Source organism: Hyperoodon ampullatus (genome assembly GCF_949752795.1).
Source record: "Hyperoodon ampullatus genome assembly, chromosome: 7".
Classification (NCBI taxonomy): domain Eukaryota; kingdom Metazoa; phylum Chordata; class Mammalia; order Artiodactyla; family Ziphiidae; genus Hyperoodon; species Hyperoodon ampullatus.
This window is the reverse complement of record NC_136920.1, coordinates 69,988,006-70,060,094: the sequence shown is the minus strand read 5'-3', so window position 1 is coordinate 70,060,094 and position 72,089 is coordinate 69,988,006. Positions and strand designations below refer to the sequence as shown.

At 38.2% G+C, this 72,089-nt stretch overlaps 1 pseudogene across 1 annotated transcript; it reads left to right on the top strand.

Moving 5' to 3' along the window:
* The first annotated feature begins 36,576 nt into the window (after positions 1-36,576).
* LOC307056167 (calcitonin receptor-stimulating peptide 3-like) lies at positions 36,577-39,720 on the top strand (annotated as a pseudogene). Its single transcript has 3 exons — positions 36,577-36,662; positions 37,417-37,549; positions 39,561-39,720. The product of its transcript is annotated as a calcitonin receptor-stimulating peptide 3-like (transcript).
* Positions 39,721-72,089: the final 32,369 nt, after the last annotated feature.

Genomic DNA, 72,089 nt, shown 5'->3' with positions numbered 1-72,089 from the left:
ACTCCTACAGAACACCTACTGGACGCTGGCAGAAGACCTCAGACCTCCCAAAAGGCAAGAAACTCGCCACGTACCTGAGTAGGGCAAAAGAAAAAAGAGAAAACAGACACAAAAGAATAGGGTTGGGGCCTGTGCCTCTGGGAAGGAGCTGTGAAGGAGGAAAAGTTTCTACACACTAGGAAGGCCCTTCACTGGCAGAGACAGAGGGGTGGGAAGCTTCGGAGCCACAGAGGAGAGTGCAGCAACAGGGGTGCAGAGGGCAGAGCAGAGAGATTCCTGCACAGAGGATCGGTGCCAACCAGCACTCACCAGCCCAAGAGGCTTGTCTGCTCACCCTCCGGGGCGGGCAGGGGCTGGGAGCTGAGGCTCGGGCTTTGGAGGTCAGACCCCGGGGAGAGGACTGGGGTTGGCTGCATGAAGACAGCCTGAAGGGAGTTAGTGCACCACAGCTAACTGGGAGGGAGTCTGGGGAAATGTCTGGAACTGCCTTAGAGGCAAGAGAGCATTGTTTTGGGGTGCACGAGGAGAGGGGCTTCCTGCTCTGTGTGCCCACAGATGGCAGAGCACCACCTAAGCAATCTCCAGAGATGGGCGCAAGCCGCAACTATCATCTTGGACTCCAGAGACGGGCACAAACTGCTATCACTGCCTCTGCTGACACCAAGAATCCTGTGTGCAAGCACAGGTCACTACTCACACCCACCCTGGGAGCCTGAGCAGCACGCCACTGCCAGGGTCCCATGAACCAGGGCCAACTTCCCCGGGAGAACACACGGCGTGCCTGAGGCTGTTGCAATGTCACGCCAGCCTCTGTCACTGCAGGCTCGCCCCGCATTTCAATTATGAGTACTGTACCCCTCCCTCTCCCCAGTCTGAGTGAGCAAGAGAGCCCCAATCAGCCGCTGCTTTAACCCCTCATGCCTGGGCAGGGAACAGATGCCTGAGGGCAGCCTACACACAGAGGGAGGGCCAGAACCAAAGCTGAACCCCAGGAGCTGTGCAAACAAAGAAGAGAAAGGGAAATATCTCCTTGCAACCTCAGGAGCAGTAGATGAAACACCCACAATCGGCTTGATAAACCCTGAATCTGTGGAATAACTGAATAGACAACGAATATTCCCAAAACTGAGGTGGTGGACTTTGGGAGCAAATGTAGACTTGGGGTTTGCTTTCTGCATTTGATTTGCTTTAGATTTTATGTCTATCTTAGTTTAGTTTTTAGTGCTTGTTTTCATTGGTGGGTTTATTTATTGGTTTTGTTGTTCTCTTCCTTTTTTTTTTCTTCTCTTTTTGTGAGTGTGTGTGTGCATGTTTCTTTGTGTGATTTTTGTCTGTTCAGTTTTGTTCTTACCATTTATCTTGGGGTTCTGTCCGTTTTTTGTTTCTGTTTTTTTGCTTCTTTTTATGAGTGTGTGTGTGTATGTTTCTTTGTGTGACTTTGTCTGTTTAGTTTTGTTTTTATCATTTGTTTTTGGGTTCTGTCTGTTCAGTTTTTGTTTGTTTCTTTGTTTTTTCTTCTTTCTCTTCCATGCCGTGTGGCTGGCAGGGTCTTGGTGCTCCGTCTGAGTGTTGGGCCTTAGCCTCAGAGGTGGGAGAGCTGAGTCCAGGACATTGCACTACAGAGACCTCCCGGTCCCACATAATATTAATCGTCTACAGCTCTCCCAGAGATCTCCATCTCAATACTAAGACCCATCTCCACCCAACGGCCAGCAAGCTCCAGTGCTGGACACCCCATACCAAACAATTAGTAAGACAAGAACACAACCCCACACATTAGCAGAGAGACTGCATAAAGTCATACTAAGCTCACAGACACCCCAAAACACACCACCTGATGTGGCCCTGCCCACCAGAGGGACAAGATACAGCCACACTCACCAGAACACAGGTACAAGTCCCCCCCACCAGAAAGCCTGAACAAGACACTGAATCAACCTCAACCACTGGGGGCAGACACCAGAAATAAGAGGAATTAAGAATCTGCAGCCTGAGAAAAGGAGACCCCAAACACAGTAAGTTAAACAAAATGAGAAGGCAGAGAAATATGCAGCAGATGAAGGAGTAAGGTAAAAACCCATCAGACCAAAAAACTGAAGAGGAAATAGGCAGTCTACTTGAAAAAGAATCCAGAGTAATGATGGTGAAGATGATCCAAAATCGGGGAAATAGAATGAAGGAAATTCAAGAAACGTTTAACAAAGACCTAGGAGAACTAAAGAGCAAACAAACAGTGATGAAAAATAAATGAAATTAAAAACACTCTAGAAGGAACCAATAGCAGAATAACAGAGGCAGAAGAATAGATAAGTGTCCTGGAAGATAGAATAGTGGAAATAACTGCTGCAGAGCAGAATAAAGAGAAAATAATGAAAAGAATTGAGGACAGTCTCAGACACCTTTGGGACAACATTAAAATCAACAACATTTGAATTATAGGGATCCCAGAAGAAGAGAAAAAGAAAGGGTTTCAGAAAATATTTGAAGAGATTATAGTCAAAAATTTCCCTACCATGGGAAAAGAAATAATAAATCAAGTCCAGGAAGTGCAGAGAGTCCCATACAGGATAAATCCAAGGAAAAACATGCCAAGACACATATAAATCAAACTATCAAAAATTAAATTCAAAGAAAAAATACTAAAATCAGCAAGGGAAAAGCAACAAATAACATACAAGGGAATCCCCATAAGTTTAACAGCTGATCTTTCAGCAGAAACTCTGCAAGCCAGAAGGGAGTGGCAGGACATATTTAAAGTGATGAAAGGGAAAAACCCACAACCAAGATTACTCTACCCAGCAAGGATCTCATTCAGATTCAGAGGAGAAATTAAAACCTTTACAGACAAGGAAAAGTTAAGAGAATTCAGCACCACCAAACGAGCTTTACAAGAAATGCTAAAGGAACTTCTCTAAGGACAAAACACAAGAGAAAGAAAAGACCTACAAAAACAAACACAAAACAATTAAGAAAATGGTAATAGGATCACACATATCGATAACTACCTTAAATGTAAATGGATTAAATGTTCCAACCAAAAGACATAGACTGATGAATGGATACAAAAACAAGACCCATATATATGCTGTCTACAAGAGACCAACTTCAGACCTAGGGACACATACAGACTGAAAGTGAGGGGATGGAAAAAGATATTCCATGCAAATGGAAATCAAAAGAAAGCTGGAGTAGCAATACTCATATCAGACTAAATAGACTTTAAAATAAAGATTACGAAAAGAGACAAAGAAGGACACTACATAATGATCAAGGGATCAATCCAAAAGAAGATATAAAATTGTAAATATTTATGCACCCAACATAGGAGCACCTCAATACATAAGACAAATGCTAACAGCCATAAAAGGGGAACTCAACAATAACACTATAATAGTAGGGGACTTTAACACCCACTTTCACCAATGGACAGATCATCCAAAAGGAAAATCAATAAGGAAACACAAGCTTTAAATGAGACGTTAAACCAGATGGACTTAATTGATATTTATAGGACATTCTATCCAAAAAAACCAGAATACACTTTCTTCTCAAGTGTGCATGGAACATTCTCCAGGATAGATCATATCTTGGGTCACAAATCAAGCCTTGAAATTTAAGAAAATTGAAATCATATCAAGTATCTTTTCTGACCACAACACTATGAGACTAGATATCAATAAGAGGAAAAAAACTGTAAAAAATACAAACACATGAACGTTAAACAATATGCTACTAAATAACCAAGAGATCACTGAAGAGATCAAAGAGGAAATAAAAAAACACCTAGAAACAAATGACAATTAAAACATGATGACTCAAAACCTTTGAGATGCAGCAAAAGAAGTTCTAAGAAGGAAGTTTATAGCAATACAATCCTACCTCAAGAAACAAGAAAAATGTCAAATAGCAGCCTAACCTTACACCTAAAGCAATTAGAGAAAGAACAACAACAACAACAAAACCCCAAAGTTAGCAGAAGGAAAGAAACCATGAGGATCAGATCAGAAATAAGTGAAAAAAAAAAAAATGAAGGAAACAATATCAAAGAACAATAAAACTAAAAGCTGGCTCTTTGAGAAGATAAACAAAATTGATAAACCATTAGCCAGACTCATCAAGAAAAAAAGGGAAAAGACTCAAATCAACAGAATTAGAAGTGAAGAAGGAGAAGTAACAACTGACACTGCAGAAATACAAAGGATCATGAGAGACTAGTACAAGCAACTATATGACAATACAATGGACAACCTGGAAGAAATGGACAAATTCCTAGAAAAGTACAACCTTCCAAGACTGAACCAGGAAGAAATAGAAAATACGAACAGACCAATCACAAGCACTGAAATTGAAACTGTGATTAAAAATCTTCAAGCTATCCCCTCTGGTAATCATAAGTCTGTTATCTATGTCTGTGAGTCTATTTCTGTTTTGTAAATAAGTTCATGTGTATCATTTTTTAAGATTCCACTTATAAATGATGTTATATGATAAAAAAAAAAACTTCCAACAAACAAAAGCCCAGGACCAGATGGCTTCACAGGTGAATTCTATCAAACATTTAGAAAAGACCTAACACCTATCCTTCTCAAACTCTTCCAAAATATAGCAGAGGGAGGAACACTCCAAAACTCATTCTATGAGGCCACCATCACCCTGATACCAAAACCAGACAAAGATGTCACCAAAAAAGAAAACTACAGACCAATATCACTGATGAACATAGATGCAAAAATCCTCAACAAAGTACAAGCAAACAGAATCCAAGAGCACATTAAAAGGATCATACACCATGATCAAGTGGGATTTATTCCAGGAATGACGCAAATCAATCAACGTGATACACCATATTAACAAATTGAAGGAGAAAAACCATATGATCATCTCAATAGATGCAGAAAATTCTTTCAACAAAATTCAACACCCATTTATGATAAAATCTCTCCAGAAAATGGGCATAGAGGGAACCTACCTCAACATAATTAAGGTCATATATGACAAACCCATAGCCAACATCATTCTCAATGGTGAAAAACTGAAAGCATTTTCTCTAAGATCAGGAACAAGGTTGCCCACTCTCACTGTTATTATTCAACACAGTTTTGGAAGTTTTAGCCATAGCAATCAGAGAAGAAAAAGAAATAAAATGAACCCAAATTGGAAAAGAAGATGTAAAATTATCACTGTTTGCAGATGACATGATACTATACATAGAGAATCCTAAAGATGTTACTAGAAAACTACTAGAGTTAATCAATGAATTTGGTAAAGTTGCAGGATACAAAATTAATGCACAGAAATCTCTTGCATTCCTATACACTAATGACGAAAAATCTGAAAGAGAAATTAAGAAAATACTCCCATTTACCACTGCAACAGAAAGAATAAAATACCTAGGAATAAACCTACCTAAGGAGACAAAAGACCTGTATGCAAAAAACTATAAGAAACTGATGAAAGAAATCAAACGCAATACAAAGAGATGGAGAGATATATCATGTTCTTGGACTGGAAGAATCAACATTGTGGAGATGACTATATTATTCAAAGCAATCTACAGATTCAATGCAATCCCTATCAAACTACCAAGGGCATTTTTCACAGAACTAGAACAAAAAATTTTACAATTTGTATGGAAACAAAAAAGACCCCAAAATAGCCAAAGCAATCTTGAGAAAGAAAAATGGAGCTGGAGGAATCAGGCTCCCTGACTTCAGACTATACTATAAAGCTATCATAATCAAGACAGTGTGGTACTGGCAGAAAAACAGAAATATAGATCAATGGAACAAGACAGAAATCCCAGAGATAAACCTACGCACATATGGTTGCCTTATCTTTGACCAAGGAGACAAGAATATACAATGGAGAAAAGACAGCCTCTTCAATAAGTGGTGCTTGGAAAACCGGACAGCTACATGTAAAAAATGAAATTAGAACACTCCCTAACACCACACACAAAAATAAACTCAAAATGGATTAAAGACCTAAATTTAAGCCCAGACACTATAAAAGTCTTAGAGGAAAACATAGGTAGAACACTCTATGACATAAATCACAGCAAGATCTTTGTTGACCCACCTCCTAGAGAAATGGAAAAAAAACCAAAAATAAACAAATGGGACCTAATGAAACTTAAAAGCTTTTACACAGCAAAGGAAACTATAAACAAGATGAAAAGACAACCCTCAGAATGGGAGAAAATATTTGCAAATGAAGCAACTGACGCAGGATTAATCTCCAAAATATACAAGCAGCTCATACAGTTCAATATCAAAAAAACAGACAACTGAATCCAAAAATGGTTGGAAGACCTAAATAGACATTTCTACAAAGAAGATATACAGATTACCAACAAACACATGAAAGGATGCTCAACATCACTAATCATTAGGGAAATGCAAATCAAAACCAAAATGAGGTATCACCTCACACAGGTCAAAATGGCCATCATCAAAAAATCTACAAACAATAACTGGAGAGGGTGTGGAGAAAAGGGAACACTCTTGCACTGCTGGTGGGAATGTACATTGATACAGCCACTATGGAGAACAGTATGGAGGTTCCTTAAAAAACTACAAATAGAACTACCATATGACCCAGCAATTCCACTACTGGGCATATACGCTGAGAAAACCATAATTCAAAAAGAGTCATGTACCACAATATTCATTGCAGCACTATTTACAATAGCCAGGACACGGAAGCATCCTAGGTGTTCATCGACAGATGAATGGATAAAGAATATGTGGCACATATATACAATGGAATAATACTCGGCCATAAACAGAAACAAAACTGAGTTATTTGTAGTGAGGTGGATGGACCTAGAGCTTGTCATGCAGAGTGAAGTAAGTCAGAAAGAGAAAAACAAATACCGTATGCTAACACATATACATGGAATCTAAAAAAAAAAAAAAAGGTTCTGATGAACCTGGGGCAGGACAGGAATAAAGATGCAGACATAGAGAATGGACTTGAGGACACAGGGAGGGGGAAGGTTAAGCTGGGACAAAGTGAGAGAGAAGCTTTGACATATATACACTACCAAATGTAAAATAGATAGCTAGCGGGAAGAAGCTGCATAGCACAGGGAGATCAGCTCTGTGCTTTGTGACTACCTAGAGGGGTGGGAGGGAGGCGCAAGAGGGAGGGGATATGGGGATATATGTATATATAGCTGATTCACTTTGTTATACAGCAGAAACTAACACAACACTGTAAAGCAATTATACTCCAATAAAGATGTCAAAGAAATATATTTATATAATTTTATGATTGTACAGTATTGGGTATATTTTACATGCTGTGTTGTATGGTACAAATAGAATAAACTGATGCAGTAGATAGAGGTGATCTAACTTAATAAGTATGAAAAATATATCTCAGTCAGCAACACACTTGAAAGCAAAGCATGAGAAAAAGAGACCACACTTTTAATATTTTTCTGTTATGAGAGAGTACAGATTTGATGTGTTTTGAAAGAAGTGTGTGCAAAGGACAGTGACTGGGATTTTTAAAAGAATGGTTATAGTGATAGATAAATGAGGATTTTATTTGATGAGAATTTCTGGGGCATTATGTCTACCTGTTATTTCTTCTACTGGCATGGTCATCAGCAGCATGAATAAGACAAATATTTGTGAATCCTCATTGGTTTTCTTGTGGCACTACTCAGTTTTTGTGCAGGGGAAATGCCATGGATTGTATATGACAAAACATGCTTTCCAAATAGCTTTAGTGAATAACTTGGATTCTCAGAAATAATAAAAGCCTGAAGTCTCATTAACTCATACCACTCCTTGCTGTCATTGAGTAAGACAGAGCCTAACTGGAAAGGGGCAGAATGGAGAAAACACAGAAGCTAAAAATATAACACTACTTCAAGATGGAATTCTTTTTTAAATTGTTCAATATTATTTTGCTGTGGGTAGAATTTTTATTCTAGGAATAAAAATAGTACATCTGTTTACACTAAAAACAATATTTAACATGCCACTTTTGCTTATTTAAAGTTAAAATGTTTGTGATCTTCTGTAACTGACAACTTCTTGAGAGGTATTTTAAAAAGACAAAAAATTAGACAACAAAGAAATCACTTATTCCTGGTAAAAAGCACAATGCCATGTATTTTAGTGGTTAGGAATTTTAGTTGACTGTGATAACAGATTTAAGGTATGTCAGCTGTCCAGTGATGGAAATGATCTATACCTGTGCTATCCAGTACAATAGCTATTAGCCACATGTGGCTATTGAGCACTTCAAAGGTGGCTGGTGAAACGGAGACATAGAATTTTTAATTTTATTTAATTTATAGGAAATTAAACTTAAAAGCCACAAGTGGAGAAGGTAGTTATAGTAGGTTGACAAGGAGGGTATTTTTGCTTAAATTTCCACTAGAGGGCACTACCCACTTAAGCAGAAGAGGGAACAATGTACATTTCCATCAGGTGGTGGAAAAGAAGATGAACAGGTACGTATTTCTACTTGTCTAGAGATATTTTAGCCTCCTTACAGATTGGTGCTTGCAGCAACCAGCCAGCTGGTCTACCCCTTCACTTATGATTCTCTCCAGCCTCATTTCATATACTACTAATGTGATTAGCAGTGCTTTTCCTTTTTTCCAGCTTTATTAAGGTAAAATTGATAAATAAAATTATAATGAATTTAAAGTGTATAAGATGATTTGATATATGTATAAATCACTGTAAAATGATTATCACAATCAAGTTAATTAACATATTTATTACTTCACATAGTTACTTTTTTATGAGAATGGTTAAGATCTACTCTTTTAGCAAATTTCAAGCATACAATAGAGTATTATTAACTATAGTCACCATGCTGTACATTAGAGCCTTAGAATTTATTCATCTTAGAACTGAAATTTTGTACCATTTCACCAACATCAACACATTTCACCCACTCCTCCAGCCCCTGGAAACCACAATTCTATTCTAAATATGTTTCCATGAGTTTGACTTTTTTTTTTTAAGGTTCCACATAAAAGTGATACCATTAGCCAGTATTTGTTTGGCTAATTTCACTTAGCATAATGACTTTCAGGTTTACTGGTGTTGTCAAAAATTCCAGGATTTCCTTCTTAATATCCCATTGTATATATATTCACATCTTCTTTATCCATTCATCCGTGGATAGACACTTCGGTTGTTTCCATGTCTTGGCTACTATGAATAATGCTGCAATGAACATGGGAGTGCAAATATCTCTTTAAGATAGTGATTTCCCTTCCTTTGGATACCAAAAAGTGGGATTGCTGGATCATATGGTATTTCTACTTTGAAATTTTGGGGGAACCTCCATACTGTTTTCTATAATGACTGTACCAATTTACATTCCCTCCAACAGTTTACAAGGGTTCCCTTTTCTCCACATCCTCACCAGGATTTATCTCATCTTTCTGATAATAGATGTCCTAAAAAGCATGAGTTGATATCTCATTCTGGTTTTGATTTGAATTTCCCTGATGATTAGTAATGTTGAGTATTCTTTCACACACCTGTTAAGCATTTGTATGTCTTTTTGGAAAAATGTCTATTCAGGTTCTTTGCCCATTTTTTAATCAGAATATTTGGGGGTTTTTTGCTATTGAGTTGTAAGAGTTCCTTCTATAGTTTCGATATTAACCCCTTCTTGAATGTATGCTTTGCAAATGTTTTCTCCTATCCATAATTGAGCTTTTGATTTTGTTGATTGCTTCCTTTGCTATACAGAAACTTTTTGGTTTGATGTAGTCTCACTTGTTTATTTTTGTTTTTGTTGCTTGTGCTTTTGGTGTCAGATCCAAAAAATTATTGCCAAGACCAATGTCAGGGAGTTTTCCCCTATGTATCCTTGTAGGAGTTTTATGATTTTGGGTCTGAAATTTAATCCATTTTGAGTTAATTTTTGTGTGTGGTATAAGATAAGGATCTAGAATCATTCTTTTGCATGTGGATATCCTATTTTCCCAACATCATTTACTGAACAGATTATCTTTTCCTCATTCTATATTCTTGGCACCTTTGTCAAAAATTAGTTGGCAATGTATGTGTGGGTTTATTTATGGACTTTCTTTTTTTTTTTTTTTTTTTTTTTTTTTTTTTTTTTTTTTTTGTGGTATGCGGGCCTCTCACTGTTGTGGCCTCTCCCGTTGCGGAGCACAGGCTCCGGATGCGCAGGCTCAGCAGCCATGGCTCACGGGCCCAGCCGCTCCGCGGCATATGGGATCCTCCCAGACCGGGGCACGAACCCGTATCCCCTGCATCGGCAGGCGGACTCTCAACCACTGCGCCACCAGGGAGGCCCTATTTATGGACTTTCTATTCTGTTTCATTGATCTATATGTCTATGTTTATGCCAATACCATACTGTTTTGATTACTATAGCTTTGCAATATACTTTGAAACCAGCAAGTATAATGCTTCCATCTTCGCTCATCTTGTTCAAGATTGCATTAGTTAAACACAGTCTTTTTTGGTTCCACTTGGATTTTATATATTTTTTTCTATTTCTGTGAAAAATGTCACTGGAATTTTGATAAATATTGCATTGAATCTGCAGAGCATCATGGACATTTTAGCAATATTAGTTTTTCTGATCCACGAACAAAGGATATCTTTCATTTTACTTGTGACTTTTTCAAATTCTTTCATCAATATTTTACTGTTTTCAATGTACAGATCTTTCACCTCCTTTGTTAAATGTATTCCTAAGTATTCTTTTTGATGCCACTTCAAATAGGATATTTTTTGATTTCCAATAGTTTATTTTTAGTGTATAGAAACACAATTGATTTTTTTGTTTTTTTAATTTTTGAACTTTATTTTTTTATACAGCAGTTTCTTATTAGTCATCAATTTTATACACATCAGTGTATACATGTCAATCCCAATCGGCCACTTCAGCACACCACCATCCCCACCCCCCCATAACTTTCCCCCCTTGGTGTCCATACGTTTGTTCTCCACATCTCTCAACTCCTGCCCTGCAAAACGGTTCATCTGTACCATTTTTCTAGGTTCCACATACATGCGTTAATATACGATATTTGTTTTTCTCTTTCTGACTTACTTCACTCTGTATGACAGTCTCTGGATCCATCTACGTCTCAACAAATGACTCAGTTTTGTTCCTTTTTATGGTGGAGTAATATTCAATTGTATATATGTACCACAACTTCTTTATCCGTTTGTCTGTCGATGGACATTTAGGTTGCTTCCATGACTTAGCTATTGTAAATAGTGCTGCAATGAACATTGGGGTGCATGTGACTTTTTGAATTATGGTTTCCTCTGGGTATATGCCCAGGAGTGGGATTGCTGGGTCATATGGTAGTTCTATTTTTAGATTTTAAGGAACCTCCATACTGTTCTCCATAGTGGCTGTATCAATTTACATTCCCACCAACGGTGCAATAGGGTTCCCTTTTCTCCACAACCTCTCCAGCATTTGTTGTTTGTAGATTTTCTGATGATGACCATTCTAACGAGTGTGAGTTGATACCTCATTGTAGTTTTGATTTGCATTTCTCTATTACTTAGGGATGTTGAGCAGCTTCTCATGTGCTTCTTGGCCATCTGTATGTCTTCTTTGCAGAAATGTCTATTTAGGACTTCTGCTCATTTTTGGATTGGGTTGTTTGTTTCTTTAATATTGAGCTGCATGAGCTGTTTATATATTTTGGAGATTAATCCTTGGTCCGTTCATTCGTTTGCAAATATCTTCTCCCATTCTGAGGGTTGTCTTTTCATCTTGTTTATGGTTTCCTTTGCTGTGCAAAAGCTTTGAAGTTTCATTAGGTCCCATTTGTTTATTTTTGTTTTTATTTCCATTACTCTAGGAGGTGGATCAAAAAAGATCTTGCTGTGATTTATGTCAAAGAGTGTTCTTCCTATGTTTTCCTCTAAGAGTTTTATACTGTCCAGTCTTACATTTTGGTCTCTAATCCATTTTGAGTTTATATTTGTGTATGGTGTTAGGAAGTGTTCTAATTTCATTCTTTTACATGTAGCTGTCCAGTTTTCCCAGCACCACTTATTGAACAGGCTGTCTTTTCTCCATTGTATATCCTTGCCTCCTTTGTCATAGATTAGTTGACCATAGGTGCGTGGGCTTATCTCTGGGCTTTCTATCTTCTTCCATTGATCTATGTATCTGTTTTTGTGCCAGTACCATATTGTCTTGATTAATGTAGCTTTATAGTATAGTCTGAAGTCAAGGAGTCTGATCTCTGCAGCTCTGTTATTTTCCCTCAAGACTGCTTTGGCTATTCGGGGTCTTTTGTGTTTCCATACAAATTTTAAGATTTTTTTGTTCTAGTTCCGTAAAATATGCCATTGGTAATTTGATAGGGATTGCATTGAATCTGTAGATTGCTTTGGGTAGTAGAGTCATTCTCACAATATTGATTCTTCCAAACCAAGAACATGGTATATCTTTCCATCTGTTGGTATCATCTTTAATTTCTTTCATCAGTGTCTTATAGTTTTCTGCATACAGGTGTTTTGTCTCAATAGGTAGGTTTCTTCCTAGGTATTTTATTCTTTTTGTTGCAATGGTAAATGGGAGTGTTTCCTTAATTTCTCTTTCAGAGTTTTCATCATTAGTGCATAGGAATGCAAGAGATTTCTGTGCATTAATTTTGTATCCTGCAACTTACCCAAATCCATTGATTAGCTCTAGTAGTTTTCTGGTGGCATTTTTAGGATTCTCTATGTATAGTATCATGTCATCTGCAAACAGTCACAGCTTTACTTCTTCTTTTCCAATTTGTATTCCTTTTATTTCTTTTTGTTCTCTGATTGCCGAGGCTAGGACTTCCAAAACTATGTTGAATAATAGCAGTGAGAGTGGACATACTTGTCTTGTTCCTGATCTTAGTGGAAATGCTTTCAGTTTTTCACCATTGAGAATGATGTTTGTTGTGGGTTTGTCATATATGGCCTTTATTATGTTGAGGTAGGTTCCCCCTATGCCCACTTTCTGGAAAGTTTTTACCATAAGTGGGTGAATATTGTCAAAAGATTTTTCTGCATCTATTGAGATGATCATATGGTTTTTATTCTTCAATTTGTTAATATGGTGTACCACATTGACTGATCTTCGTATATTGAAGAATCCTTGCATACCCGGGATAAATCCCACTTCATCATGGTGTATGATCCTTTTAATGTGTTGTTGGATTCTGTTTTCTAGTATTTTGTTGAGGATTTTTGCATCTATATTCATCAGTGATATTGGCCTGTAATTTTGTTTTTTTGTAGTATCTTTGTATGGTTTTGGTATCAGAGTGATGGTGGCCTCATAGAATGAGTTTGGGAGTATTCCTTCCTCTACAATTTTTGGAAGAGTTTGAGAAGGATGGATGTTAGTTCTTCTCTAAATGTTTGATAGAATTCACCTGTGAAGCCAGCTGGTCCTGGACTTTTGTTTGTTGGAAGATTTTTAATCACAGTTTCAATTTCATTCCTTGTGATTGGTCTGTTCATATTTTCTATTTCTTCCTGGTTCAGTCTTGGAAAGTTATACCTTTCTAAGAATTTGTTCATTTCTTCCAGGTTGTCCATTTTATTGGCATAGAGTTTCTTTTAGTAGTCTCTTAGGATGCTTTGTATTTCTGCGGTGTCTGTTGTAACTTCTCCTTTTTCATTTCTAATTTTATTTATTTGAGTCCTCTCCCTCTTTTTCTCGATGACTCTGGCTAATGGTTTATCAATTTTGTTTATCTTCTCAAAGAACCAGCTTTTAGTTTTATTGATCTTTGCTATTGTTTTCTTTGTTTCTATTTCATTTATTTCTGCTCTGATCTTTGTGATTTCTTTCCTTCTGCTAACTTTGGGTTTTGTTTGTTCTTCTTTCTCTAGTTCCTTTAGTGTAAGTTTAGATTGTTTGAGATTTTTCTTGTTTCCTGAGGTAGGCTTGTATACCTATAAACTTCCCTCTTAGAACTGATTTTGCTGCATCCCATAGGTTTTGGATCATCGTGTTTTCATTGTCATTTGTCTCTAGGTATTTTTTGATTTCCTCTTTGATTTCTTCAGTGATCTCTTGGTTATTTAGTAATGTATCGTTTAGCCTCCATGTGTTTGTGTTTTCTATGTTTTTTTCAATGTAATTCATTTCTAATCTCATAGTCTTGTGGTCAGAAAAGATGCTTCATATGATTTCAATTTTCTTAAATTTACTGAGGCTTGATTTGTGACCCAAGATGTGATCTATCCTGGAGAATGTTCCATGCACACTTGAGAAGAAAGTGTAATCTGCTGTTTTTTGATGGAATGTCCTATAAATATCAATTAAATCTCTCAGGTCAATTGTGTCATTTAAAGCTTCTGTTTCCTTATTTATTTTCATTTCGGATGATCTGTCCATTGGTGTAAGTGAGGTGTAAAAGTCCCCCACTATTATTGTGTTACTGTCGCTTTCTTCTTTTAGGACTGTTAGCAGTTGCCTTATGTATTGAGGTGCTCCTATGTTGGGTGCATATATATTTAGAATTGTTATATCTTCTTCTTGGATTGACCCCTTGATCATTATGTAGTGTCCTTCATTGTCTCTTGTAGCATTCTTTATTTTAAAGTCTATTTTATCTGATATTAGCATTGCTACTCCAGCTTTGTTTCAATTTCCATTTGCATGGAATATCTTTTTCCATACTCTTTCAGTCTTTATGTGTCCCTAGGTCTGAAGTGGGTCTCTTGTAGACAGAATATATATGGGTCTTGTTTTTGTATCCATTCAGCAAGCCTGTGTCTTTTGTTTGGAGCACTTAATCCATTCACGTTTAAGGTAATTATCTAACTGTATGTTCCTATGACCATTTTCTTAATTGTTTTGGGTTTGTTTTTGTAAACAAAGAAACCCTTTTCTTCTCTTGTGTTTCCCACTTAGAGAAGTTCCTTTAGCATTTGTTGTATAGCTGGTTTGGCGGTGCTGAATTCTTAGCTTTTGCTTGTCTGTAAAGCTTTTGATTTCTCCATCGAATCTGAATGAGATCCTTGCCAGGTAGAGTAATCTTGGTTGTAGGTTCTTCCCTTTCATCACTTTAAGTATATCATGCCACTCCCTTCTGGCCTGTAGAGTTTCTGCTGAGAAATCAGCTGTTAACCTTATTGGAGTGCCCTCGTACGTTATTTGTTTCTCCCTTGCTGCTTTCAATCATTTTTCTTTGTCTTTAATTTTTGCCAATTTGATTACTATGTGTCTCGGCGTGTTTCTCCTTGGGTTTATCCTGTATGGGACTCACTGTGCTTCCTGGACTTGGGTGGCTATTTCCTTTCCCATGTTAGGGAAGTTTTCGACTATAATCACTTCAAATATTTTCTCGGGTCGTTTCTCTCTTCTCCTTCTGGGACCCCTATAATGCGAATGTTGTTGCATTTAATGTTGTCCCAGAGGTCTCTTAGGCTGTCTTCATTTCTTTTCATTTTTTCTTTATTCTGTTCCGCAGCAGTGAATTCCACCATTCTGTGTTCCAGGTCACTTATCTGTTCTTCTGCCTCAGTTATTCTGCTATTGATTCCTTCTAGTGTAGTTCTCATTTTAGTTATTGTATTGTTCATCTCTGTTTGTTTGTTCTTTAATTCTTCTAGGTCTTTGTTAAACATTTCTTGCATCTTCTTGATCTTTGCCTCCACTCTTTTTCCGAGGTCCTGGATCATCTTCACTATCATTATTCTGAATTCTTTTTCTGGAAGGTTGCCTATCTCCACTTCATTTAATTGTTTTGTTTTATCTTGTTCCTTTGTCTGGTACATAGCCCTCTGCCTTTTCATCTTGTCTATCTTTCTGTGAATGTGGTTTTTGTTCCACAGGCTGCAGGATTGTAGTTCTTGCTTCTGCTGTCTGCCCTCTCCAAAACTGATTTTTATATGTTAATTTTGTATCCTGCAACTTTACCAAATTTGTTGATAAGCTTTAACAGTTTTTTGGTGAATTCTTTAGGGTTTTTATATATAACGTCACGTCATCTGAAAAAGAAGACAGTTTTACTTCTACCCTTGCAATTTTGATGCCTTCTTTTTCCTTTTTCTTCCCTGTTTGCTCTGGCTAGGACTTCCAGTACTCTATTGAATAGGAGTGACAAAAGTACATTTTGAAAGTGTTCAGCTTTCACCAATGAATATGATGTTAACTGTGGGCTTGTCATGTTGGCCTTTATTATGTTGAGGTACACACCTGCTCTACTTAGTTTGTTGCAAGTTCTAAGCATGAAAAGACGTTGCATTTTGTCAAATATTTTTTCCATATCTATTAAGATGGTCATATGATTTTTATCTTTCATTTTGTTAATGTTGTGCATTACTTTTACTGATTTGCAAATTTTGAGCCATTCTTGCATCCAGGGATAAATTCTACTTGATCGTGGTGTATGATCCTTTTAATGTGCTGTTGAGTATGGTTTGCTAGTATTTTGTTGAAGATTTTGCATCCATGTTTAACAGGGATATTGGCCTACAATTTTCTTTTCTTGTAGTGTACTTCTCTGGCCTTGGTTTTAGGGTAATGCTAGCCTCATAAAATAAGTTTGGAAGTGTTCCCTCTTCTTTAATGTTTTTTGGAAGAATTTGAGACTGATATTAATTCTTCTTTAGATATTTTGTAGAAATATCAGTGAAGCCATCTGGTCCTGGACTTTTCTTTACATGAAGGTTTTTGATTACTGATTCACTGTCCTTACTCATTACTGGTTTGTTCAAATTTTTCACTTCTTCATGATTCATTCTCAGTAAGTTGTATGTTTCTACGAATTTGTCCACTTCTTCCAGGTGATCAATTTGTTGGCGTATTACTGTTCATAGTAGCCTCTTGTAATAATTTTTTACTTAAAAACTTTAAGAATTTATTAGATTTATACTTAAAGTGATTATTGATAGGTAAGGGCTTACTATTCCCATTTTGTTAATTATCTTCTGGCTGTTTTGTTGATCCTTTGGGGTTTTTTTCCTCTCTGTCTTCCTTTATGATATAATTTTCTACTTTGATTCCTTTCTGTTTACCTTTTGTGTATCTACTATAAGTTTCTGAATTATATAATAGTTTCCAAGATATAAACAAATATCTTATAATAGTGTATTTTAAGCTGATAACTTAATTTGATCTCATACAAAAGCTATACACTTTTATTCCCCTTCCACATTTTTTATTTTTGATGTCACAATTTACACCTTTTTCTATTGCATATCAATTAACAAATTATTGTAGCTATATTTATTTTTAATACTTTTGTCTTTTAACCTTTATCCTAGAGTTACAAGTAATTTACATACCACCATTAGAGTATTAAAGTATTCTGAATTTAACCATATATTTACCTTTACTGGTGGGTTTTATACTTCATATGTTTTCATGTTACAAATTAGTGTCCTTTCATTTTAGCTGGAAGAATTCCATTTAGCATTGCTTGTAAGGCCAGTCTAGTGCTGATGAATTTCTACAGTTTTGTTTGTCTGCGAATATCTTTATTTCTCCTTCAATTCTAAACGACAACTTTGGCAGGTAAAGTATTCTTAGTTGGCAGGTTTTTTCTTTCAGCACTTTAAATATATCATCCCACTCCCTTCTGGCCTACAATGTTTCTGCTGAGAAATCTACTGATAGTCTTTTGGGTGTTCCCTTATATTTAACACATCACTCTTCTCTTGCTACTTTCTTAACTTTTGGCAATTTGATTATAATGTGTCTCAGGGTGGCTGGGGAAGTGCCCACAAGCTCTTTCAGGCTCCAGTGAGGACCCCAGTCAGCTCTCGCATGCAGGTTGATTAGAAGCCCAACTTTCAGGCAGCACTTGGGAAAGTATGCAGTCTAATCCCTTCCAGGGAAAAACTGAGAGCTTTGCATTTTTGCCTGCTCCCTCTGATGAACCTAGTTCGGATAGCCTTGGGAAGTGCTCACACACCAATGTAAAAACCACCTCTTTGTTAAATGTAGTCCTGAGAAACTGGCAAATGCTGAGCCTCACTGGCTCTCAGATATAAAAGTTGAGGCAGTAGATGTGTAGTCCAAAACCTTCACTCTTTAGACAGAAACAGGGATTTGGTGGTCCCCCCCCACCAATTGTAAAGTGCTGTGCCAGGTACTTGATGAACTTATAGGTTCCTGGGCCCTATCCATCAAAGATTCATCCTCTGGTTGGTCTAGAAATCTGCCTTATTTTTCAGATGCACCTCCTTCAGGTTATTATACCTCAGGTTATTCTGAAGCAGGACAACACTTGGAAAAACCTTTTCTCCTTTCCAATCCCATTACCACTACTTAAAATGGAGTCCTTATAATTTTTTGCCTGACTTATATCCAAGTCTCTAAAGTTAGATGCTTCACCCCTTTCTAATCTATTTCCTGTCCTGATCACACATAGTGGGAGGTGTTCACTGTGTAGCCTAAAACATTCCATTGCTCCCCATCACACTGGATAAAGTCCAAACTCTTAACCATGGCATTAAGGTCCTCTACCACCTAATCCCTGTTTTCTTTCACCCAAAGACCTTTTCGCTGCCCCCTTCCACTTCTTTTATCACCTTTTCCCCACTTCTCACTGCTACCTTAGCCTGTATTGTGCTTCTTATCCTTCAAGGGTGGCCTTTCTGGGATGAGAGCCCCTCTCCTCCATCATCTCACTCCTCCTGTACTTACCTTTTTCAGAGAATCTACTACAGTGTACTATGATGGTTTCCTAGTAAATCAAGTCTTTCCACAAGAATGGCACTTTGAGTCAAAGACCCTGTCTTAAGAGAAATGTTTCTTCTCACAGCAGGCTGCCCACAGAGCCCAGGCTGGGTTTCCTAGGATATATGGAGACCAGCCAGTAGCTATGTCAGCCTGACCCAAGATAGGGACTGCCATTCCTGCCTGGAAATGACAAGAGGTGGAGGTGGGCTCAGTGGTAGTTCTCTAAGCCTGGAGTCCAGCTCTAGAATCCAGCTCTGAGTCTGACTTAAACTTCAATTTGAAGCATGGGTCTTGGTGAGTCGTGCTGTGCCCTGGGCATAGGGCCTTTGAACCCTCTATCCCTGAAGGCCCACTCCTAGAATTTAGACACCAAACTCATGGTCTTCCCTGGGTGTGACCTTCTTAGGAAGGAGCTTGTAGAATAGAAACTAAGCACACAGTTTTCAATGCAGGCAGGATTGTGTTTGGGGACAAACATACCTAAGGTGGGATTTGATTCCCACCTCAGAAATGTACTAGCTGCCTCATCTCAGACAAATTACTTAACATCCCATAGACTCTATTTCCTTATCTGCTATATGGAGATAAACTTTAAAAAATAAAGTCCACATAGATTTGTTCATAGGGCTAAATTACATAATGATTGAAATGGGTTTAACACACAGTGCCAGACATATAGAAAGTGCTCAGTATACAGAGGAGAGGGAAAATTGCTTGGTTTCCTGTTCTGTTCCTGTCCCTAACTTTAGCACCTAGATAAGTCCCTTTGTCTGTGATTCCTTACCTGTACCCTATTCCCCCGACCCAGGGATACAAGGTGTTGCCTGCACACCCCTCTCACTGGAGTTTTAGCTGGCTTCACACCATCTTTTGTAAGCAGGTTTCAACTTGGTTTCTTCACTTGAAAAATGAGAAGGACCAGAATTAACATTCTGAGAGCTTATTTCATGCTAAGACCTTTGCATTTATTATTTTACTTAACAGAACTACCCTGTGAATTTGGTATAATTACATCTGTTTTTCAGACTAGAAAATTTAAACTAAGTGAGATTATTACAAGTCCACTGTAGCTTAGTACAGTAATTTTAAACAATTTTGCTCACTACCCTCTTTTAGGTGATATCTAAAATGTTTCTCATAAGTTTGAAGAGTTCTAAAATACGTACTACCCAGTATATTGCAAATATCGACATTTTGAGCTATTATATTGTTCTTTTAAATATAACCATTGGACTCTAAATGCCATAGCAATGTATAATGACATCATCAATTTAAAAAATAAAAGAACAGGCTCTTCTTTAACTTTCAGAAAATTTACATTGTTCTTCTTCCCTTGAATTTTATCATAATGCATTATATTTTATGACCTAGAGTCTTTTATTTGTCCCATTATATTCTTCTCTGAAAAAAGAGATGAATATATTTTTTATTTCCTGTATCTATAATTCTCCAAGTATAAAATTTTCTTCTGAAATAAATTATCATTATAAATATTAATAGAATCGATTAAACACTAAAAATTTGTTATATATTTTGTTAAATAATTATTAAACATATAAAGTAAATTTTTACTAGAAATGCATCTCTTAACAAGATGGTTAGGATTTTTTAAAAATCAGTTCCAGTATCTATGGACAAACCTACTTATTACTAAAATGAAAAAAATGCTCAGATGCAATTCTATTCCTATTTTTATAGTTATTTAATAGATGTAAGAACTATGATACCTCATTCATATAAAAAGTGAGAATGGGAGTGGAAGAAATTTTGTCATAGTAATATCTTTGAACTACTTCTGAGTTAAATGCCAGAAAGCACCTAATGATATAAGCTTCAAAAATAATTTTTAGTGATCTATAAGAAAATATCTTGATTAGATCCTTTGTCAATTTTGTTGAATACAAATAACTGGAAACCACTTGACTTGCCAAAGATTTTTTAATCCAATCTTCAGAAATTTACTTTCTCAATCCAAGCACCAAAAATTCCAAATAATCCTTTTGTCATACCACAAGTTTTTACACTCCAAGAAAATGAACCATAGTAAATAAAAGATAATTCTTTGCTTCCAAAATGATTCTATTTTTCCTCAGATATGCTGGGCTCTTTTATATGAGTCAATTTGAGTAGATGGTATTTTGAAACTCTTTATCCAGATTTGGAGTCAACTAATCACTTTTCTGTCTGATTGAATCTTGTATTTATTTTTCAAATTCTTTTCAGTTGGCTCTAGATATATCTCTAAAGATACTTTAATGTCTTTTCCTCAAGCATGTAAATTCCTCTCATTCTTTATCTCACCACAACTTTTAAGTTGTGGTAATGATAGTCAGTACAAAATAAAAAGTAGTTCTATAGCTACATATAAATGTGCGTATGCTTGTGTGTGTGTGAAAAAAATGAAGTCAGCAATTTGCAGAATCTGTGTGGAGTTTGCTTTTACACTCTTTAGTTAAGTGGCACTGAGGTGATCATTTAGTGCTTGGTAAGAGCTTTAATAAAAAGGGTCAAAGTAGTCATGAAAATCAATATCTTTCTAATGACATCTAGACATTTATGATGCCCCAAGCAAGCTATATCATCTGTGTGGTTTGTAAAGCAGTTACTTTTTCTTTAAGATTATTTGAAAGTTTTACTGTAATTATTTTTTATTCACTAGGTAATGAAATATTTACAAGGTTGAAACTCCTAATGCTTTAAACAAACAAACAAAAAACCTTGATGGCACTAATAGACCTTTAAGGGGAGGGGAGAAATTACTTCAAAGCTGTAAGGAGCTTTCTTTTTCAAATTGTGGTCAAAATCACACATTTTAATAAATGCTATAAGGGGAAAGACCAGAGTTCTGGGAGAAAAATAACAGTGGAGTCCTAATTCAGATTGGGGAATAAGAGAAGGCCTCTCTAAAAACCCAGGGATAAATAGGCTTCAGAAAATGATGGAAAGAAATATCTAAACCTCAAACGGGGGAAAAAAAATTCTCAGATAGAGTGAGAGAAATACCAAGGAGAAGTCACTCAAAGAAAACAAACAATCCAGAAAATAAGCAAGAACTGTCAAAGAACGCAGTCTGAAAAATAACATAGCATGAGATACAGAAACAAATTACCTACAAGCGCTGAGCTTTATAGAACTGCTTAGTAAACATGAATTCAGTAAAATGAGAGCTTAAAGACTAAATGGAAAATGAAGTATCAGAACAGAAAGAAAAACAGAAAATTTAAAGCTAAAGAAATAAAAGGAGATCCAAACAACATTATCTATAAACTAGAAATTGCATGGACAGGACAGATACAGCTAAAGCTCAGATGAAGGAAGAAGAAAAACTAAATATAATAATGATGAATGAATAGAAAGAAAAACAGAGAATAAAACAAATGATGTTAAAAAAAATAGAAGTCAAAGAAAGACTATCTCATATTAAGATATTTAGATGTCCCTTAAATGGTGAACCCAACAAAGAGAAAAATATATATATATATATATATTCCTTACAATAAAAAAATCTGCAAATCAAAATCTGTAGATTAAAACAGTATACCACATAACCCCCCCAAAAATTATACAGGGCATCAATGACAGACCCTGATTATTATTGAACTTTAAGGATAAAAACAGAAGTCTTCAGATTCATGAGCAAAAAATAAAAATAAAATAATTTAAAAGTGAGCTGGAGGGACTTCCCTAGTGGCACAGATGATAAGATTCTGCACTCCCAATTCAGGGGTCCTGGGTTTGAACCCTGGCCAGGGAACTAGCTCTCACATGCATGTTGCAACTAAGAGTTCACAATGCCACAATTAAGGAGCCCATGAGCCACAACTAAGAAGCCCACTTGCTGCAACTAAGACCTGGTGCAACCAAATAAATAAATTAATTTTTTAAAAAGTGATCTGGGGCCTCCCTGGTGGCGCAGTGGTTGAGAGTCCGCCTGCCGATGCAGGGGATACGGGTTCGTGCCCCGGTCTGGGAGGATCCCATGTGCCGCGGAGCGGCTGGGCCCGTGAGCCATGGCTGCTGAGCCTGCGCGTCCGGAGCCTGTGCTCCGCAACGGGAGAGGCCACAACAGTGAGAGGCCCGCGTACCACAAAAAAAAAAAAAAAAAAAAAAAAAAAAAAGTGATCTGGATATCAGACTGACTTCTCACAGTAACATTCAATGGCAGAAGACAATGGAGAAATGTCTATAAATTAAAAGTGGAAAATGGATGTGACTCACAAAATTAAACCCACATAAGTTGTCTTTTAAGTAAAAAGGTTAAGGGATATTTTCAAACATGAAACTCTCTGGACACATAGCATCAATGAGCCCCTCAACAAAAAGCACTTCAGACTGATAAAATGAGCTAAGAAAAAGCTGATTCAAAATTAAGAACCCAAAGAGGTAAAATGACAAGTGATAACCACCATATGAACATAGAACTAAAACAAAGCCACTAGGAAAAAATTATTTCAGAAGACAACAAAAATATCATGGTTTGTGCTTACAACCATGAGAGAATAAATGGTTTGGGACTTACTCTTCAATCATAAACAATTAAAAACCTGGCCAAATATATATAAAATAAATGATTGTGGACATTGGACAACAACCAGTGAAGGGTTATGATCCCTGAAAAAGAAATAAATAATATGTGTCATGCAATAGCTACAGCTTTCAGAAAGTAGACAAATTCTGGCCCATGAATGCAGGAAAGGGGAACTCAAAGTCTGAATAGTCTTCTCTGAGTTGAGGAGACAGATATTAGAGTTTAGGGTGGTTAAGGCAATTAGAACTTGCAGAGTAGAATATTACAGAGAAGGGGGTAGTAGAATATTCAGAAGAAGTCTCAGATATCTGAATATGGATATCTGTCAGCCTTTGACTTAATACTAATCTGTCCATGCACAACATAAAATTCAACAAGACTGCATGAAGGATGATGTGTGGAGAAAAAACAATTACCACAGAGTGAAAGCCAAAAGCCCATAGTTTATACAGGGCCAGGACTATTCAAGTTCTTTCCCACCAGAGCAGAAAGACTTTGTTAAATACACATGGCATTTACTTGTGACCCTAGAAGAGTCACATTTGGGGCTAAACTGGTACTATAGGAATATCTACTCTAGTCACATACTTAAAAAGCTTTAAAATAAGCCTAGAAAATATCAAACTAAATCATGAGTAATTTAATTGCTTACTAGAAAAAAATCCACACCTTTAAAGAAACACAGCAAATCCAGCACTTAACAATGAAATATTTACAATGTCCAGCATCCAACTAAAATGGCTAGACGTGCAAAGACAGAGAAAATGTGACCAAGGAAAAAATTAATTTTATAGAAACAGATGCATAAATGATAAAACTGATGTAATTAGTAACAGTAATGATAAAATAACTTTTATAAATATGTTCAATATGCTTGCAAACTTAAATAAAAATGTGAACATAATGAGGGGAGAAATGAAAGAATTAAAAAAACAAAACCAAATGGGAACTGCTAGGGAAGAAAAATAAAATACATGAAGTGAAAATTACACTGAATTAAATAAACCATAAGTTAGACATAAAAGATAAAGAAGGTAGTGAACTAGGAGACAAAGCAATAGAAAATATCCAAAATGAAGCACTCAGGGGAAAAAGATTAAATAGGAGAGTCTAAGTAATCTGTGAAGCAGTATCAAGCAGTCTAGCACACATGTAATTGGGGTCTTAGAAAGAGATGAAAAGGAGAAGAGAAAAAAATTCTTGAAGGGATAATAGTAAAGTTTTAAAATACACAAAACTAAACCATGATAATATTGAAAGAAAAATAAATCTAAAATTATAGCTGTAGATTCCATAACTCTTCCCTCAGTAATTAATATAAAAAGTATAGAAATCAATAGGAATATAGAAGAATTGAATGACACTATCAAAGAACTTGAACTAGTGGGCATTTCTAGAAAACTACCCATCAGTAACAGACTATATGTCCTTTTTAAGTACTCATGGAGCATTTATCAATATAGAACAGATGCTAGGCCATTAGCTAAGTCTCAATACATTTTAAAAGATTGAAATCAAAAGGGAATTAAATTAGAAATTACTAACTAAAAAATATCTCAAAATACCCAAATATTGGGGGATTAAATTTTATAATTCATATGAACCCACAGCTCAAAGAATAAATCATAGGGAAAACAAAAAAATATTCTGAACTAAGTCATAATTAAAATGCAGCATATAAAAGTTAGAGGATTCATGTAAAGTACTCAGAGAGGTAAACAATTTGTTTCCATATTCAAATAATTAACACCTGGGAATTGAAATTTACAATAACATCAACAAATGTAAAACACAGACAAACTTTTAGTGAAAACTACAAAACACTCCTGAAAAGGTCTAAAGAAGTCCCAAATAAATGGGGAGATGTATCGAGTTCATGGATTGGAATAGACAATATCACTAAGATTTTAATTCTTCCCAAGTTGATCTATAAATTCAGTGCTATGCCAATCAAACTACCAATAGAATTTTTTTTTCAAAATTGACAATTTAAATGGAACTGTAAAGGAGCTAGAATAGCCAAAACCATTTTGAAGAAGATTCAGTTGGGAAGACTTACACTACCTGATTTCAAGACTTAATATAAAGCTACAGTAATTATAACAGTGTGGTGATGTAGTGAAGATAATCATGTAGAACAAAACAACCAAATAGATAATCCAGAAATAGACACACATATGTGGTCAACTGATTTTTGACAAAAGTTCCGGGCAATTCAATGGGAAAGTGATAATCTTTTCAACAAATGGTGCTGGAACAACTGGCCAACCATATGGTAAAAAAAGAAATCTTGATCTCAAAGATACTCAAATATTAACTTCAAGTAGACCATAGACCTAAACATAAAAACTAAAGTGATAAAATTTAAAGAAAACATAGGAGAAAATCTTGCAAGCTTGGAGTAGTTGAAGATTTCTTTAGATAAGGTACAAAAAACATGAAAACATTGGACTTTATAAAAACTAAAATCTACTTTTTGAAAGGCAGCGTTAAAAAAAACCATAGGCTGGCAGAAAATATTCATGATACATATATCTGACAAAGGACTAGTATCCAACATATATAGAAATATAAAGAACTCTTACAATTCAATGTTAGAAGACAAAATCTCAATTAAAAAACTGGGCAAAAGATTTGAAAAAAACATTTTACAAAAGAAGCTATGCAAATGGCCAATAAGCACATCAGAAGTAGCTAATGTCATTAGTCATAAGGAAAATGCAAATTAAAACCACAATCAGATACAAATACAAAATCAGGAGAATGGCTAAAATTTAAAAAAGTGAACAATGCCAAGTGTTTGTGAGGGTGTGGAGAAAGTAAAATCCTTGTACATAGTTAGTGGGAATGTAAAATGTTATAATAATGAAATAATGGAAAATGGTTTAGCACCTTCTTATAAAACTAAACATATACTTCCCATATGACCTAGCAACTACACTCTAAGTATTTATCCAAGAAAAATTAAAACATATTTTTACACCAAAAAATATATATACAAGAATGTTTACAGGAGTTTTTTTTAATGACAGACAAAAATGTTAAATGACTATCAGTAAGTGAATGGATAAACACAATATGGCATATTCATACAATGAACTACACTCAGCAATAAAAAGAAACAAACTACTGATATACATAACATGGATAAGTTCCCAAAAGAAGCCAGATGAAGTAGTAGATACTGTATGGTTCCATTTATTGGAGACTCTAGAAAACTAATCTAATCTATGACAGATAGCAAATCACTGGTTGTAGGGTGTAGGAAAGAGGGATTGGCTGGGAAAGGGAAGAAAGAACTTTGGGGGTGATGGAAATGTTTTATATCTTGAATATGTTGGTGACGATATGGGTGTATACATTTGTCAAAACTCATCAAACTATAATTTTAAAATGAGTGCATTTGATTATATGTGACTTAGACCTTAATAAAATTGAGGGGAAAATGGCAAAGGGATATATAACATCTTGTTCTCAATAAAATTTCTCCTAAAATAATGTGGCACATTTTATGCAAGGCTTTGCTTTAAATATGCATATTTCAAACTTTCTGTTAATTAAATTTTGTTTTCCTACTGGAAAGGAACACGCAGTAAAAAACAAAAATGGAAAATATAGTTTCATACTTTTAGGACAGTGAAAATACTCTGTATGATATAGTGGTAAATATTTGTCATTGTATTTTTTTTTTTTTTTTTTTTTTTTGCATTACGTGGGCTTCTCACTGCTGTGGCCTCTCCCGTTGCGGAGCACAGGCTCTGGACGCGCAGGCCCAGTAGCCATGGCTCACAGGCCTAGCCGCTCCGCGGCATGTGGGATCCTCCCAGACCGGGGCACGAACCCGCGTCCCCTGCATCGGCAGGCGGACTCTCAACCACTGCGCCACCAGGGAAGCCCTGTCATTGTATTTTTGTCCAAACCCACAGAATGTATTAGCACCAAGAGTGAACCCTAAGGTAAACTATGGACTTTGGGTGATTATGATATATCAATGTAGGTTCATCCTTGGTTAAAAAAAAAAAAAGTACCTTTCTGGTGAGTGATGTTAACAATGGGGGCGGCTAGTGTGTGTGCGGGCAGACGGCTTATGAGAAATCTTTGTACCTTCCTCTCAACTTTTTTGTAAACCTAAAACTGCTCTAAAAATTAAATGTTCTAAAAAAATTAATAGAACTCTTTATCTAAGAAAAGGTACATTTTATATTTTACTCTATGTAAATTATAACTCAGTAAAAGAAATTAATGGGGAAAAAAGTATAGCTTCAATTCATAATAATTTATGATCACTTTGTTAAATAAATATTTATCTGCAATTCAGCAATTTCTTCAGCTTATTTTTTCTATTCAATTCAAGTATGATAAATATAATACATTTAAAAGGCATGTACAGTATGATTCTAGTTTATAAAACTGTTTTTATGTATCTACTTACCTACCACCTACGTATCCATAGTTTTGTCTGATTATGGGTATAAAGTTGTGTTTGGAATTATTCTTACCAAATGCTAAACCTTGTTATTTCTGGCCATTTTGAGTAAATTGTTGCTTGCTTTGTATTTTATGTTACTTAAATTTTTTTTCTTAATATACAAACAGCTCATACAGCTCAACATCAAAAAAACTAAAAACCCCATCAAAAAATGGGAAGACCTAAACAGACATTTCTCCAAAAGAAGGCATACAGATGGCCAAGAGGCACATGAAAAGATGCTCAACATCACTAATTATTAGAGAAATGCAAATCAAAACTACAATGAGGTATCATTTCACACTGGTCGGAATGGCCATTATCAAAAAATCTACAAATAATAAATGCTGGAGACGGTGTGGAGAAAAGGAAACCCTCCAATACTGTTGTTGGGAATGTAAATTGGCACAGCCACTATGGAAAACACTATGGATGTTCTTTAAAAAAGTAAAAATAGAGTTACCATATGAGCCAGCAATCTCACTCCTGGGCATATATCCGGAAAAGACAAAAACTCTAACTTGAAAAGATACATGCACCCCAGTGTTCATAGAAGCACAATTTACAATAGCCAAGACATGGAAGCAAACTAAGCATCCATCGACAAATGAATGGATAAAGAAGATGTGGCATATATACATATATATATATATATATATATATATATATATATATAATGGAATATTACTCAGCCATAAAAAATAGTGAACTAATGCCACTTGCAGCAACATGGATGGACCTAGAGATTATCATACTAAGTGAAGTCAGGCAGAGAAAGACAAACGTCATAGAATAACACATATATGTGGATTCTAAAAAAATGATACAAATGAACTTATTTCCAAAACAGAAAGAGACTCACAGACATAGAAAACAAACTTATGGTTACCAAAGGGGAAAGGTGGGGAGGAGGGATAAATTAGGAATTTGGGATTAACATATACATGCTACTATATACAAAATAGATAAATAACAAGAACCTATTGCATAACACAGGAAACTACATTCAATATCTTGTAATAACCTATAATGGAAAGAATCTGAAAAAGAATACATATATGTATATGAATATAAAAATAAAAAGAATATATATGTATGTGAATATATTATATATACATATATGTAAGAATATATATATTATATATATCTGAATCACTTTGCTGTACACTTGAAACTCATACATTGTAAATCAACTATATATCATTTAAAAAAAAAGAATAACCTAAAAAAACAACAATATAGAGGTTAGCTACCTCAGGTCCTGGGTCCTAAAATGGATGAGGTTGATCTTATCTGCCCCTCCTCCCCCCACAAATCCAAGGGAATACTGGCTTAGTGTAGAAAAACTACAGGTGGGTCTTTAGGCTCTCTTTCAACAAAGATTCCCCAGGGGCCTGGATCTTACAGAACTACCCAGGCTTCATGAAAATAGTTCATCAGTACTGAATTCACCCTGTTCTCAGTTAAGTGACAATCCTGAATTCTAGCCAGCTGCCCTACAAAGACACAGTATCCTCTGGGGAAGACGAAAATTAGGGCTTAATGTAATGATGGGCTCAGTTGCTCGGGGCCTCTTAACAATACTTCCAAAAACCCCTCCCTCCCTTTTCCAATCCTTTTAAGGAACATAAGCATGGAAAAAAAAAAAGAAAGAAAGTTAAACTTAAAGGAAAGGTATGTTAAAACTAGAACTTGCTGTTATGTAGAATGGGAGCTTAAGCCATTTTTATTTGAATATTAAATAAAAGAATGACCCCAAGAGGCCTGGGGACTTTGGGACACTTAGGTTACATTTTAAAAAACAAAAAACAAAAACAAAAACTCTTTATTAAAAAAAAATAACCAGAACTTATGATTGACCAGAAAGGTAAAGATATATGACCATATTTAAATAATTCTACTTAATCACATCTACAATGTTTGATGGTTCCGGAGGGCAAAATGACGTGCCAGGAATATCATTACACCTTCCTCCAACGTACAGATATTAGAAAAGAAAACAGATGAAGTCTATCATTTTCTTGATTTCTTTTTTTTACTTATTTTTATAAATAATACCTCACCAGTAAGTTAATCTTCATAAGAAATGCCTCTAAATCTCTCCTGTCTGGGCTTCTCAATATTTTTCTTTAATGGACAGGAAAGTAAATACCTTATTCTCAGTCACATCAGGACATGGAAGTCCCCTTTTCACAGTACAGAGATATTGCCTGACCTCTGTTTACTTTAAGGCTTAAGCAGCCAGAAACTTCTGATACATCTGATTTGGTGTCTGGGAAAGGAAAAAGAGTAGAAAAAATATTCTAATATGAGCACTAAATGATACCTATTACCAGCACTGATGAATTACTTATCCTGAAGCCCTATAATCCCCTGGGGGCAAGTCCATGTACATCATATCTCATCATTATGCCCAGCACACAGTTGTGCTCACTAAATCTAATTTGACTGAGTGAATAAATACATTTCTCCCATTAAATATGGAGATTGTAGAATTGTCATTCCTGTGATTTACCCACTTTCATTTAGGACATATGTTATACCCCTACAGTGCTAAAACATCCAAGTAAAAAGAGCAAAAAACTTGACTATTTTAATTGAGAATCAAAAAAGGTCTAGAATCTGTACTGCCCAAAACAGTACCCACTAGCTATGTGGCAATTTATATTTAAATTCAATAACATTTAAAAATCAGTTGCCCAGTTGCCCTAGCCAATATCAAGTGTTCAATAACTACATGTGGCTAGTGGCTATGGCATCAGACAGCACAAGTACAGAATATTTACATCATTACAGAAAATTCAGAGTTGTATTGGATAGAAAATTCTAGATGATTGCCTAAAATTTTTTGATTTCATTTTTATGTTCCATGCTTTTATAAATATATCAGGAGTTCAAGACCTTTTCTAAGTATGTGGTAGAGTTCCTTAAGGGAAGTGATTTGGGAAGTAAAGATTTTCTGTAACTTGGGCTTATAAAAATGACTCCAAGATTGAAGAGAGCTTGTTAATACACACTGAAGTAGATCTAGTATTCCCTGAGGGCAGAATCCTTTTGTTGTTCATTTTTCTATTTCCAGCAGCTAAGAAATTGCACTTAGTAAAGGATGAATAATGATAAATATGTATCCTAATAAATTACACATTCTCATTCAAATACTTCACATACCTCTCATATTTGACACATTTGTTTCAGATATCAGAGGTGTAGTAGATTCTGTTGCCTAGAGGATAAAGGGATTGCCTATCAGCAGCTTTACCTTTTTATGGGATCTGTCTTCCTTCTTTTCACCTCCAGTGCAGTCTATTTCTCCTGTCTTCTATAGTACTAGGTCTCATCTAATGATGATACCATCACAGAGTTTACACTGACTGACCACATATCCTAGACTAATGATGTATATATTAGGCAACAATAAGATTTATTGTTGCCTATGGTCTGAAATGTTTGTGTCCATACACAATACCAATGTGATGATATTAGTAGGTGGGCCTTTGGGAGATACTTAAGCCATGAGATTGGAGCCCTCATAAATGGAGTTAGTGCCTTATAAAGAGGCTCCAGAGAGATCCCTATCCTCTTCCACCATGTGAGGATACAGCAACAAGACAACCATATATTTAACCAGGAAGCGAACCCCCACTTGACCATGCTGGCACCTTGATCTTGGACTCCCAGAATCCAGGAATGTGAGAAATAAATTTCTGTTGATTATTAGCTAACCAGTCTGTGGTATTTTGTTACAGAAGCCCAAATGGACTAAGACACTGTCCATACTGGTATCCTTCTGAGAGTGAAAGGGTGTGGTATTAATAGCTCCACTGGGACACTAAGCATGAGCCAAGGTCACCCAACTGGTTTTGCGGTAGAGCCTTTGGAAGGTGATTAGCTCGTGAGGGTGGAGCTCTCACGAATGGGATTAGTGCCCTTTTAAAAGAGACCTTAGAGAGCTCCTTTGCCCTTCTGCCATGACAGAAGACAGCCATCTATGTATGAACCAGCAAGTGGGCTCTCACCAGACACCAAATCTGCCAGTACCTTGATCTTGGATTTCCCAGCCTCCAAAATGGTAAGAAATAAATTTTTGTTGTTTAAAAGCCAACATGGTAGTCTGTTGCAGCAGCCTGAACAGACAAAGACGTAAGTGTATCTTTAATTTTTTGACCACTAGATGTCAACTATTCCTGGAATTCTAGACCACGGTTTCAATAAGATTCAGACATCCTCAGCAACACATTCCTACACATATAGCCAGATTTGTGAACATTCATCTTGCTCATTGAGCTCATATTATTTATGCTCACTGATTAACATAATCCATGTTTTACAATTATTTTGGCAACAATTACAAAGGTTTATATAACAAAGGTCTATATAATAGTCCCAAATAAGGATTTCTTCACTGCCCCTCAAGCTGCCTGATGTTCCAAGATAAGGCCTTTGGTCAGGATGTTGTCAAAATGACAAGTAACAGCCTAGGGTCAGGCCATTAGATAGTTCCTATGAGAACACCATTCAGATTGGACCTTACGTGAAGAAGCAGGCAGCAGGAGGGAGAAGATCCAAAAAGGATGATCCTGAGGTCATCCTTGCCTGAAATCCACATCAGTAAACTCTAATCTAACCATAATATCGATCAGGAGAGGATCCTTGGTCAGATCATTTTTTTAATTTCAAAAAAGATTGATTTCCATTCTGTAAATACCCCCAGTTCACTTAAATTAAGGAGCATTCCTTCTTTGGCATTCTTCCCTGGCTACATTAGCAAAGGGGAACTTGATCCATGACTCAAGCAGTCTAACAGCACTGATGAGATGCCTCCTCCCCCATCCTCACCTCCCCTTGGGGGATAGTAAGGAGGGGTGGTCTCAAGAATCACTAAAAGTCTCTCAGAACATAAAGCTTTCCTTGTAATCATATGTTATGTTCCCTCAGTGCTCAGAAAAGAGAAACAGCTCCCTACATTTGCTCTTACAGTGACAGAAAACAATCGATAATGTTTGTCTATGGATTTGATCACAACGAGGATGTTTTGTGGAAGATGAACTGCAAGATTTCACTGTTTCATGGCAAGGATCCCATCTTCAGTATGCAGGGTGGAATGGGTGTCTGGAGAAATGTGAATACCCTGTCTAGGGCTCTGACATTTCTGTGTGCAGAATGGTAACACTTACAATGGAGAAGAGTGCAGCAGTGAGAGCCTCTTTCTTGCCCTTTGAAAACCGTCCCTCCAAGACTCATCCTGAGGAGCAGCATCAGGTGAGAGTGTCTCCTGGGCTCCTTGCCAGTTCTTGGATGGCTGTGGCTCTGGCCTGGGACTTGGTGCTTGCCCCCACAGAGCTCCTGCAGTGCAGAGTGATACAACCAGCACAGATGTGCCGCCTTTGCACATACCATTATGTGCACTCAGAGTTGTGTTTCACCACAATGGAGGATAGTAAGAGCCTGAGGTGGGACAACCTAGTTGATCATCTCAATTACAAAATTACATATGAGAACATAACACATTCCTGAGTAGTGATAAATAGAAAGTGAGGGTTTTGTTCTCTACTGGATAGTCATAACCATAAGGTACCAGAAGGCCAAAGGTAAAGTTGGTAAAGGATCATTTATGTGTTAAGATCTGAAAAGCCCTTCCAGCACTAAGAGAAAAAATACTTTCTCTCACTGATAGATGAAGTTCCATTATTAGAGATCCATTCCTTTGGTTTAAGCCTTAACTGTGACAGGCTGAGAATATTCACAGCACTTGGCTATTATAATGAAAATGGTTTCATTACACTAAGGGTTCTTCCAACTCTCCCAGTCAGCTGGAAAACAAAAACACCACCCATACTTCTTTTGCATTGCCTTTGTTCCTTTGTCAAAGATCAGTTGACTATATTATGGGGGGTCTATTTCCAGGCTCTCTATTCTGTTCTATTGATCTATTTGTCTATTCTTTCACCAATACCACACTGTCTTAATACTGTAGCTTTATAGTAAGTCTTAAAGTCAAGCAGCATCAATCTTCCAACTTTGTACTTCTCCCTCAAGATTGCATTGACTATTCTGGTTCTTTTGCTTCTCCTAATAAACTGTAGAATCAGGGACTTCCCTAGTGGTCCAGTGGTTAAGACTGTACTTCCACTGCCGGGGGCATGGGTTTGATCCCTGGTCGGAGAACTAAGACCCCGCATGCCGCATGGCACAGCCAAAAATAAATAAACTGTAGAATCAGTTTGTCAACTTTCATAAAATAACTTGCTGGGATTTAATTGGGACTGCATTGAATCTGTAGATCAACTAAGTTGGGAAGAGCTGACATCTTGACAATATTGAGTCTTACTCTCAATGAACATGGAATATTTCTCCATTTATTAGCTATTATTTGATTTCTTTTATTAGTTTTGTAGTTCTCCTCATACAGATCTTGTACATATTCTGTTAGCTTTATACCTATTTCATTCTGGGTGGTGCTAATGTAACCAGTATTATGTTTTTAATTTCAAATCCCACTTGTCCATTGTTGGTATATAGGAAAATAATTGACTTCTGTATGTTAACTTTGTATTTTGCAACCTTGCTATAATCACTTACTAGCTCCAGGAGGAGATTTTTTTGTTTCTTTTGGGTGTTTTTTGTTTTGTCTTTCTTTCCAACCTGTATACCTTTTATCTCCTTTTCTTACCTTATTACACTAGCAAGGACTTCCAGTATGACTCTGAAAAGGAGTAGTAAAATGGGGCATCGTTGTACCTGATCTTAGTGGGAAAGCTTCGGGTTTCTCACCATTAAGTATAAAGCTACTGCAGGGTTTTTGTAGTCTTTACAAGTTGAGGAAGTTTCCCTCTATTGCTAGTTTTCTGAGTTTTTATCATAAATGGGTGTTGGATTTTGTCAAATGCCTTTTCTGCATCTATTGATACTATCACGTGATTTTTCTTTTTTAGTCTGTTAGTGTGATGGGTTACATTGATTTTTCCCACACTTCCTTAAAGGCAGTGTCTGAATGCAAATTTTTTCCATTTAGATGTCTCATGTGAGAATTGGAAGGCAGTCAGAGAGTTCTATCTTCCTGCTCTTCTGTTTTCTGCTGGCAAGCAGTCAAGAAGCCAGGGGTTCGACAGCAGCATCCCTGGGCACAGAATGTCATTGGTGTTGAAAGGTAGTTGTGGCAGCACCAGGGGCAGCATCCTGATCCTTGGATCACAGGCTCCATGGGATTTTTTTCATGTCTACAGTTCAAGTGTGTGGACTTCTCAGTCTCCACCTTTTGGTTATGGTAACTGTAGCATCTTCCAGAACTATACGCATTATTTTTTAATATCTAGTTCCTGTATGCAATGCCTTTCTGCTTAAAATACCTAGAGTAGCTTCTGTGTACTTCTAAAACTGACCAGGGACCATCACAGATGTGGATAAGCATGCTTACTGAAGAGAATGGATGAAGCAGTGTGAGGGAATAAAATTCCTCATGAGGGCATGAGCTGTAAAACATAGGGAGAAAACAAGGCACCAGCCCCATTTTATATTTGACTGAAAGGTGGCTTCCTTGAAGACTGCTTCTTCCAGAAGCACTTACCAGCAGCTCAGGCTGGCGTTCCTCTCAAAATTAAAATACAAGAAGCATTATCAATGTCTCCCAACTAATCTCCAAGTAAATCTCATTGCCATCACACAATGTCCTTCATTTGCTCTTTGTTCTTCTATACCCACCTCCTTCACCCCTCCCACCCCCATTTTAATAAAATAAAAGAATAAGACTGGAAGGTGCCTCACAGCCATTTTAGTTTATTTACTACTTTCTAGACTTACAAAGAGGCCAAATCAGTAGAATGACTTTCCTAATATAAGCTATACATGATCTAATGACCACCTATGTTCCAACATTACCCCACACCTAGTAGGACTGTAAAGAAGTAAAATAAATACCAGAGGGTTACTCTAGACATTTCATGCTTCAGAGTCTCTGTCCACTTCTGTCTAGGTCTTTTCATCACACAATTTGTGTTACTCCGTGATTCATCCCAGGATCCTTCCACAGGTAACACCGCATGGTCTCAGTCCGGGGACTCTCTGCTCCACTGTCCCCACACTGAGGCAGGCTCCAGTCTCTCTGTCTCCTGTGGCACACGTGCTTAGGTCAATTTCGGGATGCTGGAGCTCCCCAGGTACCACCCACAGAGCAGGACGCAGGAATGGTTTTGTGCGGACAGTGCGCTCACGGATCACTTCCCTCACCCAAGGGTCTGTGGGAAATGGGTTCGGAACCTGGGCCAGCACAAGCGTATGGCAAATAGGTGCAGTGACTGAGGGGCAGGTAACCGTTAAACGCAAGCCCCAGTGGCAGGTTCTGGGAACTTTTTCCCCCCATTTAAGTCCTGGGTTCCAAATTAAGACTCTGCCAGCTTGCTTCTCACAGGGTACTCTTTGCCTAAGTGTGAAGCAGCTGAGAAGCAGAATTTGGTTCTTCAGTTTCTCAGGGATTCCAACCACAGAGATACGTCCTCCCAATCCACCTCCCCCAACCAGGTATGAGCAAAAGCCCGACACCAGGAGGACAGCTCTGAGTTGCACAATGGGAAAAGCTGTGGTGACAGGTACTCGGAGTCTGTTCTCCAGGAGTCCTGGCCAACACGTTTTATGTGAGAATGTGTGGAGTGACAGGGAGGGGGCTACGGACTGAGACCTCCTCACCCAGTTGTCCCACTAGGTTTCTTTGCTAAGCCAAGCATGCTACAGGCTTACTGGATCTTCCAGCAGTCCACTTGGCTGAGAAGGAAATGATGGTGAAGGGAAGTGACATGTCCAGCCTGAAGTCAGGACACCAGGGAGTTAGAGTCAGAGACAGGATCAGAGCCTGGGTCTGTGGGCTCACAGAACTTGAACTGCTGCAGGTGGTGATGTCACTTTTCCCTTGCAGAAAGGTGCCATGGGCTTCTGGAAGTTCCCCCTGTTCCTGGTCCTCAGCATTCTGGTCCTGAACCAGGCAGGTATGCTCTAGGCAGCGCCATTCAGGTGAGACAGCCCTGACAGGAGCACTCTCACCTCTCATGGCCCCTGGAATCATACAATTCTGTGTTCTCGGTTGTGCTTGTGCTGAATCTTTAGCAACTGGCTCCTGGTGGGTGGAGGTGTGGGGATGGGTGGTGGTAAGGTACAAATGTACACTTATATAAGTTTATCATAAAAAGATGTGTAGCACACAGTTTACAAACAGACATAAGATATACAGTACTAGTTATAAATTTCATATAACTCATTGAACTTCACAACATACTTTTGTTGCTTTTTATCAAACACTTTTATCTTTAGCAAAGCTATTTACTAACTTAACCATAATTTGATAAATGGATTTCATCCTAGTCTGCTAACTACTTGGCCAATAAATTTGTTATTCAATCTGATATGTGATCTATTCATCTAATGTCTCATCCTCATTCAAATTATATTTATTAAACTGAAACCATTTCCAGATTCAAATTATTATCATTTAATTTTTAATAATGGCTGCATTTAACACTAAGCTCAAAAAATTCCTGAAAATCTAACCATCAGTTGCCAGCAAACCATTTCTTTGAGGTCACACCAGAGCCTAACTCCTGGTGAAGCAGCATTTTTGGATAGACAATGGCCTCATTTCTTCCGTTGGCAGTTGGGGCAGCCACATCCTCAGGGGGAGATGCAGAAACCAGGAAACCTGGCTGCTTATCCTGGGGGTGGGGGTAGGCAGGGACTCAGAGCCAGGATTGGGCTTGCTTCCCTTCCCTAGGTGCGCCTTGGAGAATGGCTTTGATCCCACTACACTCACCAGTAAGGAAATGCGCCTCCTACTGGCTGCAATGATGAACGATTATGTGCAGATGAAGGCCCGTGAGCTGAAGCAAGAGACAGGAGGGCTTCAGGTAAGGCTCTGCCCTCTGCTCAGCACTTACCCTCTCCCCTGGCTTACCAGGAAGATGTATCCTGACAGGTAGGAGAGAACATAGCTGGATAGGCAGCCAGCAAGCAGTCACTGTTCACCTTGGCCTGGGGCCCACCTCTTCTACAGGCTCCACTGAAGACAGAGGTCATGTGAAGGAACTATGGTTGCACCACATGTACAAAGATCCCTTTCTAAAAGCAGTGGGGGAAGCTGTGGAATCCCTCACTCTGGAAATTGTCTGGCAGTACTGAGGATACCTCCCAGCACTGGAGGAGTTTAGCCTCGTAAAGTAAAGCCAGGGAATGAATCCCATGTATCTCAGGGGATTTTAGAAATCTAGCCCCTCCTTGTTAACCTGCACATGATATTCTTTCACACCTGCAAGGCCTCTTCATTGCACATTTGCAAGGTGAAGCCAGAGACCTTACAAAGGATGTTGTCAGATAGCACAGTGTCTGAGGTAGGTCCAGGGCCTTTAGATGTGTAGAATCTGTGGAGGTGTGCATGTTCTCACTGGACCAGACACCCTTCCCCAGCCCCACCTCCCTGTGCACCCTGAGCTTGGAGCTCACACCAGCTCCTGACCTGGCCATACCTGGGCAGAGGCATGTGCTGCACCTCTATCTGCCCTAAGAACCTCTTTGCAGAGCAAGAAGGACTGAGCAGCATGTGGAATGCCAGAAAAGGTCACCCCTTCCCCCCACAGCCCTTCCCCACACTGCCCTGGCTCAGTGAACCTCTGTTCTCCTAATGGAGGATGCGTGAGCCACCCCCATTCCTGCCCCTCTGCTTTTGCTCCAGGTGCCCTCTCCCTATTCTAACCTTCTGCATGACTGCCTGGAGGAGCAGCCCTGGTGCATGGTATTGTCTAGCCTGACTTTTCCCTGTAGCCTGGACAGGTGCAGAACTAAGCAGTGCAATAATCTGAGTACCTGCATCCTGGGCACATACACATAGGACCTCAACAAGTTTTACACATTCCCCTTAACTAAAACTGGGGTCAGAATGCCTGGCAAGAAATGGGTCATGGCCAGAGTATTGGAGAAAGACCATGACCCCTCATGTTGGCATGGCTCAAGGTGCCTACTCAACTCCTTCCTCTCCTTTCTAATTCCTTTGTTCCTGTAACTTGATGCATGTGGTCTTCTCTGGCTGCTCTTTGGGCTAGTTATCAGTGGCATTCTTTGTGGCAGTGGATGTCTGGAACATCAGATGGGAGGAGGGAGAGCAGGCCAGAGAGAATCATTCAGGAAGAGATCAGGAGAGAGAGGGCAGCCCTGTGAGTACCTGTGGATTTCATAGCAGAGCTTCTCAGTCCTGCTTCTGAACATGCCTTTCATTGGGGGAATAATAGTATATTTCTAAAAACCCCTGAGCTGTGGTGGTTATTGCTCTGGCCACATCCCACACTTCATGGATACAGGGACCTGTCTGGCAAGTAGCTTTAGCCCCGGGTAGCTGGAGTCAGGGCATAGTGGGTGGTCCCTGTGAACAACCTCAGGTAGCGAAAACAGGAGCACTAAGCACCTCTGAGACTTGATGCTACAAACTCGCTTCCTCTTCCAGGAGGACAGGGGAAATTTCCTTTTCCTAAGGAGTACTCAGTACCTTGTGAATGGGATGCATCTTCAAGACAATCTTTAAGAATGAGGTTGGATGTGGCACCATAATCTCTCTAGTCGCCTAAGCCTTGGTTAAGCTTTCGTTTACTTGTACAGAAAAGATTGGCTGCTATATTTCTGTGTTCCATGGCTTGTTGCCCAGAGCACATTTGGGTTTTCTGACACCCTTGGAAACGTCTATGGGGAGTGATTGTGGCATTTTCCCTAATGCCCTATGATTGTCGGTGGTGATTTTGTGTTTAGGAAAAATATTTAAAGTTCATTGGTGCCTCTCAGAGCAGTAATTTTACCATGTTGGTCCCATGGGGTAGCACCTGCCCTCAGCCTCTCACTGACAGGCCTTTTCTTTTTCTCTATCCTGCAAATCAGCATCACTGCCCAGAAGAGATCCTGTAACACTGAGACCTGTGTGACCCATAAGATGGCGGGCTGGCTGAGCAGGTCTGAGAGTGTGGTTAAGAACAACTTCATACCCACCAACGTGGGCTCCAAAGCCTTTGGCTGGCGCCGCAGCGACCTTCAGGCCTGAGCAGTGAAATGACTCCAGGAAGAAGACAACCACCCTAGTACCTCAGACGGCAGGGCAGATGGCTGGGTATTGCAGGAGTGCAGGCCACAGTCTGACCCTCCCTGGTCCTATATTGTAAAAAAAATCCACAGTGAAGGTGCCAACCACAGTGTCTGGAGAAAGAACAGAGTCCCAATAGCTAGAACACCTAGAATTTGGATTCATTTCTGCTTTTTTTCAGTGCCTCCAAGTGACTCTGAGATCATCGTTCATCATAGGAAATATAGATCCTATTCATTTAAAACACTGTTCCCTACAGTTATAATTGTGATTATTCTAGTTTTGTAGTTTGAAAGGTAAAGACCCTACCCTTTGGGAGTATTCCCTACAATGTCATGTACATCTGGATTCAGAGCACAGACTTGGGTTCAAATACTGTGTTTGTCCTCTACTAACTATATGACCATGGACCTGACCCTCTCTGACCCTGTTTCCCCATATAATTTGAAAGCAACAATAAGTACCTACATGTATCATTAATGTAAAAAGTGATTGAGATAATACATGACAAGAGCCTCACTGTTAATAAGTAATAATGTTCTAGTTCTTGCTTTTTTTTTTCTCCTAGGTCACCAGGGAGCTGAACTCCATTTCTTTTAATTTGCAATGAAAGCAACTTATTGAAAAGAAATAGCATGGAAGACACACATATATGCATGTCTCTTGATATTGAAAACACTCCTTTTTGCTTGAAATAAACTAAAGATAAATGCAGAATAAAATCATTGTAATTACCCAATGTGCATCTTTTTTATAGTTGATTCTGTATTCTATAAATATGACGCATGTCTGGCAGCAAATCTGGGCCCTGTCAGCCAACCTGTTGGCTGCTCTGCTAAACCTCAGGGGTACATGAAATCGCTGCCTTGTGGGTGCCTGGGGATTCCTAGTAATGCTGAGCCTCAATGGAACTCTCTCTTTAAAGAAATGTTCTCATTTGTGCACTTCATCAAGATAAAAAATATATTTTCGATACAGTTAAAAGGAGTCCCTGCTGTTATCTATGTTGTTTTTCCCATGAGAACCTCAGAGACCTGTGACACTTTGTTGACCAGGCTGGCTCAAATGAGGCAATGATATCATGTTTGGGGTGGGTCCTCAGTATCCTGTATCCTCAGTGTCTAGTGAAACACCTTTACTGGAATTAGAACCCTGTGCATCTCAAAGAGACATTCACATTTATTTTCAGAGAGTGCCCTGGTCCCCAGCCCCAGAAGTTATCTGTTCTCTTCTCCTTGACTCAGGTTTACCCTTACCCATCCCTGCCTTTCCTCCCAACAGCACCCCTTCATACACCCCAGCGCCTGCAAAGCCTGTTAGAACAACGGCTCACAGTTTGAAAGGGGATCACACACTGGCAGACCTGGAAAGATCATCAGATGCCATCTAATCCAACTTTTTACTCTCTGATGTGCAGAGAAGAAAAGTGCGTTGCTCAGGTCCTGCAGTAAGTTTAAGAGACATTCCTATATTTAACAAATAATCATTGAGTGTCTGCTATATGCTTGACCTTATTTGAGCTCCAGGACTAGAGCAATGAACAGAACAGACAAAACCCCCTGCATTCATGGAGCTCATATTCTAACTGGGGGAGACTGAGGTGATACATGCTGTAGAATTGGAGATGGTCGGTATTGGAAGGAATCTGGGATGTCATAGGGTCTAAAGGCTTATTAGATACAGAAATTTCCCAGCTTCAACATCCCTGGCATTTGATGGAAATGCCGGTGACAAACTGCTGACTGTAACTTCCAAGGTGACTCAGCAGCAAGTTTCACTGGTGGGCAGTCAGTTAAGAGGGGTTTTTTAATTAGAAAAGTCATCTACTACCTACTGATTCTAGTTATTTCCTCAGAAACGCACAGAACTATGACCCTTGCTCCCATTCATTCTTTACTCATCACAGTAGTACATAAAGCAGATCAGACCATGTCTCCCTTAAGTACAGAATACTCCATTGAGTCCCCATCTCACAGAGTAAACACTTGGGGCACTGCAGTGGCTTCATAATAAACTCCACTTGGTCAGAGGATATGTATTAAAATTTATTTCCAAATTCAATTTGCTTGTGATTTATTTAGGATTTTGTACTACCTTTATTAAGTCTAGAATTGGGGCTATGCCAATGGTATCAAATGAGTTGGCAAACTTGAAATTTTTCTGTTTTAAATCAGTGCAAATAGCGTGAAAACTATCTCTGCCTTAAGCTGGATGTAATTCACCTGTAAAAGTTTCTCACAGAGTTCTTTTTATAACATAGTTCCTTGCAAGGTTTTCAATTTTTTCAAGATTATTCAACTCTACTATTTTATTTTATTCTGTACATTCTTGATTTATATACATTTCTGTGAAACTTTAATTTTAAAATTTTTACATGCATTAGCAAATCGTACTTTTTCATTATAATTTAAAATTTTCATATTTGAGGTTATATCTTCTTTTTCATTCTGGATGTAGTGTACCCGTACCTGGTAGTCTAACAGGTACCACATGACCTGACCCTATATATTTCTCAGATCTCCTGTCAAGTGACCCATTGCTTGCTCCACTCCCATCTTCCTCTGGGTCTTTGCAGTTACTATTTTCTCTGCCTAGCATGCTATTCCCTCAATGTTTGTGTTATTGACTTGCTCCCTTTCTTTCAGAACTCTGCTGAAACATTACCTTCTCAGAAAAGGCTTTCCTGTATGCTTATATATGAAATGGCTCTGATCACTGTCTACCCACGTTATTCAGCTTTATTTTACCCATATAGAACTTACCATTATTTTATCCACATGGAACCTATCACCATCTAAAATGTTACATATTTAGTGGGTTTTTTTGGTCTATGTACTTCTACTAGCATGTAACTCTATGACGGAAGTTATACGGATATTTACCCATATCCCTGGAGCACAGAAAAATTTCTAGAACATGGTAGCCCTTCAGTAAACATCTGTTGAGTTAATAAATAAATTATAAAACTCTATGAACGTCTGACTTATTTTTCTCTGAGTTCATCTTTAACATGAACTCAGAGGAAAATAAGCATCATGTTTTGAGAAGTAAAGTTGTCATTTTAAAAATCATCTTTAATTTTTCTTTTGCTATCTACTCTTAACTCAGAAGTTATTTAGTAGAGAAATTTCAAATTTAAAATAGATTTTAAAATTACATTTCAGGGAGAGAGGGGGAAGATGGCGGAAGAGTAAGATGCGGAGATCACCTTCCTCCCCACAGATACATCAGAAATACATCTACACGTGGAACAACTCCTACAGAACACCTACTGAACACTGGCAGAAGACCTCAGACCTCCCAAAAGGTAAGAAACTCCCCGCGTACCTGGGTAGGGCAAAAGAAAAAAGAATAAACAGAGACAAAAGAATAGGGACAGGACCTGCACCAGTGGGAGGGAGCTGTGAAGGAGGAAAGGTTTCCACACACTAGAAGCCCCTTCGCGGGCGGTGACTGCGGGTGGCGGAGGCGGGGAGCTTCGGGGCCGCAGAGGAGAGTGCAGCAACAGGGGTGCAGAGGGCAAAGCGGTGAGATTTCCGCACAGAGGATCGGTGCCGACCAGAACTCACCAGCCCGAGAGGCTTGTTTGCTCACCTGCCGGGGCAGGCAGGGCTGGGAGCTGAGGCTCGGGCTTCGGTCGGAGCGCAGGGAGAGGACTGGCAGCGTGAACACAGCCTGAAGGGGTTAGTGCACCACGGCTAGCCAGGAGGGAGTTCGGGAAAAAGTCTGGACCTGCCGAAGAGGCAAAAGACTTTTTCTTCCCTGTTTGTTTCCTGGTGCGTGAGGAGAGGGGATTAAGAGCGCTGCTTAAAGGAGCTCCAGAGCCGCGGCTAACAGCGCGGACCCCAGAGACGGGTGTAGGACGCTAAGGCTGCTGCTGCCGCCGCCAAGAAGCCTGTGTCCGAGCACAGGTCACTCTCCACACCTCCCTTCTGGGGAGCCTGTGCAGCCCGCCACTGTCAGGGTCCCGGGGTCCAGGGACAACTTCCCCTGGAGAACAAACGGCGCGTCTCAGGCTGGTGCAACGTCATGCCAGCCTCTGCCGCCGCAGGCTAGCCCCGCACTCCGTACGCCTCCTTACCCCGCCTTACCCCGGCCTGAGTGAGCCGGAGCCCTCGAGTCAGCGGCTCCTTTAACCCCGTCCTGTCTGAGCGAAGAACAGACGCCCTCCGGCGACCTACACGCAGAGGCGGGGCCAAATCCAAACCTAACCCGGGAGCGTGCGAACAAAGAAGAGAAAGAGAAATCTCTCCCAGCACCCTCAGGAGCAGCGGATTAAATCCCTAAAACAAACTTGATGTACCCTGCATCTGTGGAATACCTGAATAGACAACGAATCATCCCAAATTGAGGAGGTGGACTCTGAGAGCAAGATTTATTATTTTTTCCCCTTTTCCTATTTTTGTGAGTGTGTATGTGTATGCTTCTGTGTGAGATTTTGTCTGTATAGCTTTGCTTTCACCATTTGTCCTAGGGTTCTATCTGTCCGTTGTTTTTGTTTCTTTTTTTTTTACTTAAAAATTTTTTTTTCTTAATTATTTTTTTATTTTAATAACTGTACTTTTACCTTATTTTATTTTCTTTTATCCTCCTTCTTTCTTGCTTTCTCTTTCTTTCTTTTCTTTCTTTCTCTCTCTCTCTCTCTCTCTCTCTCTCTCTCTCTCTCTCTTTCTCTCTTTCTTTCTACTTTTTCTCCCTTTTATTCTAAGCCATGTGGATGAAAGGCTCTTGGTGCTGCAGCCAGCAGTCAGTGCTGTGCCTCTGAGGTGTGAGAGCCAACTTCAGGACACTGGTCCACAAGACACCTCCCAGCTCCACGTTATATCAAACGGCGAAAATCTCCCAGAGATCTCCATCTCAACACCAACATCCAGCTTCACTCAACGACCAGCAAGCTACAGTGCTGGATACCCTATGCCAAAAACCTAGCAAGACAGGAACACAACCCCACCCATTAGCAGAGAGGCTGCCTAAAATCATAATAAGTCCACAAACATCCCAAAACACACCACCAGACGTGGAATTGCCCACCAGAAAGACAAGACCCAGCCTCATCCACCACAACACAGGCACTAGTCCCCTCCACCAGGAAGCCTACAAAACCCAATGAACCAGCCTTAGCCACTGGGGACAGACATCAACAAAAAAGGGAACTACGAATCTGCAGCCTTCAAAAAGGAGACCCCAAACACAGTAAGATAAGCAAAATGAGAAGACAGAAAAACACACACAGCAGATGAAGGAGCAAGATAAAAACCCAACAGACCTAACAAATGAAGAGGAAATAGGCAGTCTACATGAAAAAGAATTCGGAATAATAATAGTAAAGATGATCCAAAATCTTGGAAATAGAGAAAATGCAAGAAACATTTAACAAGGACCTAGAAGAACTAAAGATGAAACAAGCAACGATGAACAACACAATATATGAAATTAAAAATATTCCAGAAGGGATCAATAGCAGAATAACTGAGGCAGAAGAACGGATAAGTGACCTGGAAGATAAAATAGTAGAAATAACTACTGCAGAGCAGAATAAAGAAAAAAGAAGGAAAAGAATTGAGGACAGTCTCAGAGACCTCTGGGACAACATTAAATGCACCAACATTCGAATTATAGGGGTTCCAGAAGAAGAAGAAAAAACGAAAGGGACTGAGAAAATATTTCAAGAGATTATAGTTGAAAACTTCCCTAATATGGGAAAGGAAATAGTTAATCAAGTCCAGGAAGCACAGAGAGTCCCATACAGGATAAATCCAAGGAAAAACACACCAAGACACATATTAATCAAACTGTCAAAAATTAAATACAAAGAAAACACATTAAAAGCAGCAAGGGAAAAACAACAAATAACACACAAGGGAATCCCCATAAGGTTCACAGCTGATCTCTCAGCAGAAACTCTACAAGCCAGAAGGGGCTGGCAGGACATATTTAAAGTGATGAAGGAGAAAAACCTACAACCAAGATTACTCTACCCAGCAAGGATCTCATTCAGATTAGATGGAGAAATTAAAACCTTTACAGACAAGCAAAAGCTGAGAGAGTTTAGCACCACCAAACCAGCTTTACAACAAATGCCAAAGGAACTTCTCTAAGCAAGAAACACAACAGAAGGAAAAGACCTACAATAACAAACCCAAAATAATTAAGAAAATGGGAATAGGAACATACATATCGATAATTACCTTAAATGTAAATGGATTAAATGCTCCAACCAAAAGACATAGACTGATGAATGGATACAAAATCAAGACCCATATATATGCTGTCTACAAGAGACCCACTTCAGACCTAGAGACACATAAAGACTGAAAGTGAGGGGATGGAAAAAGATACTCCATGTAAATGGAAACCAAAAGAAAGCTGGATTAGCAATTCTCATATCAGACAAAATAGACTTTAAAATAAAGACTATTAGAAGAGACAAAGAAGAACACTACATAATGATCAAGGGATCGATCCAAGAAAAAGATGTAACAATTGTGTTTATGCATGCAACATAGGAGCACCTCAATACATAAGGCAAATACTAACAGCCATAAAAGGGGAAATCGACAGTAGCACATTCATAGTAGGGGACTTTAACACCCCACTTTCACCAATGGACACATCATCCAAAATGAAAATAAATAAGGAAACACAAGCTTTAAATGATACATTAAACAGATGGACTTAATTGATATTTATAGGACATTCCATCCAAAAACAACAGAATACACATTTTTCTCAGGTGCTCATGGAATATTCTCCAGGATAGATCATATCTTGGGTCACAAATCAAGCCTTGGTAAATTTAAAAAATTGAAATTGTATCAGGTATCTTTTCCAACCACAACGCTATGAGACTAGATATCAATTACAGGAAAAGATCCGTAAAAAACACAAACACATGGAGGCTAACAATACACTACTTAATAACGAAGTGATCACTGAAGAAATCAAAAAATACCTAGAAACAAATGACAGTGGAGACATGACGACCCAAAACCTATGGGATGCAGCAAAAGCAGTTCTAAGAGGGAAGTTTATAGCAATACAATCCTACCTTAAGAAACAGGAAACATCTCGAATAAACAACCTAATCTTGCACCTAAAGCAATTAGAGAAAGAAGAACAAAAAAACCCCAAAGTTAGCAGAAGGAAAGAAATCATAAAGATCAGATCAGAAATAAATGAAAAAGAAATGAAGGAAACGATAGCAAAGATCAATAAAACTAAAAGCTGGTTCTTTGAGAAGATAAACAAAATTGATAAACCATTAGCCAGACTCATCAAGAAAAAAAGGGAGAACACTCAAATCAATAGAATTAGAAATGAAAAAGGAGAAGTAACAACTGACACTGCAGAAATACAAAAGATCATGAGAGATTACTACAAGCAACTCTATGCCAATAAAATGGACAACCTGGAACAAATGGACAAATTCTTAGAAATGCACAACCTGCCAAGACTGAATCAGGAAGAAATAGAAAATATGAACAGACAAATCACAAGCACTGAAATTGAAACTGTGAGTAAAAATCTTCCAACAAACAAAAGCCCAGGACCAGATGGCTTCACAGGCGAATTCTATCAAACATTTAGAGAAGAGCTAACACCTATCCTTCTCAAACTCTTCCAAAATATAGCACAGGGAGGAACACTCCCAAATTCATTCTACGAAGCCACCATCACCCTGATACCAAAACCAGACAAGTATGTCACAAAGAAAGAAAACTACAGGCCAATATCACTGATGAACACAGATGCAAAAATCCTCAACAAAATACTAGCAAACAGAATCCAACAGCACATTAAAAGGATCATACACCATGATCAACTGGGGTTTATTCCAGGAATGCATGGATTCTTCAATATATGCAAATCAATCAATGTGATACACCATATTAACGAATTGAAGGAGAAAAACCATATGGTCATCTCAATAAATGCAGAGAAAGCTTTTGACAAAATTCAACACCCATTGATGATAAAAACCCTCCAGAAAGTAGGCATAGAGGAAACTTTCCTCAACATAATAAAGGCCATATATGACAAACCCACAGCCAACATCATCCTCAATGGTGAAAAACTGAAAGCATTTCCACTAAGATCAGGAACAAAACAAGGTTGCTCACTCCCACAACTATTATTGAACACAGTTTTGGAAGTGTTAGCCACAGCAATCAGAGAAGAAAAGGAAATAAAAAGAATCCAAACCGGAAAAGAAGAAGTAAAGCTATCACTGCTTGCAGATGACATGATACTATACATAGAGAATCCTAAAGATGCTACCAGAAAACTACTAGAGCTAATCAAATGAATTTGGTAAAGTAGCAGGATACAAAATTAATGCACAGAAATCCCTTGCATTTCTATACACTAATGATGAAAAATCTGAAAGTGAAATTAAGAAAACACTCCTATTTACCACTGCAACAAAAAGAATAAAATACCTAGGAATAAACCTACCTAAGGAGACAAAAGACCTGTATGCAGAAAATTATAAGACACTGATGAAAGAAATTAAAGATGATACAAATACATGGAGAGATATACCATGTTCTTGGACTGGAAGAATCAATATTGTGAAAATGACTATACTACCTAATGCAATCTACAGATTCAATGCAATCCCTATCAAATTACCAATGGCTTTTTTCACAGAACTAGAACAAAAAATTCCACAATTTGTATGGAAACACAGAAGACCCCAAATAGCCAAAGCAATCTTGAGAAAGAAAAACGGAGCTGGAGGAATCAGACTCTCAGACTTCAGACTATACTACAAAGCTACAGTAATCAAGACAGTATGGTACTAGCAGAAAAACAGAAATATAGATCAATGGAACAGGATAGAAAGCCCAGAGGTAAGCCCACGCACATATGGTCACCTTATCTTTGATGAAGGAGGCAAGAATATACAATGGAGAAAAGACAGCCTCTTCAACAAGTGGTGCTGGGAAAACTGGACAGCTACATGTAAAAGAATGAAATTAGAACACTCCCTAACACCCTAAACAAAAGTAAACTCAAAATGGATTAAAGAACTAAATGTAACGCCAGACACCATAAAACTCTTAGAGGAAAACATAGGCAGAACTCTTGCAGAACACTGCAAGATCCTTTTTAACCCACCTCCTAGAGAAATGGAAATAAAAACAAAAATAAACAAATGGGACCTAATGAAACTTCAAAGCTTTTGCACAGCAAAGGAAACTATAAACAAGACCAAAAGACAACCCTCAGAATGGGAGAAAATATTTGCAAATGAAGCAACTGACAAAGGATTAATCTCCAAAATTTACAAGCAGCTCATGCAGCTCAATAACAATAAAACAAGCAACCCAATCCAAAAATGGGCAGAAGACCTAAATAGACATTTCTCCAAAGAAGATATACAGACTGCCAACAAACACATGAAAGAATGCTCAACATCATTAATCATTAGAGAAATGCAAATCAATACTACAATGAGATATCATCTGACACCAGAATGGCCATCATCAAGAAATCTAGAAACAATAAATGCTGGAGAGGGTGTGGAGAAAAGGGAACACTCTTTCACTGCTGGTGGGAATGTGAATTGGTACAGCCACTATGGAGAACAGTATGGAGGTTCCTTAAAAAACTACAAATAGAACTACCATATGACCCAGCAATCCCACTACTGGGCATATACCCTGAGAAAACCATAATTCAAAAAGAGTCATGTACCAAAATGTTCATTGCAGCACTATTTACAATAGCCAGGAGATGGAAAGAACCTAAGTGTCCATCATCAGATGAATGTATAAAGAAGATGTGGCACATATATACAATGGAATATTACTCAGCCATTAAAAGAAACGAAATTGAGCTATCTGTAATGAGGTGGATGGACCTAGAGTCTCTCATACACAGTGAAGTAAGTCAGAAAGAGAAAGACAAATACCATATGCTGACACATATATATGGAATTTAAGAAAAAAAATGTCATGAAGAACCTAGGGGTAAGACAGGAATAAAGACACAGATCTACTAGAGAATGGACTTGAGGATATGGGGAGGGGGAAGGGTAAGCTGTGACAAAGTGAGAGAGTGCCATGGACATATATACACTACCTAGCTAGTGGGAAGTAGCCGCGTAGCACAGGGAGATCAGCTCGGTGCTTTGTGACCATGTAGAGGGGTGGGATAGGGAGGGTGGGAGAGAGGGACATGCAAGAGGGAAGAGATATGGGAACATATGTATAACTGATTCACTTTGTTATACAGCAGAAACTAACACACCATTATAAAGCAATTATACTCCAATAAAGATGTATAAAAAAAAGAATTGGGATAGCTATGTTTTAATTCTATTATTGAGTAGATAATATTTTATATTTGAGAGTAGCCCCAATCTCTCACCAGTTGTACTCAATTTTTTATTTATTTTTATTTTTTATTTTTTTTGTACTCAATTTTTTAAAAATATTTATTTATTTATTTGGCTGTGCCGGGTCTTAGTTGCAGCACACGGGATCTTTGTTGCAGCACACAGGATCTTTGTTGCGGCATGTGGATCTAGTTCCCTGACCAAGGATCGAACCCGGGCCCCCCTACATTGGGAGCGTGGAGTCTTAACCACTAGACCACCAGGGAAGTCCCTGTACTCAATCTGAGAGTGGGTAGGGAATATATAAAATATCCAACTACACGATAATTCTATATAAACTAAACTAATGACCAAAAGAATAAAACACCAAAACCAATGAGAAACGCTAACCAACTACGTGTCCTAGAGTAATTCTGTGTTAATTCAAATCAATTAATATAGATAGAGTAACCACTACATGGTGTTTACAACACACCACAGCTGTGTGCACACCAGCTGTGTGCTGAGAATAGAGAAGCAAACAAGGAAGTCACAGCCCTGCTTTTAAGCAGCTTCAGTCTGGTGTGATAAGCACCATAGAAGGGAAATGTATGGAGCTATAGGGCATATAGGGAGGTATTTAACCACCTTGGTGGTCACAGAAGCATCCTAGAGAGTGTGGCACTAACACGGAGGCTTGAAGGAAGAGCAGGAACTAGTGAAGAGAAGAAACCAAGATCTGGGTGCTAGATGTACTACATCTTTTGATCAGCTTAAACCTCAAAGAACTCTATTATCATAGTTCTGTGATTAATTCCATAATCCCTTTATCTACTCTTAATCTTTCCACTGAACAGGATTCTACGTTCTCTTCAATATCCCTTGATTCATTAATTCATTCACTCATTTGATATTCATTGAGGAGAGAGGAAGGAAAAGCATTCTGCATTTGAGAACAGCCTGTGGGAAGGCCAGGATGAAAAAGGGCACGGTGTGTGCTTAAGGAACAGAAGGAAATGCATTTTACCAAGAGAGAAAAGAGCAGGAGAAAGAAAGGCAAGAAATGAGGCTGGAGACTTGGGAAAACACCAGGTCCCATAGCTCCTTCCAAGTCACTTGAGGGTTTGGGGCATTTTTCCAAGTGCAGTGAAGAGCCATGGAAGGCTGCTAAGCCAATGTGTGACCAGACATGGGTCACCTGGCTGCAGTGGGGAGTATAGGTAGGAAGGGAGTGAAGCATTAACCTCTGTAAGGCTTAGTAAGGTTAGTTTTCTTCCTGCCCCACAAAACTGGGGTGAGAAATAAACAAGGGTACACATACAAATTCCCTGGAATGATGTTTGCCACATGATAGGCAATCAGAAATTTTAATACCTTCTTTAGTCTAACAATATTAATTGTTTTTCATCTACTCTCATTTTTCTCTTTATTCCCATAACTATATTTTGCTGTGTGTGGGGGAATTAACCATTTAAACTTTTTGCAGCAATTAAACTTGATTACTGAGCTAAACACAGTGAACAAACATGAATAGGACATGAGTGCTTCCTTAAGGCATAATCACAACGAGCCATAATACACTGTGATATGACCTACACTGATGACATGAGCCAAAGCTCACAGGGAAGAATGACATCCTTCACCACTCTGTCCTTAATGTTAGGCAATATGTGTGGCACAGAGGACTTCAACACAGATTTCTCAACCAAATGAATGCATTCTCTGGGAGCTTAGAGGATGAAGCAGGAGGCATGGGTGCACTGTAAATTCAGTCTCTTAGGAGTTAATACAAGCTTATTGAGGACTATGGCTTTCTTTCTATATATTTTATTGATTAACATTTAGAATTATTGTTAATATGCTTTGTTTTATTTTTTATGAAAGTTTTTCTGAGTGATCACATTTTCAAATCAAAGCTTTCCTATCAAGAAACACTGTGTAATAACATGAAAACATCAAATCTATACTGAGATGCTGGTTTGATAACATTAAATTCCTAATTATCTTTGTTATTTTCATCTGAGTCACAGAAAATATGAGGCAAATTTCATTCTCTATTGTTGACTTTTCTTACCACCTACCTGCATGCTGGCCACCTAACCTAACCCCTAGCTGACGTGTGTTTAGATAATCAAATTATTTTTATTCTTAGTCTGAGTAATACACCTGTGAACTTGTACGAGAACTGTGTAATGTCAGTAAAGTAAATGACTATGGGGTTATCACTAACACGGCTCCCTCTAATTAATATATGTAGTTCTCCCAGTTTCTATGCTAATGTATTTTATTTTTGAAGCAAGTTGAAAAATGAGGTGAGTAATCATAATGGTTTTGGGAACACTTAACATTATTCTGGGCAAATTAAAAGCTAAAGCTGTTTCATTCCTGTGTTTACAGTTCTTCAGAGTCTTCTGGTGGAATTGACCTTGGTCAAATTGCTTACTTTTTCTTAAAGAGTTTTAACTATATCAGAGGAAAGCCATGACTGGCTATTCTCAATGCGTTAAAGTCTGAGTCAGTGGCTCCATGAGTGACAGCTGTCGTGCACTGAGGGAGGACAAATGCGCTTTGAACACCTACACATGCCCCTCAGGGAAGAAATCATTTTAAAGAAAACTTGAAAACTAATTCTGATACTGTTAGCAAAATTCTATTGTTTTTATGCATTTGAAAGTACTTTTATTATAAAACCCAAACTCAAACTAAGAGATTTAAAAGTACAGAGAATGTGGAAGAGGAAACAAAAGTTCCTATTTCCCAATTCAGTTTCACAATCCCATACCCCAGTTGTCATTGTTAAGTTTCTTGTTAATTTCTCCTTCCAGAAATGTTTCTCCTCATACAACTATGTGAAGCATCTAGTATATATTTTAACACAAATAGGATCATCCTATACACAATTTTGTAATTTTCATTTTTCACTTAAAATTAGGTCAATACATTTAGATTTTTATCTTCTTTTTAGTGCCTGTATAGCAGGGGTCCCCAACCCCCGGGCAGTGGACCAGTACCAGTCCGCAGCCTGTTAGGAACCAGGCCACACAGCAGGAGGTGAGAAATAGTTCAAAATATTATGTTTATTTTTGGAACAAGGACACCTAAGTTTTATTGTTTTCCCTTTTCCTGTGATTCTGAAAAACTGTTTTACTGGAACCATCAGTTTGTTTCCTTTCTGGATATGTAATATTCATACTAGTCCCAACTATGACTAAAAACTCTGGTAGTTGCATGATTACCAATTTTTTTTTAATTGATGAGAAACTATTTTGTTTTTCCATTTCCCTCTATTTAGCATAATGATAAAGATAATAATCATTATTATTAAGATATTGTATCTTCACTTGACTGATAAGGAAGTCTATATGTGAAAAGGTGAAGCACCTTCCTTAAAATCATATTAGTGGCGCAGCTGGGAATGAACCTAGGTCATTGTAATAAGCCTAGGTTCTTACAGTTAATTAATTAATTCTAAAGCATTGGGTCAAAAGTTTTGTTACATCGGGCTTATTGGTAGGAAAATCTTTAGTCGTGGTTGTCTGTTGTTCTGTCTGAGAGACTGAACTAATAGAACAAAACAGGATATAAAGAGACAATGTGAGGAGAACTAAAATATTGTGTTGCTTCTCCATTCTTTTCCAGCTCAATTTCATGGTTCTATAATGTAATATGATTAAATGCCATATTAAAATAAGAAGTTAGTAGTAGATAGAAGGAACCACAGAAATCTTGCTAGTGGGTAAAAGAGACCACAGAAAAGTTCTTGCAGGAAGCTGAACTTGACCTGTGAGATGAAGAAAAGGAAAGATCTTTTATGAAGACTCTGATAGTTTAGAATTACTTAACAAGACTGTCTGTGTATCAGAATCACCTGGGGAGCTTAGTAACTACTCAATACTCAGACCCGACCCAAGGAGACTCAGATTCAGTTGGCAGAAAGTGGGGCCTGGGAATACGATGTACCACATCAGATGTAGCTGATGTAATAAGCCTTCAGACCTCTTTTGGAAAACAGGCTTAGGGCACTATTCATGTCTTGGGTTTTTTTTTTTGTTTTAACCTTTAATCTTAACCTTTTAATTTTTAAAAAAGTTTTGATGTCGTTCTCTCTTGTTATCAGGGTTTTTTCTGGCTTTTTTAAAAAAATACATAAAAGGTAATGTCTGTTCTTTAATAGAAGCCAAGATTCTGATTCATTCTTTAGCAATTATTATATTAGGTTATTGTAATATCTTTTATGCCAAATAAGATGAAACTCTATTTTTGATGTTTTTGTTGGAAATGAAAATGGATAAGCCTCCTAGAGTATACAATTTAGGGTTACTTGATATACTAATATTTACATTTTCTTTAAATATTAAAGTTCTTTGCCACTAAACTATACCAGTAGTATTTGGTTGAACCCTCCTTTTTAGTACAGAAATGACTGCCTCATGGAATCAATGTTTGGTACAGCTTTGAAAACTGGATGGATACTCCAGTGACTTACCAAAAGAATGATTTCTCCAAGGAGTGAACTGTTACTATTTGGCATTTATCAGAACTTCCTACAAGCATCTAGAAGGCTTTTAGATCTTTCTTTCTCCATTTCTCCAATCCTACAGTGCACTAAGCAGGGTTCCCCACAGCTGTATTAAGGATTTGCACATTGGGCCTCTTATATGCTTCAATCTCAATAGGAAATTCATTTGTTCATTTAACAGCCTTTTTGAACATATACTATATCCTAGGCACTAGAAATACAAAGGTTAACATGACAGACACCATACCTGCTTTAACGGTGTTTATAGTCTGATGTAAAAGAAAACAGATAATTATATAATCTGGTATAGTAATGTTTTTTTCAGGAAGCAAATGCTCACCTCCTTTCTTTTTTTTTTAACATGTATTTATTTATTTATTTGGTTGTGTTGGGTCTTAGTTGCAGCAGGCAGCCTCCTTAGTTGTGGCTTGCCGGCTTCTTAGTTGCGGCACACAGACGCCTTAGTTGCAACACATGGGTGCCTTAGTTGCGGCAGGCAGCCTCCTTAGTTGTGGCTCACCAGCTCCTTAGTTGTGGCATGTGAACTCTTAGTTGCAGCATGCATGTGGGATCTAGTTCCTGGACCAGGGATTGAACCTGGGCCCCCTGCATTGGGAGCGTGGAGTCTTAACCAGTGCACCACCAAGGGAAGTCCCTGGTAGAGTAATTTTATCAGGCAGAGTTCTACCAGAGAAAGAGCACAAATATCATATATATATATATATATATATATATATATAGAGAGAGAGAGAGAGAGAGAGAGAGAGAGAGGCGGGGAGAGAGAGAGAGAGAGAGGGAGGGGGGAGACAGAGAGAGGGAGGGGGGGAGAGAGAAAGAGAGAGAGGGAGGGAGGGAGAGAGGAAGAGAGAGAGAGAAAGGGAGAGAGATTTATTGCAAGGAATTGACTTCCATGGTTGCAGGGGCTGGCTAGGAAAGTCCAAAATCCAGTGGACAGGCCATAAGGAAGGGAAGTCTGGAAATTCTTAGCAGGAGGTGATGCTGCAGCTCACAGGTAGAATTTCTTATTTCTCAGGGAAACTTCAGTACCGCCCTCAAAGCTTTTAAACTATTTGAATCAAACCCATTCAGATTATGGAGAATAATTTCCTTTACATAAAGTCAACTGATTATAGATGTTCACATCTATAAAACATCTTCATAGCAACACCTAGATTAGTGTCTGATTGATTAATGGGATACTATAGCCTAGCCAAGGTGATACATAAAACTGATCATCACAGTAATGTTTAGAAAATGCTATCGTGGAGAAAGAATAAAATGCCAAGGACCCACAAAGTAGGGCATCTGTCCTAGTCTAAGGGGAGTCAGGTATTTCCCGAAAGAGATGACAATTAACATGAGAATGAGCAAGATAAAGAGGTGGATAGAGAATATATTCTGAAATGTGGAAACAGTGTAAGCAAAGGCCAGAAAGAGAGCACTAAAATCTCTTCTAATCAGATTTCTTTTCTGGCTTCCTTTTTCAGAACAATTACAAGGTGATGGCTGTTCAACAGAAACCAATATTTTACTCTTTTTTTTGTAACCATTATATTAATTTATTGTAATGTCTTTAGTGCTGAATCAGATAAAACTCTATTTTCATATTTTAATTAGCATTTCCAATTATCAGTGAGATGAAGCACCTTTTCATATATTTATTTGACATTCAGGTTTCCTCCTCTATAGATTACCTGTTTTTAACCTCTGCACATTAGGGGTAGTTTTCTTTTCCTTATTGATTACATATGATTTGGATATTACCAGAAATCCTTTGTCTTTACATGCATTGCAGATATATCTCCTAGAGAACATCATTCCAACCTAGGAGGTACTTTGTAGGCTACAGTTGCAGGTGAGTGCAAGGGGACCTCGTTAAATCAGAGAGTGCTGGGGTGACCTGGATGCCAGGCTCAAGTCTCACTTCTAGGACAGAGCCCCCATACTGAGCAGGAACAACAGGGGCACAGGAAAAGAAAGGGGAACTGAGACAGCCCCTCTCACAAAGCACTGTATTTTTTAACAATTCAAATAAATGACAGAAGAGGGAGCTCTAAAATCCTTAAGCCAGGAAATCTACACTGACCATCCTCCCTTCTAGCACAGGCAAACTCATCTCGTTGAAATATAATATAAGCAATAGAAAAGAAAAGTAGTTAAACCCACTCAAAATTATTATCAGAAAAAAAGGAAAATTAGGATCAGAATAACATTCTTTCAAGCAGTGAAAACAAGCCAGAACAACATGGCCACAAAATAAAGAAAAACTGTATGCTACTATTTTAAACAAACAAGCTAAAAGAAATTAAGAAAATAATAGAAGTTTAAAAGAACAACTTAAATTAGAATCAAAATAACCCAGAAATATTATCGGAGAAAAGAAAAGATTTGAAAATGGAACTTACAAAAACAAGGAATGTGTTAGAAATTAAAATATATGTATCTTTAGAAATGAAGACTAAACTAGAAGTAATACATTGGTGAATAAATGTAAAGGAGGGATATTTTTAATTACAAAGGATTTAAGGGAATGCTCTGGCACTCCAGTGGTTAAGACCCTGTGCTTTCACTGCCAAGGGGCTGGGTTCAATTCCCTGGTAGGGAACTAAGCCACATGGCACAGCCAAATAAAAAACCAAAAGAGATTTAACAGAAAGTGACACAGAACATTATTAGCAAACTGTTAGTGTGTATGTGTGTGTGTGTGTAAATCTCCAAAGAAGAAAACCAAAGCAACTGAACACACCAGAATACTAAAAAACAATCACTGAAGAAAACCATCCCAAAATAAAAGATAACTCAAAGTTACATATTGAAAAGATAAACTGTATACTCTGGAAAATCAACCCACAATGATTGCCATCAAGGCATACTGTAATAAAATAATTAGAATTCAAAAAAAGAGAAATGCATTAAAAAATAGATATTCAATAACAAAAAGTTTTAAAGTCTCTTTCAGCTAGAAAGTTTTAAATTATGCTATCAAACAACCCTTGGATTAAAGCACAAATACAGATACAATTAGAGAATTTTTTTTTAAAAGAACATTAGTGAAAACAACATTTCAGAATCCATGGGGTACAGCTATTGAAGTTACCAGAGTCAAATTATAGCATGAAGTATCTATATCAATTCAAATAAAAGTGTAAATTTAACACAACATATTAGAAGTTATGACCAATTCAACTATACAAAATGAAGCAATTAGAGGATTAAGAATTGTAAAGAAAGAGATAAACCTATCTCTATTTGCAGATAATAAAATTAAGTGTCTGGAAATACAAAAGAACAAAAGGACTATGCTTTAATAAAATAACAAATTTATTGTAAAGTCAGTGTACAAAATCAATAATCCCTATAGTAGTTTAAACAAAAGGTAGTTAAGAGATAATGGATGAGAAAAATCCATCTAAAATAGGAAGAAAAACAAAAGAAATATAGAGAAAAGAGAAACAAAGAGAGAAAGAAGAAAAAGAAAAAGAAAATACTTAGAACAAGAAATAGCCACAGCCTAATAAGTCACAACATAGGTTTGAACAAATGGAAATTTTCCTTCTTTCTTGAGTTGAAAGACTTAACATTAAATCTATGTCAGTTTTCCCTAAATTAATTTATAAATTTCCAATTAAAATATCAGCATATATTTTTTACAAGCTAGACAAGTTCATTATAAAGCTAATTTAGTAGAACCAAGAAATAACAAAAACCAGAAAAACCCTAAAAAAGAACAAAGTGGGGGCTAGCCCTATCAAATATAAAAACATATTTAAAAGCCTCTAAAATAGTAAGTATAGTATTGGTGCACAGAGAGTCAGACAGTCTAATGATACAAAATAGAAAAGACAAAAACAGACCCAATAGCATATGGTAATTTGTGTGACAAAAGCAATAATTCAAATATGTAGATAAAAGATAGGTTTTTTAAACGTGGTATTGAGATAAGTGGATAGCTTAATAGAAAAAATAAAGTTGGATCCATTTCTCACACCATAAACTCCAAATTAATCAAATGTCTAAATAGAAGTGACAACACCATAGAACTAGTAGAGGAAAGCTGAGGAGAATTCCTCTACAACTGCAAGTAGAAAAAACTTTCCTTACTATGACTAAAAATTCAGAAACAATGAGAAAAGACTGAGCTATCGAATCTCATATAAATAAAACTTTTGCATGAAGAAAAAAAAACATGAAAGCAAGGTTTAAAAAAACAGAAAACTAGGGAAAAGTTTATAACTTACATCACAGATATAGGGCTGATATCCTTAATAAAGAGTGTCTAAAAATAAAGAATTTTGATCTACCTCCTAGGGTAATGAAAATAAAAACAAAAGTAAACAAATGGGACCTAATTAAACTTAAAAGCTTTTGCACAGCAAAGGAAACCATACACAAAACAAAAAGACAGCCCTCAGAATGGGAGAATATATTTGCAAACAAAGCAACATGACAAGGGATTAATCTCCAAAATATACACACAGTTCATGCAGCTCAATATCAAAAAAAACAACCCAATCAAAAAATGGGAAGAAGATCTAAATAGACATTTCTCCAAAGAAGACATACAGATGGCCAAAAAGCACATGAAAAGATGTTCAACATCACTAATTATTAGAGAAATGCAAATCAAAACTACAATGAGGTATCACCTCACACCAGTCAGAATGGTCATCATCAAAAAACTCTACAAACAATAAATGCTGGAGAGGGTGTGGAGAAAAGGGAACACTCCTACACTGTTGGTGGGAATGTAAATTGGTACAGCCACTATGGAGAATGGTATGGAGGTTCCTTAAGAAACTAAAAATAGAACTACTATATGACCCAGCAATCCCACTCCTGGGCATATATCTGGAAAAAAACATAATTTGAAAAGACACATGCACCCCAATGTTCACTGCAGCACTATTTACAATAGCCAAGACATGGAAGCAACCTAAACATCCATCGACAGAGGAATGGATAAAGAAGATGTGGTACATATACAATGGAATATTACTCGGCCATAAAAAACAAAATAATACCATTTGCAGCAACATGGATGGACCTAGAGATTGTCATACTGAGTGAAGTAAGTCAGACACAGAAAGACAAATATCATATGATATCACTTATATGTGGAATCTAAAAAAAGGGTACAAATGAACTTATTTACAAAACAGAAGTAGAGTCACGGATGTAGAAAACAAACATAGTTATCAGGGGAGGGAGAGGGATAAATTGTGAGACTGGGATTGACACATACACACTACTATATAAAATAGATAACTAATAAGAACCTACTGTATAGCACAGGGAACTCTACTCAATACTCTGTAATGGCCTATATGGAAAAAGAATCTAAAAAAAAAAAAAAGAATGGTTATATGTATATGTATAACTGATTCACTTTGCTGTACACCTGAAACTAACACAACATTGTAAATCAACTATACTCCAATAAAAATTTTTTTCAAAAATAAATAAAAATAAAGAAGAAAACCAACAATGTTCGAGAAGAATGGGCTGAAATAGACAATTCTCAGAGAAAGAAATGCAAATGGACCTTAACAGATGAAAGGTTCCTAGCATGACTCATAACAAGGGAAAAAGTTACAAATTCAAATCTATTGAGAGAACATTATTCACCTATCAGATGAGCAAAATTTCAAAGTTTGACAGCATGCTCTGTTGTCTAGGCTGAGCAGAACAGGCACTCTCATTCACTGCTAGGAAAGATTCCTAGCCTTCGAAGAATGAACTGTAATACACACAACAAACCTGATGAGTCTAAAAAAAATTATGCTGAGTAAAAGAAACAAGACACAAAAGAGTACATCTTGTATGATTCCATTTATGTAAAATACTAAAACTGGCAAAACAAAACTATACAGAAAGAAAGTAGATCAATGATTGACAGTTCTGGGGATTAACTGCAAGAGAACACATTTAAGGCTAAGAAAGTAATCTATATCTTGATCATAGTGGTGGTTATATTTGTCAAAACTTGTCAAATTATAAAATGAATGCATTTACTTTTATATAAATTATACATCAATAAAGTTGATTTTTAAGAAAAAAACTATTAGAAGAGTTAAATAGAATAAAGAAAGGAAGGAAAGGGGAAGGGAAGGGAGGGAGGGAGGAAGAAACAAACAAACTTGGTTAATACCAAACAAAACAAGAAAAAAAGGAAAAGAAAGATCAGATGAGACAAAAGCAAAATAAAGAGAAGACAGAAGACAAACTACATCAGAAATTATACTATGTAAATGGACTAAGTATTCCAATTAAAGACAAAGGACTGTCTAAAAAAACAAGACCTAACTATATACTATTTATAAATGTGAAAGTAAAAGAATGGGAAAAGATATGCCATGAAAACACTAACCACAATGCATTTATGTGGCAATATTAATATAAGCAAATTTTAAGGTAAGAAGTACTACTAATGATAAAGGATATTTCAAGATCTTAAAATAGGTAAATTCAACACGAAGAAAAAAATCCTAAATCTTAAATTTACTAATAGTGTAATTCAAAAAGGTACATGCACCCCTATGTTCATAGCAGCACTAATCACACTACCCAAGACATGGAAACAACCTAAATGTCCATTAACAGATGAATGGATAAAGAAGATGTGGTACATATACACATGGAATACTACTCAGCCATAAAAAAGAATGAAATAATGCCATTTACAGCAACATGGATGTACCTAGAGATTATCATACTAAGTCAGAAAGAGAAAGACAGATACCATATGATAACACTTACATGTGAAATCTAAAATATGGCACAAATGAACCTACCTACAAAACAGAAACAGACTCACAGACATACAGAACAGACATGTGGTTGCCAAGTGGGAGAGGGTTGGGGGAAGGATGGTGTGGGAGGCTGTGGTTAGCAGATGGAAACTATTACATATAGAATGGATAAACAACAGGTCCTACTGTATAGTACAGGGAACTATATTCAATATCCCATGATAAACCATAATGGAAAAGAACATAAAAAAGAATGTATATATATATGTATAACTGAATCACTTTGCTATACAGCAGAAATTAATACAACATTTTAAATCAACTATACTTTGATTTTTAAGAAAGTAAAAAATAAATTAATTAAAAGCCTTCCAAATATTAAAAAAGAAAAATAATTAGAAAATACCTAAATATTTGGAAATTAAGCAATGCATTTGTAAATAACCCATGCATCAAAAAAGAAATCATAATGAAAAACTGAAAATATTTTGAATGGAAAATAAAAATATGGCATAGCAAAATTTGGGGACTAGAGCTGAAAACAATTATGGAAAAAAATTAAAACACTCTGTCTCTGTTTCTGTCTCTCTCTCTCTGTCTCTCTCTGTCTCTCTCTCTCTGTCTCTCTCTGTCTCTCTATCTCTCTGTCTCTCTCTCTCTCTCTCTCTCTCTCTATATATATATATATATATATATATATATATATATATATCTTTTTTTTTTTTTTGGCCATGCCGTGCAGCATGTGGGATCTTAGTTCCTTGACCAGGGATCAAGCCTGTGCCCCTTGCAGTGGAAGCGTGGAGTCTTAACCACTGGACCACCAGGGAAGTCGTAGATATATATATTTTAAAAAATGAAAGATTGAGAATGTCTCCTTAGCTTCCATCTCAAGAAGCTAGAAAAAAAAGAACATAAATTAAACACAAAGAAGAAAGAACAAAATAATAAAGATAAGAATAGAAAGTAATGAAATAGAAAGCAGATAGAATATAGAGAAAATCAAAAAGCCGAAAGTTGATTCTTTGAGATTAATATAATTACAAGCCCCTAGCAACATTGAGCAAGATATCTAATAATAGTAATAAAAAGGGGAACATCACTAGAGATCCTACATATATTAAAAGATAATAAGAAGATATTATGAATAATTTTATGCAAGTAATTTTGATAATTTAGATAAAATAAATTCCTTGAAAAAGACAAGCTACCAAAATTTACATGAAAAAATGAAAAATCTGAATAGCGCTATATCTGGTAAAAAACTTGAATATATAATTTAAACCCCTCCTACTCCAAGAAGGAAGAAATATCACCAAAGAAAAATTATATCAGAGGAAAAAAATGAACATTTCCCAACTCATTTAATGAACCTGGTATAATTCCACCAAAACACATAAGGACATTACAAGGAAAGCAAAATACAGGCAAATATATCTCATGAATGTAGACACAGTAATCCTAAACAAAAAATAAAAACAATCAATATGGAAAAAATAATAATAATTATGACCAGATGGTATTTATACCAGGAACACAAGGTTGGTTTTACATTCAAAATTCAATGTAGCAACTTCTCTGGTGGCGTGGTGGTTAAGAATCCACCTGCCAATGCAGGGGACACAGGTTCGATCCCTGGTCTGGGAAGATCCCACATGCCGTGGAGCAACTAAGCCCGTGCGCCACTACTGAGCCTGTGCTTTAGAGCCCACGGGACACAGCTACTGAGCCCGTGCACCACAACTACTGAAGCCCACATGCCGAGAGCCCGTGCTCAGCAACAAGAGAAGCCACCATAATGAGAAGCCTAAGCACCACAATAAAGACTAGCCCCCGCTCGTCGCAACTAGAGAAAGCCGACACACAGCAAGGAAGATCCAGAGCAGCCAGAAATAAATAAATAAATAAATAAATAAATTAATTAATTAATTAAAATTCAATGTAATTCCCTACATTAGCAAAATAAATGAAAAACACCATATGATGAGTATATACCATTATTCAATAATAGAAACCAAGGCTCCTTCCAGAAAGGACTGAATCTAGGGCTGGGACAGGGAAAATAAGTAACATAAACCTGGAGTATATTGTAATGCCAGACAGTAAGGAAATACTTGCAAAATAGAGGCTTGTCAAAAGGACACAGAAGCCCAACTGAAAGAGCTCACAATGGCCAAAGCTGGAATAATTTGAGCAACAATATAAGTGATATAATATTGTATTATAACCTAAATTATAAAGTAAATGAGTTCATACTGACATAAATAATAAATGATTTAATAAATAGAGAAAAGAGACAAATATTTCTTACAGAAGAATTCCAAACAATATATCTAAATACTACTGTTGGGAAAGGAAGTCTCATGCATCCAATCCATCCACCCCCACTGGGCCACTAAGAGTGGGCCTTGGGCCTGGAACACCTCCTTAACAAGAGATAAAGAGCCCTCACAGCCATGCCAGGCTTATTGTCTGTGTGAGAATATTTCTCCCGATCTCAGACTCAATGAGTGTTTCTTTGTTATGCTTAAGCATGTATATCAATAGCCAACACCTCCAGTTTTCAGTATTTCAGACTCCATAGGGGAGGTGGGGAGGAATCCTTCTTCTGTGGCAGGAGAGGGGTACAAGTAGGCCAGTTGCCCTGAGTCCTGAGTCAGATGGGGGCACCAATCAGCCATGAGGGACCAACGTACAGTATTGGAGCTGATCTTATTTGGTCTCTTCTCTCTGTGAGTAAAGCGTTGTTCTGTCCAGTGCTTGACTGCGTTGTGTTTTCCTTGGTGACTCTGATACGCAGCTGCAGTGGGCAGAAGTGTCTGGACTTTTATTCCTGGTGGCTGGCATTGTGATGATCTTTGCTATTCTTTGTAGTTGGAGTTCTGCCCTGGGATTGGTCACTGGTACACAGTGTTCTGCTCAATAACTGCCCCCTCTAGGAGATGGAGCATAATATCCCTCCTTTTGTGTGAGCTGGACTTCCGAAGAACACAATATGGAAAGCGAAAAACAGTAACTTTACGGTGGAGAGACCTGAGAGACACTACTGGGATGAAGTAATCAAGGTTAACGTACTAGTGATAGCTCATGTTGATCGTACATACCCTGATTTGATGAGAACAGCACTTCATTTCTGTGATATTCTTCCCCAAATCCTAAAGCTCCAATATAAACATGAGGAAAGCATTACACAAATCCAAATTTAGAGGCCTTCTACAAAATATCAACTAGAATTCTCCAAAATTCTCAAGGTCACTTAAAAAAGACAAAATGAAAACAAATGCCTAAAAAAAAAAAGAAAGAAAAAACTGTCCACAATGCTGTAAACCAACTATACTCCAATAAAAAGTGATTTAAAAAAAATAACACATAGACTTAAAAGCCAATCAAGACTGAAGCAAATGATTGGCAATTTAATAAAAAGAAAGAAAGAAAAGGAAGGAAGGAAGGAAGGAAGGAAGGAAGGAAGGAAGGAAGGAAGAAAGAAAGAAAAAAAGAAAGAAAGGAAGGAGGGAGGGAGGGAGGGAGGGAGGAAAGAAAGAGGGAGGGAGAGAGGAAGAAAGAAACTCACAGACCAGAGGAGACTAAGGAAACATGACGACAAAATGTAATGTGGTATCCTGGATTGCATCTTGGGACAGAAAAAGGACATTAGTAAAAAAACTGGTGAAATTTGAAAAATGTCTAGAGTTTAGTTAATAGTAACATACCAACCTTAATATCTTAGTTTTGACTAATGTAACCTGGTTATGTAAGATGCAAAACTAGGCAAAAGGGGGTGAAAAGTACACAGGAACTCTCTGTACTATCTTTGTAACTTTGCTGTGAATCTCAAATTATTCCAAAATAAAAAGTTTATTTTAAAAATGGGTGAATGCATGGAAAGAACTGGAATGAGCTTATTTTGCATACGGTTTTGGAGCAAAAAGATACTTTTCAATATCAAAAAGAGTGTAATGTGCATATTTTCCACGAAAGTTTTCTAATTTACAATACTTTCCTTATAAATCAAAAGAAGTGGCAAGTTCAGTTTTACCATGACCTAGAAGAATAGGATGAACGTGTAATCAAGGATCATGTCGCACAGCTTGAATGACTGCAATTATTTTTTAAATGATCTATGTTTTAAATTAGCTTCATTGAAATGTCTTAGATGGATGAACTCAGAATCATAGAGGAAAGTCAGACTTGCCCATCTCCTCACATCTAGTGGGCTCAGAATATGGGCCTCTACCCTGATTTAACCTGTCTCTTCTCCATGACCATTAGACAAGTCACTTCTTCCTGAGGTGTCTAACCACTCAAGTCTGAAGGCCCCTGCAGTGCCAGCTGAAGACCTTGGCGTAGATATTGGTGGGCACAAAGTTGCTGTTCACCCTCCCCACCCCAACTGCTCAGTGACTGGCCAACAGGTGGCCAGGGTCATGCAAGTGGCAGTGTTGCAGGCTCTCTTCTGGGCAGTGACATTGATTTACAGGATGAAAGAGAAAGGACTGTGGGTTTCTGATGTTAAGAGAGTCCAGGGGAGAAGACCCCATCCCAAAGGACTTTCATAAAAAGAATTAATGTTCTGGGTTGCATCACTTAACCAATTAAGTTTCTCTCCTAAACATAATCATCAAGACAGAAGATCATAAGAGCCATTAGAGGAAATTATCATACCAATCTTTGCTAGGAGCCCTCCCCAAAGAATGTCACAGAAAACCCAGAACCTAGTGAGATTCCTGGTTCCTGACTGTGGGGCACACGCTCTACACACTCTTCCCTGCTCTTCATCCCTTACAGTCAGTCCCTTTGGTGCCAGCAAGGGGCGACTGACAAAGGCCAGAAGAACCTCAGTGAATGTCGGGGTTACTCCCAGTCCCACTCTGAAGCACACAAGGAGTCTCTAGAGGTCACACCCCAAGGACACGCATCAAATACACCTCCACAGGAGAATAAAAAATCCCCGTCTTACTTGGAAAGGGCCCAGAAAACAGGCTTTGCAACATCCTCTTTTGAAATGTTTACCGGCACCTCAGCACAGCTGTTCTTGGTGCTGTTCTTGGTCATAGGAACCATCTGCCAAATCCTGGGTCATGTCATCCTGGGTTACCACTACTTCTCAGCCTTCCCTCAAGGCCTGGGACCTGGGCCAGAGCAATGACCACCACAGCTCAGGCATTTTAGACCTGTCCCCTCTCAGCACGTGGACCCCCTTCTCCAGGCCTCTTTCCTCTGCACTTTGGAGTTCAAAGCTGCCTGTGAACATGGATGGTATGGAAGCTCAAAATCAAAAGTGCAGGAAGAGCTACCCATGTCTGGGGATTTCAGGGTTTGCTCAGGTTTGGAGAGCCTCAGCCCCATCCCATGGGTCTAGTCCACCCAGAGGGCTTTCTGCTGGGTACGGCTGAAGCAGGAGGGCTCATCATCTGCATCCTCAAGTACTGAGAAATCTGGGACTATCTTTCCTAGTGCTAAGTTGTGCGTCTACTTCAATACACTGTAGCCTACAACCACTGATGTATGTGCGCACCCTCACCCCACCACCACACACACACACAGAGTTCTTCCCATACATCCATCAGGGTAGAGGCTGCCCCTCCACAGGCCATTTGCACAGCTACCATGTGCCAGACCTCTGCGTGGGTAGGCCAGTCCACGCTAGTTCACCTACCGCCCCCTACCTGGACTAAAGAGCCTGACGCACTTCAGCCCATCTTCCAGCATCCTCCAGCAGAAGGCATGATGTACTGCAGGCCTGAAGATTACCAAGCATCTGTATTCGGCTGAGGACAACCACTCTCACTGATTGCTCCCAGCCTCACCTGGGCCATGGTATTCTGAATTCATGCCCCAGAAGGGGCTGGCTACCTCCCAGCCACCTCCCCATAACTCATTCATTATGATTCCCAGAATCATTCTGGCAGAGGACCCGAGCACAGATGCCAACATATGCAGTCCTTACACACAGACCATCAAACTGTACACTTGCCTTCACCTATTCTCAGCTGTGAACAAAGAACGTTGCCTGCCATGTCAGTAAACAAAGGATGTTGCGGCCATCAAGCCATCAGCCTCTGCAGCCACCCCCAGCAGTGCACCCTGCAGAGGATTCAGGATGGAGAAAAACAGGATACTGGCTCTAGATAGTTAAGATGCATATCAAAGGAATGATTTCATTAAGCCCAGACTCTTGCATCTTCCCTTACAGAGAAAAGCATTAAATTCATTAACTTGAGATGTCTGTTTTTTCTTTAATTAGCAGTAATCTTTTGATGTTTGGCTACCTGGGTGGGGGGAAGAGAGTTTGTGTTTGTTTGTTTGTTTTGCAAAACTCCTGTATATCCTGGCTCCTCCCTTACCTCTTCAGAATAGTTCCTCAGAGCTATCTGAGAGCCTATCTCCCAGGCTTAGGTCCTCAGTAAATCCACCAAACAAAACTTAATTCTCAACTTTTAGGTTGTGTGTTTTTTTTCAGTAGACACTGCAAATAAAACTTCTTTCTCGAGTGGACACTTTGCATGACTTGACCTAGCACTGAGCAAATGTACGATGATATAGCACACCCTGCAGTCTCCTGGTGTGGGTTTCCTCACACTGGCTCTTGGCCTGGAAGCAAAAGTAAGAATCCATGGTGGGGTCAAGACTGAAGACTCAGTGGGCTCTGGGTAAGCAGGGGGATCTGACACCCCCAGCTCCTGGGGACAGTGCACCTAGGCATTGGGTTCTCACTGGGGTCTGCCAGTGTGCTGGCCATTGTTCCTTTGACGACTGCAGAGTGGTGCTGTTTTCATACCTTTTTTACCCCTCCCAGGATATGACCCAGAAAGGCAGGTCCTTTCCAGAGGCTGGTGCTCAGCGAATGCTCCCAGAAAAAGCTCTATGAAAACTGATTTAATTCTTAGAAGACTCCTCAGTCTGAAATCTGCCTGCGCTGATGGTCCAGTGCTTCCTCAGATCCCCAAAATAAAAGCCACACTGTCAGACCAGTGGGCTGCCAGACACCTAGGAGTAGTGAGTGCTAGAGCAACCTGTGTGGATACATTAGGTTTGGGTCTAACAAGTTAAAACCATTTTGCTAGAGGACTTTCATTAGATGGAGGAGTAGGAAGTGCTGGGAATTCATCTCCCCAGCTAGAGAGAGACAGTTGCCCTGGCAGAATCTGACTGAGGTAACCATTTTGGAATTTCGTTGACTCCATTAACATATGTAATGACCTTATTTTTGTTACAGCTTTTAACTTAAAGTCTATTTTGTCTGACATAAATGTAGCTACGCTTGCTCTCTTGGTTTCCATTTCCATGAAATATCTTTTTCTATCCCTTCACGTTGAGGCTCTGTATGTCCTTATAGCTGGACTGAGGAGTCTTGTAGGCAACGTATAGTTCCCTCTTATTTTCTTATCCATTAAGCCACTCTATGTCTTTTAATGGGAGAATTTAATCCAGTGCACTTAAAGTAAATATTGATAGGTAAGGATTTACAAATGCCGTCTTACTGTTTTCTGGCTGTTTGTCATTCCCTTGTTCCTTTCTTCCTCTCGCGCTGTCTTTGTGAATTGATGATTTTCTGTAGTGGTATGTTTTGATTCCCTTCTCTTCATCCTTTGTGTATCTACTGTAGGATTTTCCTTTGTGGTTACCATGAGGCTTACAGAAAACATCTTATAGATATTTCAGTCTATGTTAAGCTGATAACTTCGAAGTCATATGTGATGTGATTTGTAATAAAAACTGTCTTCGTCCCCTTTTCTATCAGAGCTCCTAAAACCCTGGGACTCGCCTGTGATGAAAGGTGTCTCTTGTTATGTTAATGAGCTGACTTTTGAAATGCATCTAAGGATGAGGGCTTGTTGCCTGGAGAAACAAACAGGTGACTAGAGGGTTGGTACTTTCCAGTCCCATCCCCCTGACCTCAAGGGAGAGGGAGGAGCTGGAGGTTGACTCAACCACCAATTGACAATGATTTAATCAACTATGCCTATACAATAAAGCTGCCATAAAATCCGAAAGGGTAGCTTCAGAGAGGTTCTGGGTTGGTGAACACATGGAGATCTGGGGACAGTGGTGCTCAGAGGGGGCATGGAAGCTCCATGCCCTTTCCCCATATCCTTTTGTCCTTTGTGTGTGTCTCTCTCTCTTTTTTTTTTTATCTGCACTGCGCGGCTTGCAGGATCTTAGTTCCCTGACCAGGGATTGAACCCGGTCCCTCAGCAGTGAAAGCATGGAGTCCTAACCACTGGACCGCCAGGAATTCCCTCCTGTGCATCTCTTTTATCTGGATGTTCCTGAGTTATATCCTTTTACAATAAACCAGTAATCTGCTAAGAAAAATGTTTCTCTGAGTTCTGTGAGCTGCTCTAGCAAATTAATCAAAGCCAAGGAGGAGGCTGTTGGAACCTCCAATCTATAGCCAGTCAGTCAGAAGCACAGGTGACAACCTGGTCTTGCAACTGACATCTGAAGGCATGGGGGGAGTCTTGTAGGACTGAGCCCTTAATCTGAGATCTGATGCTATCACCTGGGAGATATGAAACAGCGGCAGAACCCTGTGGGGCCCTCCCTGGTACAAATCCTCTTTCTGTGTCCCTCCATTTCTTGTTTGTGAGAGATAGACTTCATTCAGCCTCCTTGACCTTCCCTGAGCTCCAAAAGGCAGATTCAAACAGTTGCTAATCAGGGAAAGGAGGGGGATGCAGAAACAAAGGAGAAGCAGTCAAGAAACAATAATGCAGCCTTGGGGCAGGGTTCTGGCTCCTCCTCAAGGAATGTACATAACATCTTTTGAGTTCTTCTGCAGGAACTAAGGCCCCCACCCAGGTGGAGGATGGTAACTTCAGGCTGAGCACAAGGTTCCTGGAGCACCGCCCTGTTACCTCACCACCAACCAATCAGAAGAAAGACACACACCTTGCAGCCATCACCCCAAGTTTTGCCAAATTTAATAAAAACTTCTCCCTCAAAACCACCAGAGAGTTTGGGGTTTTTGAGCATGAGTCACTCATTCTCCTTGCTTGGCCCTGAAAAAAAAACTTTCTCTGTTCCAATCTCCAATGTTTCAGTTTGTTTGGCCTCACTGTGTGTCTGACACACGAACTTGAGTTTGGTAACAGTGTGTCAGAATTGAGTTGAATTCTGAACCCAGCTGGTGTTGGAGAATTGCTTGGTGGAGTGAACCCCCAATTGGAAGTGTGATCAGAATTGTAGCACACAAAGACTCTACCCTTTGTCAAATGACAAAACTAAAACAATTTAACAATGAGTTTAATGCCTTTTATTCAAGGGAAAGCAATTCATGGATTGAAAGTGTACAATCTTCACAAGCAGTGGAACACTCTTCCTAAGGGATTTTGGGTAAGAATGAGTTTTATAGAGTATTAAAAGAGGCAACTCAGAAATGCACGGTTGGCTAGGAGGTCCTATTTTCTAGGGTAAGGTAAGCTAGCTAAAGCTGAGTTGGAGGACTGTGATTGGGGCTAGGTATCCTTGACAGGTGTTTCCTGTTAAGTGCAGGCTGACTTAGGTTTAGATTTGTGATGTGGCTGGGCCACAGGGCAGCCTCCAGTTTGTGGGTGCTGATATATACGTTAACTTTATTACTTTTTACTCCCCTGTCCTCATATTTTTTGTTCTTGATGTCACAGTTTACCCCTTTTTATATTGTGTATCCATTAATAAATTATTGTAGCTATTGTTATTTTTAATACTTTTGTCCTTTAATTTTAATACTAGAGATAACTGATTAATACACCACCATATTATGGTATTAGAGTATTCTGAATTTAACTAAATACCTTTATCAGTGTGATATATATTTTCATATGCATTCATGTTACTAATTAGCCCTATCAGCTGCTCTCCCAGTCGCCCCCACCCCCCAGTTGCATGGCATGCCTCAGTATTCTGGATGGGGTGAGAAAGAAGTGGATCTCTTTGGCAGCATCCCACACAGCTGGGGAAGCCAAGCACACAATCACACACTCTCACTTTCCCCTGAGGGAGAAATCATAGGCCAGGAAGTTCTCTTTGTGCTGAACTGTGCCTCTGGAGAACAGTGATGTGAGTAAAGTGAAACTGTTCCACTATCTTCTTCAGTGCATCCAATCTCAGATTTCTTTTCCCCCTCTCCACTGGTGTGCACAAACCTATCCACTGGCCTCTTGGACGTCCACAAAAAGCTTCTCACCCATGGGTGATTGTCTAAATCAGTGTTCTTTGGAGGAAAGATGGTAGAAAACTCTTATTCTGCCATGATGATGACATCATTCTCCTTAACATACTTTAAAAGATAGACATCACACAAAGTATCTTCTCTGACCACATTGAGATGAAGTTAGAAATCAGTAACAGAAGAAAAGCTGGAAAATTCACAAAATTTGTGAAAATTAAACGACACATTCTGAAACCACTATTGGATGAAAGAAGAAATCACAAGCGAAATTAGAAAAGATTTAGAGACAAATGAAATTACAACATACGAAAACTTATGGGATGCAGCAAAAACAGTGCTAAGGGGAAAATGTACAGCTATAAATGCTTATATTAAAAAACAAAGACGTTGGGACTTCCCTGGTGGTCCAGCAGTTAAGACTCTGTGCTCCCAATGCAGGGGGTCTGGGTTCAATCCCTGGTCAGGGAACTAAATCCCACATGCTGCAACTAAGAGATTCCGCATGCCACAACTAAAAGATACTGCATGCCACAACTGAGACCTGGCGCAGCCAAATAAATAAATAAAAATTTTTTTAAAAGAAAGATG